General features: G+C 35.3%; 6 protein-coding genes and 1 pseudogene across 8 annotated transcripts in view; 3 read left to right on the top strand and 4 right to left on the bottom strand.

Annotated features, from left to right (window-relative positions):
- LOC116113266 (TMV resistance protein N-like) overlaps positions 1–4023 on the bottom strand; it is a 5564-nt gene extending 1541 nt beyond the window's left edge. Inside the window, exons 1-6 of one of the 3 annotated variants that reach the window (XM_031399406.1) lie at positions 3899–3990; positions 3538–3540; positions 2411–2971; positions 986–2081; positions 576–854; positions 1–432 (exon numbers count right to left, since the gene is read on the bottom strand). The exon at positions 1–432 is cut by the window's left edge and continues 766 nt beyond it. In XM_031399406.1, coding sequence (XP_031255266.1) covers positions 1–432; positions 576–854; positions 986–2081; positions 2411–2910 — 2307 coding nt within the window. In that variant the 5' untranslated portion in view covers positions 2911–2971; positions 3538–3540; positions 3899–3990. Of the gene's footprint in view, positions 433–575; positions 855–985; positions 2082–2410; positions 2974–3537; positions 3541–3898 lie in introns of all 3 variants that reach the window. The other 2 variants (XM_031399408.1, XM_031399407.1) reach the window with 2 other exon arrangements.
- Positions 4024–19782: 15759 nt separating this feature from the next.
- Positions 19783–28350, top strand: LOC116113249 (annotated as a pseudogene).
- A 260-nt stretch (positions 28351–28610) lies between these two features.
- On the bottom strand, positions 28611–30297 carry LOC116113278 (disease resistance protein RPP2B-like). Its single transcript, XM_031399423.1, has 2 exons — positions 29371–30297; positions 28611–29133 (listed from the first exon to the last, which is right to left on the bottom strand). The coding sequence occupies exons 1-2, from the start codon at positions 30280–30282 to the stop codon at positions 28783–28785; spliced, it is 1263 nt and encodes a 420-aa protein (XP_031255283.1). The 5' UTR covers positions 30283–30297; the 3' UTR covers positions 28611–28782.
- A 400-nt stretch (positions 30298–30697) lies between these two features.
- LOC116113248 (TMV resistance protein N-like) lies at positions 30698–33055 on the bottom strand. Its single transcript, XM_031399393.1, has 3 exons — positions 32556–33055; positions 31119–32214; positions 30698–30985 (listed from the first exon to the last, which is right to left on the bottom strand). The coding sequence occupies exons 1-3, from the start codon at positions 33053–33055 to the stop codon at positions 30698–30700; spliced, it is 1884 nt and encodes a 627-aa protein (XP_031255253.1).
- Positions 33056–39249: 6194 nt separating this feature from the next.
- Positions 39250–40810, top strand: LOC116113247 (probable LRR receptor-like serine/threonine-protein kinase At1g34110). The gene is made up of 3 exons (XM_031399392.1): positions 39250–39544; positions 39688–40752; positions 40797–40810. Exons 1-3 carry the CDS (start codon positions 39250–39252, stop codon positions 40808–40810), a joined length of 1374 nt encoding a protein of 457 aa, XP_031255252.1.
- On the top strand, positions 40722–42425 carry LOC116113274 (leucine-rich repeat receptor-like tyrosine-protein kinase PXC3). The gene is made up of 3 exons (XM_031399418.1): positions 40722–40752; positions 40825–41632; positions 41968–42425. The coding sequence occupies exons 2-3, from the start codon at positions 40930–40932 to the stop codon at positions 42282–42284; spliced, it is 1020 nt and encodes a 339-aa protein (XP_031255278.1). The 5' UTR covers positions 40722–40752; positions 40825–40929; the 3' UTR covers positions 42285–42425.
- Positions 42426–42716: 291 nt separating this feature from the next.
- Positions 42717–46973, bottom strand: LOC116113246 (TMV resistance protein N-like). Its single transcript, XM_031399391.1, has 6 exons — positions 46474–46973; positions 45594–46131; positions 45036–45563; positions 44624–44902; positions 43305–44354; positions 42717–43067 (listed from the first exon to the last, which is right to left on the bottom strand). The coding sequence occupies exons 1-6, from the start codon at positions 46971–46973 to the stop codon at positions 42717–42719; spliced, it is 3246 nt and encodes a 1081-aa protein (XP_031255251.1).
- Positions 46974–71926: the final 24953 nt, after the last annotated feature.

Genomic DNA, 71926 nt, shown 5'->3' with positions numbered 1-71926 from the left:
TTTCAAGCCATTTATAGTGCTTGGAAGACTCGAAAGATTTTTGCATCTTTCTAATTTCAAGTATACAAGTCCAGATAGAAGCTCAACAGACACAGGCAATTCTTCAATGGCAGTTTCATTTAAAGAAAGCTCGAAGAGGCACTCCATACTTCCTATAATCTCTGGAAACCTCTCCAATTTTGAGCAACCAGAAAGCACAAGACTTTCAAGAGATTCCATATGAATCTTGTTTGGAAGAGTTTTGAGATTTGAACAATGTCCCAGATCCATCCGTTTAATCTTTTTATGAGCTAGTAAAGATGGGTGAATCTCACACAATCTTGAACATCCTCTGAGAATCAAATCTTCAACATTTGGGATCTCCGTGAAGTCTGGTGTTTTGATCAGACTCTTGCAATTTATGAAACTCATAGATTTCAACATGTATAAAGGCTGTTAAAATTGAAGGGAAAGAAAAAACGCATTTCTTAAGTTAATTACCACATTAATTAAATGATGAATGCATAAAGATATTCAATAATTATTAACTAAAAAAATAAAAAAAAATAAAAAAAGTATTAAGTGAATTATCTTACTTTGATCCCCTTCCATAGTTGTCTGATGTGGCTACCGTCCATTTTAAGTTCAACAAGTTTATTCAACTGAAGATTTGATGGCAATGATTTTAAAGGGTATCCATCCCAATCGAGTAATCTTAACTCATTGGAAAGATACTCAAGACCTTCGGGAAGTTGTACTCTACGAATCTTGAGCAATCTTAGGTTGACCATCTTTGAGAAGGCTTTAGCACTTGCAGTACTTGCCCTGAAATTGAACTTTTTTCCAAGTATTATGGCTTCAACTAGCTCACTCCCCTAAAGAATTGAGATAAAAAAAATGAGTGTCAAACAAAATTAGAGACAAAGATAAAAGAACATATATATCTATAGATATAATTGGTTAAAAATTGAAAGGGGGAAAAAAATCTTTCCCACTAGGTGTATACCTTGTTCTTTGTTAGCACATGACGAATGTCCTCTTCATCCCATAATCTACTGCGTTTTCCAGACTCTTCCATGGATTCTCTCTTAACAGTTTGTTTACCCATTTCTTGTAACAAATCATGCATCCATAGTTCATTGAAATTTGAAATAGTTATAAGAGATTTTTCAAGGACAACACTTAATCCAATAGTTGGGTTAAAACCACAACCATCCAAAATTCTTGTTACATATTCTCTCTCCTCTCCTTTAAAAAAACATGCAACATCAAGAAATATTTTCTTTTCAGTTTCTTGCAAACCATCAAAACTTATTTGAAGTACATCCAAAATCTCCTTATTAGAATCTCTTTTGAGTCTTTTTAGTGAGTCAATCCATTCATCTATAGTTCTATCAAATAAAAATGAACCCAAAACCTTGAGAGCTAATGGAAGACCGCCAGCATACCTTACAACATGTTGGGACAACTCCAAATAGTCTTTTGAAGGCTCTTGGTTTTCAAAGGCTTTCGAGATGAGGAGTTCAAGAGCTTCATCACAATTCAGTTCTTTAGCTTCATAAACTTCATCAACCTTGTGAGTCATCAACAAATGTTTATCTCTTGTTGTTATTATGATCCTACTTCCTAAACCAAACCATTTACGTTTTCCAACTAAATTGTTTAGTTGGTCAATATGATCCACATCATCTATAACAACAAGAACTTTTTTGTGACGCAACTTTCTCTTTATCTCATTAATTCCATCATACTCATTGCATATGTTATTATCCCTTCCCCTTAGAATTTTCAAAAGAAGTTGCCTTTGTAAAGTAACCAAGCCACTTTTTCTTGAAATCTCCCTGACATTGGCCAGAAAAGCACTCCCTTCAAATTGATACAAAAACAAGTCATAAAAAACTCTTGCAATTGTTGTCTTGCCTATTCCTCCCATTCCACATATCCCTATCATGCGAATATCGTTAGACCTTGTACCTATCAACAGCTTAAGTTCCTCAAGGCGAGAATTTATTCCTACTAGGCCCTCAAAAGTCATCAATGTTGTTAGACTTAATTTAATTGATATTTCTTTGACAATCTCTTGTATGAATTCTGATTCATGTCTGCAAAAGAAAAAGAACAATAGTAGTGATCAATGTATGACAAAAAATTACTATATAACTTTACAAATACCAATTTACTCTGAATTTAGGTCTTTCGTTACCGTAGCTATCATATTATACATGGTCAGCTACTTAATGTAGGACCAACGTCTCTTAAACTTTGAATTGAGTAAATATAAGGACATGATTGGTAGTTAATAAAAGAGATTTTTTAAAGAATAATCAAACAATCACCATAGTCTAATGAAATTATTGATCTTTTAATAACTGGTTAATTACAGTAAAATACATTATGACACATTCATAACATGAGAAAGAAAAACTATTACCTGTTTTTCGCATCCCATCCAGAGAGATCGGCAACCTCTTTTAAAGCATTCCTCCATATTTGAACATTTTGTTTATTCTCCTTAAAAGTTTCTTCATGCTTAGCAAAAGCTTCATCAAACCATCCTGTTTGTTTCTTTACCATGGATGGATCCACATCATAAAAAATGGGAAAAACATTTTGTCCCATTGTGTTCTTACATTCAACAATCTTAGCAATTTCATGCAAGCATGAAGTAGAATTAGCATAGTTTTTTGAGAAGACGATAATCGAAAATCTTGATTCTTCAATTGCTCGAGGGAGCTCCAATGAAATGGGTTTTCCTCTATCAAGTTCTTCGGCATCTCTAAAAACATTAACTCCTTCTCGAGTCAAAGCAGCATATAGATGATCTGTGAAATTCTTCCGAGTATCTTCACCTCTAAAGCTTATAAAGACGTCATACCTCCAACGGGAAGAACAAATATGAGTGTGTGAAGAAGAAGCTGTTTGGATACTCATAGAAGCAATACGATTGACTGATCCAAGCTAATTTTTCCCAAGTTACACGTGTCGTCTATGCCTCTTGATAGAATTGAAAAAATAAGTAACTAATTTCTTTTTGACCATTTATATATTTTTAAGCGGAATATCATTTTTTAAACAAAAATGCATGCATCTCATATAGTTTTCAGCTATGATATTGTATAAAAGCTACTGAGAAATTAAACTTATATGAATACATTATGTTAGCAAGAAATTAAGGATTAAAATTAAAAGCATATATGCTCAACCCCCGTGTTAAAAAAAAAAACTGCATGCTTCTAATTATTCTATTCCACTCTCGAAAATCCTATATTAGGTGCATAATCATGCATATACTTAAAATAAAAATAAAAACAGAACAAACTTGCAGAATTTTGACATAAAGAGCTTCAAAGAAAGCTAATTGGCTGTGGTTTGATAGGAAAGCAGAGAACTTTTCTGTGTTATATAAAGAGATGAACTCAAGAAATTTCCCCGCTTTTTCTCTCTTCACAAACTTCACTAAGAGAGAAAAAAAAAAAAAAAAAAAAATCAAGACCCTTCCAAGCTGTTTCATCCTAACCTTTTTATTAAAGCTTCTACTTCATCTACGATTACATTTACCCCCTGGCATTTCGATCTTCTAAGTCCTAGTATTTTAAAAACTAGCATATACCCCCAAATTCTATCTGACGTTAAACGGAGTAAGGGCGAGACAAGCAATCACACACAAACATTACATTTATAAGAAAACAAATATTAATTAAAAATTTAAAACCTAAAAGAAAACACAACTGCAACGGCCGGTCTAATCACTAGACGAGATGAAACTAAACATAGATCGATGAATATATTTTGCTGCAAAAGATTACGGATCGAAATTAAAAGCATATATACTCAGCTTGCTTAAAACAATATATAACTGTATGCTTCTAATAAATTAATTATGTTCAAATTAAAAATAGAAAGTAGAGAAGAAACTTACACAATGTTGATGAGTAAAGTTTGATATAAGAGCTTCAAAGAAAGCAATTAGTTGTGTTTTCAAAGGGAAGGAAGAGCATCAAAGAAAGCAATTAGTTGCGTTTTCAAAGGGAAGGAAGAGGAGCTTTTTGTGTTACAAAGTGATGAACTCAACAAAGTTCTTCTCTTACTTATACTCTCTTTCACATTTTCTGCAGAAAATATATGATCCAGAACTTTCCACGTAGTTTTGCAATAGGTTTTATTAAAGTCTCGTTCAGTCCCCTCTTTCCTAAGTTAATAATTAATGTCTTGCTTTTCACTTTTTGACTTAGGCTTTGGTAATATGTAAGATTTTTATCTATGAAAATTTTATATACTAATTAATAATTAACACTCTCTTGAACATATAAAATAAATAAATAAACTAACTTTTTTTTTCTCCTTTAATTATACAGGAATTTTCTGTGCAATAAAGTGAAAAAGTCTCATAATTTCCCCTCTTTTTCTCTCGTCACATACTCTACAAAAAGAAGAAATCAAGAATCTTCACGTAAGTTTAATTCATTATTCTGATAGTTTTTAAAATAATATTTTAAAAAAAGTTAAATTAGATGGATATTACAATATAGGATTTGAAAATTAACAAAAATATCTGCTATGTTTGTTTATTTACTAAACACCCGTATAATAAAATATTAAAAATTAACAAACATACCCCCAATCCACCCATTAAATACGGACAGCCGACCACCACTGCCGGAGGGTAACCGAAGTGTTTTTACAATTTCTAAAAAAAATATTTAGGGGTATTTAATTAAATTAACAAATTTAAGAGGTTTAAAAGAAATTGAAAAATATAAAATAATATTTTAAGAATAATGACATTTTACTGTTTAACTTTTTTGGGACTACTAATAATATCATTTTAAAAAATGAAACAAACGAAGCCTTCCATGTTGTTTCGCAGTAACTTCTTGTTAAAGTTTTTACTTCATCGATGCTTCCCTTCTCTTATTTATTTATTTATTTATTTTTTAATATTAATTTTGACTTAGACTTAATAATCAAAGGTTTTTTTTTTTTCTTTTCTTTTCATTCTTCTAACTCCATTATTATTTGATGACTATAATTAAGAGTTGTTCTACATATACCATTTAAATATACAAAGTGATAAGAAATAATTGATTTTTGTTGTATCAATATGTGGGGTTTTGTAGAGAATAGGTTAAAAATTCAAATGATAATGGTGAAGAGAATTTTGCCATCAAAATTAGTTTTAGATAATAACATGATATTAATTTTAAGTGAATAAGTGATATTTCAAAAAAAATTTGGATAAAAAAGTGTCATTAAAGCAAAGGAAAAAGGTCTTTTACTTGCAAAATAAGAAAGCTTACAAGAAATTATAAAATTGACAAAAAATTATACTTTTTCTCTGAAGGCCCGAAAGTCATTTTAAATCAAACAAATTTGCCAACGCGTTTTCTGCGGTCAAAGTGGGCTCCTTGACAATGACTTAAATTTAATGCCCTTTTTTTTCTCCAGTCCACACTCCACACAAAATACTTTTGGATATAAAATTTAGAGTCCTACTATATATAATATGTTATACTTGATCGTAACTAAATATCCACTATTGATTTTATAATATACTATATAACGTCATTTTCCAAGTAGAACGTACTAAAATTAAATTTATTATGATCATACTTAATCATTGTTAAATTCATCTATTGATATAATATTTTACAATTAAGATTCAATAGTACTGACAAACATATTTACTTGAGAATTATTTATATTATATAATCATACCTTTTTACTAAGAGTCTTAAAATTTTTTAAATTCGGTTGATATTTTGTTTTTCAATGCATTTGTGAATCGTAATGTTGGAATATATGTTAGGATAGAAAAATCAACATATTTGGACTAAAAATTTTGAAAATAGAAAAAAGAAAAACAGTAATAATAATAATAAAGCTAAAAAAAGTTTGGTATTGTGACAAAACCCTATTATAATAAGTTAGCATAACATGGCTATTGTATATTATGAGTAAAATAAAAATTTTAATGTTTAACAATTATAATAACATAGATTTAATAATAGACTAATGTATTTTGAGTATCGATAAACACTATTATTAATGTCTATTAATTTTGACATGTTAAATTCAATTTTTGAAGTTGAAAAACATTAATATATGTTATAAAATTATCTCATAAACTCTCTTCATTTAAATTTTGGAAATAGTAAATCAAATTATGAGAAAATTAATTTCGAAATAAATCATACACTAAACTACGTAAATTTTAAGATAAGAGGTGGATATATTTTTTTGTATCAACATTAGGGAGTTTCTATATATTTGTGAACAAAGCTAAACGTTAAATCAAAAAGATATTTCAAAACAATTTGATAAATAACGATATCTTAAAAAAGATTAAAAAAAAAAGTCATTATATATAAGATTTATTATGAAATCGGTCCGAAAATATTACTGGACTAATATTTGATTATAAATAAGGATGTTTGTATAACATATAATCAATATTATAGTTAATATAAACTATTTTTTTTTTTTAACTATCAATATAATTTTTTTTTATTTTCTATCTTACTGAAACACAAAACATATAATCATATAAAACTAGAACAATTAAACTTTCGTTATATAAATTTTTTTAACACAAATTAGTGACAAATTATTATCTTTTGATCCAGTACAATCCTATGTGAGTAAATGAAAATTTAAATATAATTATATTTCAACCCTCTTCATTAACTTTACAATGAATCATTATTGATTAAAGATTAAGAATTTGTATTATAGATTTTCGTTGAAATTTTGTATTGAAAAATTATGTTATAATACTGTAGATGCAAAAAATCTACCGTCATGAAAATAGGGTCTGATCTCGTAAGGTTGAGGCCACTGACAATCTGTTGGACCTACACACATGAAAGGGCAAACGTGAAGCTTCCGGAAAACACCGGAGTGGTGTTTGCTGTAGGCACTCTGACGCTTAAGTTAGCAAGGCTGAAAGAGATTATTTAATAAGAATTAAGGAGAAGAAGAATTATCAGGAGTCTTGTCAGAGGCTGGGACTACGGCGGAGACATCTGGTTCTTGGGAGCAAGAACTTTAGGAGCAAATAGATGGTTTTGAGTAGTGTAGATTGACTATGAGAGATTGCCTCCCTAATGAGAGGGCAAGCCTCTGTTTTTATAGTGAACCCAAGGGGTTGGAATCCTAGTAGGACATTGAGTCCTCTTTTTTGGGAGATAATCCGTATCATGAAAGAGATACAATTTCTTGACCTTATTAGATTCAGTTTAATAGTTTAAGTAAGACTAGGAATCTTAGTAGAAGAGGAAATAAAATGGGATTCTGATTCCCTATTTATGGACTGTTGCAGGCTAATGGGCTGAAACCTAGTTTAGCTTAACTTATATGATAGCCCAACTCATAGAGTGGGTAGTTCACAAGGTGATTTTAAGCGTAGGCTCAATCGGGATTGGGTTGAGGCCTTGGGCCATAACATGTTTATTTCGTTATTGGGCATTGTCAAGCCTAAGATGATTTTTGGCCCTAACAGTTAGCCCTCCACTCTCTAAGTTAAAGAGCATTTAGCTTAGAGAGTAGATTTAATCGAATAAGTACAAACTGAGCGGATTAGTGATAGCAACTCGTTAGGTCAGATGGACCGTTGTATGGATTGGGTCGATGACTTGTCAATTTGAGGTGTAAACTTATTAATCGGTTTGGGCCGATCAAAGGTATAAACTTATGAATCAGTTTAGGCCGATCGAAGGTGTAAACTCATGAATCAGTTTAAGCAGATCGAAGGTGTAAACTAGTGAATCGGTCTGAGCCGATTAAAGGTGTAAACTCGTGGATCAGTCTGGGCCGATCGAAGGTGTAAACTCATGAATTAGGTTGGGCCGATCGAAGGTGTAAACTCATGAATCGGGCAAGGCCGATTGAAGGTGTGAACTCTTGAATCGGGTTGGGCCGATCGAAAGTGTAAACTCATAAATTAGGTAGGGCCGATCCGAAGGTGTAAGCTCGTGAATCGGGTAGGGCCGATCCGAAGGTGTAAGCTCGTGAATCGGACAGGGCCGATTCAAAGGTGTAAGCTCGTGAATCGAGCACGGTTGATCCGAAGGTGTTAATTCGTGGATCGAGCAAGGTCGATCCGAAGGTGTCAATCCGTGGATCGAGCAGGGTCGATCCGAAGGTGTCAATCCATGGATCAAGCAGGGTTGATCCGAAGGTGTAAATCCGTGAATCGGGCAGGGCCGATCCGAAGGTGTGAATATGTGGATCGAGTAGGGTCGATCCGAAGGTATAAATCCGTGGATCGAGCAGGGTCGATCCGAAGGTATCAATTCGTGAATCGGGCAGGGCCGATCCGAAGGTGTAAATCCGTGAATCGGGCAGGGCCAATCTGAAGGTGTGTATCCGTGGATCAAGTAAGGTCGATCTGAAGGTGTGTATCCGTAGATTGAGCAGGGTCGATCTGAAGGTGTAAATCTATGAATCGGGCAGGGCCGATCCAAAGGTGTGAATCCATGGATCGAGTAGGATTGATCCTAAGGCGTAAATCTATGAATCGGGCAGGGTCGATTCGAAGGTGTATGCCAAGTAGAGCTTGTATGGAGCTTGTGGTCAAGTCGGCATGACCGACTTTGTAGTTGAAAACATTGGATTAAAGTTGGAGCAGTGACACGCATGGCATGCATGTTTTAAGCAAAGAGCCGAATGGAGCTCAATTGTAGACTTGGCAAAATGGGTTCAGACCCGCGAGTCGGCCCATACCCGGGTAAAAAATATAGGGTATGGGTCCAATATATTGAACTTGTTTTTTTGAACCCGTACCCGACCTAACCCGTATAACTGATGGGTTATATGGGTGAACCCGCGGGTACCCATTTTTGCAACTCCCTAACCCCCTACCCTAACTCAGCAACTCAACTCTATCGTGCCTCTCATCTCTCTCGCCTCTCAATCTTCAACATAACATTCTCTCCCGCCTCTCAATCTCTAATTCATTCATCCCTCTTAATCTTTGCCATCTTCTTCGGAGCTCAACTCCCTCTTCGATTTGTCACTCGTCAGTTATCAGTACGGCAGTACCTCACCTCCTCGTCGACTGGTCATCTCCTCTCTCTTAACTCCCTCTTCGATTAATCGTCAGTCATCACTCATCAGTATGTTTCTACACATTTCTTGTATTTTGCCTTGGTAATTTTTTCTTTCAAATTTTGTGTGTTTGTTTTTTATTTTTTTGACACATTTTATGTTTTCTTTTTTGTTTGAACGATTAATGTAGGTTACTGCATAATTTTGCTCTTGTTTGATTGGGATATGACAATAGATTTACAGTAACTACATGAAATTGGGTTTCTTTATATGCACAAATTGTAAAAAGAGAATGTGTTTTTAGGGTTTCTCTTCCCATGTCTTGGGAAAATCTGGACTTAAATGACTTCACATGGGATTTTATCTTTTGATGACAGGAAGAGAAAACTAAAATTCTTCAATGGGATTGGCTTTTGCATTTGTTTTTCTTCAGATTTTGTTTTGGACCAATTTTCTTCAAATTTTTAAACCAAGCCTACTGCTAGACTGTTGCCTGTGTAAAAACAATGCAGAGAACTCCTTTACCCAATGTTCCCTTTAAAGTAAAACATTTCTGTCTCTCTCCCTCCTTTTTTTGTATGTGGAAGGTTGATTTCTTTTATGATGCCATTTCTTTTTATCTTCGTTTGAAGGCAACAGATGTACAAGCATTTAGAGAAGTGTCTATTTTATTGCTTTTATTATAGTCTCAATAGTAAATACTACTGATTTTTGCATAGTTTAATAAGGCTCCGGCACTTGTTTGCAGACCAAGAGAACTCAATTTAACAAGATTTTATGTAGGACTGAGGTACTGAACGCAGACTAACAAAAAGATAGCACCTTTATTAGTTTCAAGTCTTCTATCAGTACAAAACTTTGATAGTTGGTAGCATTTGTGTTCTCACTTCTTTTAACCTTTCTCCTTTGACATCATTAAATTCTGTGTTCCAGCATTTTAAGGTGCATCCCATGTTTCAAGTTTGGTTGATGCTTGAGTTGAGGGCTCTGCGTATGATGTGAAACAGTCATTATCTTTGATGTACTGAGTTATGCTTGGGAAATTTGTTTGCATGTAATTTCCAGTTAGTAAATGACTTGATGATATAAACACTTCTCGCAAACTACTAAAAGATTTTATTATCCATTTTGAAGAAGTTGATTATGTTATGTTAAATTCTACCATGATGATTTCAGATGATGTTATCATGAGCAATCTGTGATTTAATATCCTGTGTAGCTTTGTTCAGCGTCTGTCACTTTTTAGCTTTTAACATATGTGGAGTCATTTGAGTGATTATGGTTGGGCATATTATCAACTGTTGTCTTATAGGATGCCCTGTGATTATATTAGTTGTTAATATGCACTAGTAAAGTTCTGTTGACCTAGTAAGCATTGCTACATCCGCACACTACCTTTTGAACTTGGTCTGTTTGTCCTTGCCTCTTTTAACCAACCCAACTATTTTTTATTACTTGATATGGACTACTTTAAAAAATGGGATCCCCTCAAAGGCCAAATGGCCCTTTGGTATTCTAAACAAGGAAAGTGGAATCCAAGTGCCAGTTTGTTTATTCCTTAATTTCCTGATGTGTGCTTAAATAATCATTTGATAACTATAAAAGGAATCCACAAAACAGTATGAAATATTGAAATCCTATGGTGGGACAGACTTACATGCTTGCTTGTCATTATCAATTAATATATAGTTAATCATCAATTAATATATAATCAATCCATTATCAATTAATACATAATGCCATTGACATTGAACTCTTTGTTATTATCAATTAATATATAGTTAATCCATTATCAATTAATATTGATATGCACTCGAACTTGGCTATATGGATATGAGTTTGAAGATAACCGTTAACATAATATTTCATATATTTTATTATTTACATTTATTAATATTTGTAGTTGATCATTGTTTTGTAGATGATGAGGTGAATGATGATTCGAATAATGATCTTGATGTGCCATTAACTAATCTCGGGACTGTGGAATCAAGAGATTCTATTACCCCCACTGTAGGATGAACATTTGCTGCATAAGAATTTTTTTTGTTGAATATTGGATTATGTATTTGTTTATTTTAGTTGATATTTATAGTTTATTGACTAATTTTGTTTGTTTATGTGTAATTGTGTATTAGTGATTTTGTATTTGTTTATTTTGGTTGGTATTTGTAGTTTTGTATTATATGTTATTGTTTGTTTATGTGTTATTTGTTTATTTGGTTCCTATTTGTTTAGATTCTAAACTGAATTGAATTTAGAGTAGTTGATTTAGGGGGTGTAAATGTAAAAAATTAAAACTGCAGGAGTTTTGGGGGTGTAAATGTCATAATTGAAAACTGTTAGGGGTGAAACTGTAAAAATTAAAATTTGGAGAGAGAAACAATGGGTCCACCCGTACCCATATAGGGTAGGGTACGGGTCCAATATGTTGGACCTGTATATTTCAACCCGTATTGGGCTCATACCCGTTTGACCCGTACCCGTTTGACCCGTACCCGTACCCGACTCACCCACCCGTTTTTTCAGGACTACTCAATTGAGTAGGTGTTTCATGGAGTAAGAGCCGAACAAGTTTCAGGACTAGTGAGTGGTGACCATAAGGGAGGTGTGTAGTTTATTACTTAACGGGCCGTGTGGTGCTGTTGACTGTCTCAATTTCAGAAAGTAGAACAATTTTCAGATGAAGCTTTGATTCATTCAGCCTCTTTGTCAAAGAGTATCAAAGCATGTGGGCATGACACGAGGAATCTGGATTAATTGTGCAAGAGGTGGGAATGAAATGCTCTTTTTTCCAAAGTTTTGACATGTGGCATTTTTGAAATGGTGTGCATTGAATTGGATAAAAAGGTATTTCAACTTTGAATTTCAAAACCATTTTCTTTCCTTCGTTTCTTTTTGCTTTGAAAGAGGGCTTCTTTATTTTTCTTTGGAAAGAAAAATTTGAGAGAGAATTCCTGTGGCTGAAGATTTCCTAGATGCATTTCTCCGAGATTTCTTGGTAAAGTTCTTATTCTTTTGCTTTTTCTCTGATTCTTTTTGAATTCCAAAAGGTGTTGAAGTGTTTTGAGCGATTCTTGGGGAGTTTTGATATTGGGTTTCGAAAGAGGCTGAATGGGTTTCATGGATTTTCTTCGTTTGACAGAAGAAGAAAGAGATTTGGCGGCGATTTTTGGTAATTTGCAAAGGAAATCGTTTCTGCAAGGGCGCTTCAAGATATGCGATACCTTCATTTGGCTCCATGGGTTTAGAATTTATTGCAAAGTCGAATGAAGCTACACAAGGGTTTTGAGATTTTGGCTCGAAAGTCAGTTCTGGAAAGATGTTTTAAACATTCTAAAACATGCTCAAGACATACAAGGATACTTAAAACATGATATACCTTCCAAATAAGCAATTAAACATGCACTGATGCACATAAAGTCCCGAAATGTGATCAATGTTTAAAGCGGTGCATGAACAAATAATAAACATGGGAGATGCGTCAAAACATTATGCTTCATACTGAACAAATATAATATGATATGTCAACGATTCCTAGATACTTCCAATGAATTTAAAATGGAGAAAAGTAAATAAAACTTTCTTATCATGATTTAACTTTCTGATTAACGATGTCAATCAAAGGAGTTTCGTGCCTTCTCTCATGTTGCAAGTCGTCGTTGGTAGATAATTGTCAAGTCCCCACGGTGGGCGCCAAACTGTAGATGCAAAAAATTTACCGTCATGAAAATAGGGTCTGATCTCGTAAGGTTGAGGCCACTGACAATCTGTTGGACCTACACACATGAAAGAGATATGATTTCTTGACCTTATCAGATTAAGTTTAATAGTTTAAGTAAGATTTAGAATCTTAATAGGACATTAAGTCCTATTTTGGGAAATAATCCCTATCCTGAAAGAGATATGATTTCTTGACCTTATCAGATTAAGTTTAATAGTTTAAGTAAGATTTAGAATCTTAGTAGAAAAGGAAATAGAATGGGATTCTGATTCCCTATTTATGGACTGTTGTAGGCTAATGGGCTAAAACCCAGTTTAGCTGAACTTATATGATAGCCCAACTCGTAGAATGGGTAGTTCACAAGGTGATTTTAAGTATAGGCTCAATCGGGATTGGGTTGAGGCCTTGGGCCGTGACATGTTTATTTCGTTATTGGGCCTTGTCAAGCCCAAGACGATTTTTTGCCCTAACAAATAGTATGACAAAAATATTGCTTTGTAAAACTCAAAAACTAAATTAGATTGCTAATTATTATAATTATAATTATCAATAGGTGAATAAAATAGAATGTTTGTAAAACGAAAATCTAATTATTTAGTTGGAAATTTTAATTTGGCGTGAGTGTGTAAGCTGGTGAGACACAGTTTCAAAAAGGTAGGGGTCAAAAGTCAAAAAATAAATAAAGGGAATACGAAAACAAGTGGAACTATTGTCAGTCAGTCAAGTCTCTCTTGGGATTTTGTTTCACCCTTTGGGAAATTCTCTTTCACATCCCTAAAAGATTGTTCTCTGTTCTAGCATCCATAATGTTTAGAAAGTGTTACAACTTCCTTTAAGGATTAGTTTAATTATCAAAAACCCCTCTAGAGAAATTATCAAAATTTTAAAGATAACTAAATTCTATTTAAGAGAGATAATTTAAGTTATAATGATTTTAAAAAAAAAATTCATCAAAAAACTATAAATATATAAATCATTAACACATCATTTATAACTATTTATACAAAACCTGTTATAACCCTGGACCCATTTTTATATTATAGATATTGATACTATTACATGCTATATTTTTGGTGATTATGGAGGAACTTAGAAAACCTGCTACTTCATCCATCTCTCTCTTTTTTTTTTTTTTTTTTCCTTTTGGACTTAAGATCAGTTTGTTTTCACGTTCGAAGAATTAAAAAAAATAAATGAAAATTTTACATTCACATAGTTGTTGGTTGTTTGATTTTACCATTTAAGATTAAGAATCAGACATATTCTTCTTAATGAAAAAAGCAATGTTTTAAAATCTGGTCTTGCCCGGGTGATTGAATCAGTTTGACCGAGAACTGGCCATTGAGCTAGGCTAGGTTGACCTCGAAATCAGGGGTATGAATTTACCTGATATGACCCACGGTTGGACCCCACTGTAGCAATCCATCGATCCGATTGGTTTAACGGAAAAATCAATTGAATTCAAATCAAGGCGACTTTCGACTGTCAAATAGGAATTGGGGTTAGTGGGTTTTGAAGGGTGGATTACGGTGAGTCAGGAGGTGTTGTCTGATTAAGTTTAGTCACATGAATTGCCAGAATTTGGCCAAGAAAGAGAGAAACCCTAGCTTTTGATTGCTGGCTATTGGTGAGTGGAATGGCTTAGGGACTTTAGGGGGTTTGTAGGGGAGTAGACGGTGAGTCTAAGGGTGATGGTATTTGGAGTTGTTGTCACTCAAAACGATCAAAATCCAGCAAAGGACAGCCGATCAACATGGTTGTTGAGGCCGACAATCGGCGAGTGATGAGAGGGGATACAGGGTATGGTTTTGAAGAGGAGAGGGCGGGGGTTCCAATGGTGGTGACAAGGGTGATTTTGGGTGAGAAAGCAACCGAAAAAAAGGGGAAAAAATGTCGGCATCAACATGTGCCTAAAACAACAACAATACTAACATGCGCTGAAAACAAAAAAATTTGATTTTTGTTTATGTTGGCGTCACTAGTTTACTCGTCAGTTAAACATATCAACTCGGGACTCAACCACTTTGCTGAGTTTAGCCCCTGGTTAGTTTTTAAAACATTGGAAAAAAGCTAAAAATTTTAGTTTTATCTTAATGTGAAAAGTCTAATTAGTTTTCATTAAATGAGCCCTCCAAAATTTCTTCATTAATTTCTCAAATTACATTCATTACTTATTTAAGATATTAGGATACATTTATAATTATTATTATTATCTTTTTCTTGTGACAAATTTAAGATATCTTCGTTAATTTTGCAATTACTTTTATTAAAGTTGCTACTCCATCCATCTCTATTTTTTTTTTTTTTTTCCTTTTTTGACTTAGGTCCATTTTTTTCACGTTCGAAGAATTAGAAAAAATGAAAATTTTATATTCACATATTTATTGGAAATAGTCCCCTATATAACCATATTTAATAATCTTAATTTCCTAAATGTCAAGGTTTTGTATAAAAAAAAAGATTTAACTATAAAATCACATAATTTAACTTAATTGCCCTTAGTTAAAATAACAAGAACAAAAATAGTTAGAATACGCTAAATTATCAAGTCTAGCATCATTTAGCATGGTCTAACATACTTTAATTACACTGTTAAACCATATAGTTATGTTAGACTCAATTTAAATCATAGAGTCTAGTGTATTCTAGCATTATTTATTAAGAATATATAATTTGTTATGGTCTTGTTGAATGGGAGGATCATCCTCTCTTATAAACCAATAAGTTTGAGCGTGCCTAGTCGGTGTGGGACTCCAACACTCTCTCTCATGGTCAAGCCCATATATTGGGTCATGCCTGTTGATGGAGGTAGTTATTGGCTCTAACTCCTTAGCTATTGGTCAAACACTCAACTCAATCGAACCTAGCTCCGATACCATGATAAAATTTGAGGTGGGCTTGATTCCTCACCCAGTAAGGCCTTGTTGAATGAGAAGATTACTCTCTCTTATAAACCAGTAGGTTTGAGGGTGCCTAATCGGTGTAAGACTCTAACACATTAAGGGTATAATTGATAAGTCGCTGAATTTTATGACTAAATTTGTCGTTTAAATATAACTTGTTCACTTTGAGAAAATGTGATTATTGAGTTGATTATATATGTCAAAAACCCTTATTTATTGGTTGTTTGATTCATTGTTTTAAAACTCGACCCAGCCCGGTCGGTTGAACCGAGACCCGAAACTTCAACAGGCTGGGTTAATACTTTTCCTATTCACCCAAAACCCTAGGATTTGGGTGGATGATCGGCGAACAATTGACGATCGGAATCTTAGGGCTTTTGAAGATAAAGCGCTGCTGAATGTAATGGTGGTGACATCATTGATTTCTGGTGAGTAAATCGACTGGAAATCGAACAAATCTGGCAGCGACAACGATGGGATTTCGCCGGCGATTGGAGAGGCGGTGGGGTGAGGTGGGTTTTGGTCGGGAGGAGGAGGGGAGTGATTCTTGGGTGATGAGGAGGATTGTCGACGCCGGCGTGGATGAGATCTGGCTTGGAATACCCATGCTGGCGTTGGTGAGATCTGTCCGAAATCGAACCTATTTCGACTAGATCTTGGGTAGATTATAATGGAAATGGGCTTAGGGATGATTGGGTTGCATCTGGGGTGTCACAGCCGCCAATCAGTCGCCGATCGATTTGCATTTAGGGTGTGTTTGATAAAGTTCAAACATATAAGGACTTACATATAATTTTTAAGGGTGTATTTGCTAAATTTTAAATTTTTTTGTCAACGGGTCAACCTGGGACCCGAAAAATTTCACAGGTTGTACCTCGGGTTGGGTTTTAAAACATTGGTTTGATTTTACCATTTAAGATCGAGGATTAGTCATATTCTCCTTAATGGAAAAAACTAAAAATTTTAGATTTATCTTAATGCCAAAGGTCTAATTAGTTTTTCATTAAATGAGTTATTCAAAATATCTTCATTGATTTCTCAAATTTCATTCATTACTTATTAAAATATCAATATGCATTTTTTATTATTATTATTTTCTTGTGAGTTACGACTAATTAAGTTTATTAAAAAAAAATTGTTATATATATATGTCAAACGAACAATTTATAATGCAAATTAAAGACGTAGTATTTAATATGCATACGTCTTTAATTTGCATGAGGACATTATTTTAATACTAACTTTTAGATGTTTATTATTTGTGAAACAAACAACTTAATACTTATAATCCAACGTTAAAAATTTGTAAACAAACATACTATTAAGTTATCCATTTAGGCCTATACATTAGTTTGACAAATTTAGCACAAATTAACAAAAGCAACCTTAGACTTAATAATTAAGGTTTCTTGATGTAAAAGCAGAGGATTTTTTTTTTTTTTTTTCTGTCTAATTAATTATAAAGTGATGAAGGTTCAAGAAATTTCTCCTCTTTTTCTTCCTTCACATGCATATTCTACAAAGAGAAAAAAATCACGAGCCTTCCATGTAGTTTCGCAATACTCTACATAAGACTTTTATCAATGAAATTTTAGGGTGTGTTTGATACATTATTTCTACCCATATTCCCAATCCTATTCTTTAAATATTGTTTGACACATTATTTGAGAAATATTAGTATATTTTTTTAATTACTTTTAGACCCCTTAAGTTTATTAATTTCATAAATACTCCCAGAATAAAAGTTTAAAAATTAACAAAAACACCCCCTAAACTCATACTTGCTAGATTTCGGCAACTACCGTCAGTGGTAGCTGGAATCTATTACAACGGCCTACACCATGATTGGAACTGGTAGGTAATTCATCGATTTGGCCTTTTTCGGCCAGATCTAACCGTCAACGACAGCCAAATTTTGGCCATCATTGACCGACAACTACGGCCATATCTTTGGCTGTCGACGGCCAGATCTGGCATTTTCTAGTCAGATCTGGCCTTTTCTGGCTAGATCCGTAGTGGATTTGGCTGGAAAAGACCATATCAACGCCCTACCCGCCATATCCATCTAGTCTGTGTCATAACACAATTTTCCGGCTAGATTTCGACGGTGGTGACCGAAATCTGGCACTGTGGGTGGTGGGGGTGTTTTTGTTATTTTACAAAAAAATTTATATATTGGGGTGTTTAGTTAAATTAGCAAACATAGGAGGTTTTTTTATAAATTTTTAAATTTTACCTCGTAATACTCCCTTATTCAACTATCTAATATTATTCCTAAAGTGCTATCCAAAATAATAAAACAAACAAACAAACCTTTTTATGTTAATACTCCAACGAATCAACTGCAAATTAAACAAGTAAAGATTATTATTGTTATGTAATAATACACTTTAAAGCATTTGGCTGCTCAATTTGAACCCTTCTTTATTAACTACTTGATTTCTTAAATCTTTTAATTTATATTTATTCCAGTAATTTATAAATTCAAGAACAGTGTTTGAGTATGGATGAATATAAAACTTTTAAGTGCGTGTTTGGCTAACTATTTTTATCTGTATTTTAGACCGGATTTTTGAAATGCTGTTTGTTTTATTATTTACAGAATTCTACCCTGATAATGGAATCCTGACACTATCCTGACATTCTGACCGTTACAGTTTATTTTTTCTTTTTTTTTTTCACTGCATCCTCACTGTTTGACCATTTCACTTTCTCAGTATCACTGCATCCTCACTCCCAGCTTCGTGCTTCAGTTCTCAATTCACATAACCGTTTTCAGTGCTTCACTTTCTCAATATCCATCACCACCATTTCAGTTTCTGATAATCCATTACCAGGTTCGGTGCTTCACTTCCCAGTTTGCATTACCACCATCTCCCTTTCTAGTTTCCAGTACCAGCACCGTGAACCCCCAATGCCCTCTGTCACAAACCCACATTCTAACCCAACGTGAACCCACCGTCAACCCGGAAACCAGCCCACCCCGAGCCNATTTATTATTGAGTTGTTAAAATTTTGATTACTTTTAAGAACATTCAAAATGTCATTCTTTAAGTTATCATATCACTATTTTCTTAAATTCTTCATGGTAATTAATTTTCATAAAAGGGGTATGCACTAATCCTATAGGAGCAAAATGGATGTTTCATGTCTCTTAACATATTTTTTTAACAGAATAATCTAACTATATGTCAAAAATGGGGGTTAGGTATGTATTAGCGAAACATTTGAGGTGCATGGTCGTACAAATTGGAAAGAGTTGTCATCAACATCTTGGAAAGCTGCATAATGCAGCCAAGTAAACCATATGAGGAAGGGATCTCAAATTCTTAAGTACCAACAATTCCATATCAAAACACCACCTAATCAATGAGCAGAATGATACAACTCAAACTTGGAGAGAATTAGCTCCATTGTTGCCTGTGAAATTGAAGATTGTTTTGAATCCAAGTAGTAATCTCTTTGAAGGATCTATCACAGCAGTCTTTGCAAGGCTGACTCGATTAGAAGTGTTGGATCTCTCAAATAACAAATTCTCTGTTTATATTCCAGATTTTTTGGCTCAAATGCCAACCTTGACACAGTTAAGGCTCCTACTAATCGGTTATCAGGAATTGTTCCTATGTTTAACTCTTGGGTTTCAGTGAACATTATTGGAAATTCAAGCAGTTCACCAGAACAAGCAAAGAGGAGGATGGCAGTTGCTGTTGTAATAAGTATGGCCTTTGCCGCTAGTGTTCTTGCTGCTGGGATAATCACAATCATATTTTATGTTCCTACTTTCTTCGAATAATCCAAAGTACTAGAAAATAATAGTAGAAAACAAAATTAAATATTCATATAAATTGTATTAAACTATATTCTTAAACAGAGATCTGAGTTGCACTCTACACAGGACTGTGTTTATATGCACTACTGCAAACTACTAGAAAGTACAAGAAGAGAAATATTCTCACTGTACAAGGTAGTCATCATGTACATGACAGGGGTTGCAACAGCTGGGAACGTTTACTGCTTAACAAAGCCTTGAATTAACAAAGTCCTGATCAATTTAACTCACCAAAATCTTCATTCTCATATAAAGGATGAACTCCAACCCCTCTCACAAACAAATTAAATCGCGCTTCCACAATGAGTAAATACAAAACTTTGGATTATCATGAGACAAATAGCATACCCAAAGATGATGGAATGCAGGCTGACCAACTTCACAATCTTTGCAAGAAATTCGCGTTTCATATAGAGAATTCGCTAGCATATTATGAGAAGCTCAACATACGCAAAGTAAGCCACGGGGTAGAGCCAGTGAGAGGAGGATCAAACTCAAACTTCTGGAACGAAAATTTTGAACACAATATATCCCAGCAACTTCTTATTATTATTGTTCAAATTTTGAGATTTTTCTACTATTATTGAATAACCATCACGTTTATGTTTGAACCAGTCTGGAGCTTTAATTCCTGAAACAGCCATGCTAAATTTATTACCGCTTCCATTGCTCCTTACCTGTAAATAAAAATTTACACATGAAACAATTTATTTTAAAGCTTACAAAAGTTCGGACAGAAAAGAATTTATTTCAAGGAAGAGATAGAAAATGACAGACTTAAGGTATTCCTTTAAAATGAAAATAGGTCGTTGCTACCTTGCAATTTCTTCCTATGCATAGATGAATTATTTGAAAAATTTGGTCGTATAATCTTAATGAATTAGGTAATGTTTCCAGTGAAACCAAACCGTTCATCAAGTCTATCTAGATTGGGAGGAAGTTCTGGCGAATTTGAAGCTTCATGCAATAGTTCAACTTAAGAACCAAAGCTTAGAAAGACGATTGATGGAGCAGGTAGCGAAACAAAATTATTTTGGCTTAGATCTAAATCCTCCAAGGGATTAAGTTTCGAAGCAAATAATTGTTATTGCTCCTTCCCAAAGATTACAACAATAAGATTCAAGTTCGAAAAGAACACAATTAGCTGATGAAGAAGTATATGAAAGACATGGATTGAACTTTTCTTAACAAATGATTTTGATGGTGATCCTTTGCATCCAGAAAAATATAATTCTGAAAGATTCTTCATGAAGAATTTGGAGGCGATGGCTGTCTCACTTAAATAAAGATTGTCAAACTTTCAGTTGCCCCAAAGTCTCTGGCACTCCAGTTGGGAGCAACCAATGAGACGAAGAACTTCAAGAGATTTCAAGCCATTTATAGTACTTGGAAGACTCAAAAGATTTTTGCATCTCATCAAATGCTGGTATCCAGTTCTCCAGGAGCTCGACTGACAGAGGCAGTTTCATTTAAGAAAACTTGAAGAGACATCCCATACTGCAATCTCTTGAAACTTCTTAAGTTTTTAGCAACCGAAAAGAGAGAATTTCAAGAGATTCCATATGAAACTGCTAGGAAGAGCCTGAAGACTTGAACAGTCTTCCAAATCCATCGGTTTAATAATTTTATGAACTAGTAAGATGGATGAATCTCACACAACCCTAACATCCCTAAGAGTCAACTCCACAAGATTTGGGATCTCTGTTAAGTCTATTGTTTTGATCAGGCTATTGCAGTTATTGAAACTATGCGCGCCAACGTGTACAAGGCCGTAAAAAATGAAGAGAAGGAAAGAAGAGATTATTTCTGTCAGTTAGTTACCACTTGCTTGTGAAATTTTCTCACTGAAATGAATGTATATGTTTACATCATTTATTGTCGATGATGATATAGTGCTTGATTTATCTCCAGAAATAATGTAGTAAAAATCTTCCTCGCTCAGTAATTGAGTTTTGCAGTTTACTAATCATGAATAGTGGTTTCTAGTGTTTAATTGCCTAATTGATGTGAATGTCCACAATACGCTAAATTTGACATCAAAAGGCTTCCTTCAATTGGACTGCTTGTGCCAATGGTATTTAAATCTTTTTACATAGCCAATTAGATAATCCTTACAGTTAGACGTGAGATCAAAGAAGGCGGTGTCATGCTGGAGGCTGCAACCCTTCCATTGTGGCCTTAATACACAGAAACTTGTTATCGTAGCTTCTTCAACAAAAATTGAGGTTTCTAATTTGTAGTTTCCTAGATCAAGGAGGTATGGGGAAATGTCACATATGTGAGTGTGTGTCCCTTTACCACAGTTTATGAATAAAAATAAGCTACTCTGCATCTATATGATCAATTTCTGAAACCGTTGTTGCATAATAAATGCGACTTTGATAGATAGCTCTCAACCAAAACCATTCAAAACCAGAGTAATGCTACCTGCTTACAACTTCTTCTCAGAACCTTAACATGATAGCTTGTAATAGATCTCACTTGATAAAATTATGATTGACCAATCACGAACTGTCATACAAAGCTGTGAGAGAAAGTTATGATAAGAGATTGTAAACATACATTACTCTCCAAAACCAAAGCATTCTTCATAGTAACGACTAACGAGAACATTCAAAACCAGAGATGATTCGCATTCAAAAACCCGAATTGGATTAGCAGCATTTTAGCTTGTTGAGGCTTGTCCACTTAACTTCACTCAAATTGGATAGATAATAAAAGCCCATTTCAACTTGGGATAACCAGTATTTGTACATACAGGTTACGTTGAAGCCTGAGGCCCCTGGTGATTTTGGTCCCAACAGTATAGGTTTGCTTTTACCCTTTGTCTGTGTGTAACTACTTGGTTAAGTGAGGGATAAAGTGGACGGGACAAGTTCAAGGTTCTGTATGGTTGAAAACAAAACAACAAGACACTTAACGTATTCTCTCTTTGTTCAATATTTTCTTTGTATTCTCCAGCAAAAACTAACAAGACCCTTGTTCTTTACTTGATAAAAGTCGGGGTGTGTGGTTGTTTGTTAGTTCAAAAGTATGGCTGGTCAAAGTCCACAAAATTAAGTATAAGAAAAGTAATACAGCTACTGTCAGTCGATCTTTTGAACTCTGTTTTTTAGTATCAAGTCTCCCAGCCTAAAATTCCACTCCAACAAAATTTTTGAAAAATTCCCACAGAAGATCAACCAAACCAATACTTCTTTGTCTCCTCCTCACTTGAAACTAAACTAACTCAGCAAAATTAAACAAAATTCATATTCTCTTCTGCCCATCAGCTCAAATGAGGCACCATATGCATGGCACCACAACCTCTTTGTTCTTTGTTTCTTCATTTACACAACCCTTTACATTCTCTCTCAACTACCATCTGACCAACAACCACACATGATCACTCTCTCTCAGCAACTTAACAATTCAACTTAGTATGGGATGTTGCAAAACAGCCAAACCCATGTTTGTGGAAGGGAGCTACTTTCAGTAAGAGTTCCTTGATAACGCAACTTTCTTTATCTGGGTTTGCACTCTCTACATATAATTTGCCTGTTGTTTGTGGATTGTTCTTTGCATCACTTGATCTTTAACAGCTCTTTGAGTTCAATTTCTGAGTTCAAAGACTGTGGAGGGGGATTCATGGGCTAAAGTCATTGAATTTGAGCAAGAATTGGTTGTCTGGTAATTAACTAGCTTTTATAGTTTTGTCGGATTAGAGTTCTTGGATTATCTTACAATAGTAGACTGACTGAGACATTAGTTTACTGTGGATGAATTATTAATCTCAAAAGTTTGAATCTTAGTCACACTTGTTTTGAAGGTTCTATTCCTAGCCACCTTGGAAAATCTAAGGCTTTAGAGCAACTTGTGCTTTATCGGAAATCTTTTTATGGTGAAATACCTGAAAAAATTGCAGATTATGGGAATTTGACCTTTGTTGACTTTAGTGTCAATTATCTTTCGGGGTCTATTCCCAATAGAATTGGAGAACTCACAAACCTGGAAGTTCTAATTCTCTCTGAGAATAATTTAAATGGTGGAATTCCAACAAACCTTTCCAGTATATCAACCCTGTCGCGTTTTGCAGCCAGTCATAACAATTTTAGTGGTTCAATTCCTGGTGGACTCACAAGATATGTGAAGAATTTAGATTTTAGTTACAACAAGTTGACAGGGTCTATTCTAGAAGACCTTTTGTCATTTACAAATTTGCAGACGGTGGATTTGTCTTATAATTTGCTAGAGGGTTCAATACCTGATAAAATGTCTCCAAGCTTGGTCAGGTTGAGATTGGGAAGCAATTCACTCAATGGTGTGATACCTTCGGTGAATTTTGCAACTCTGGAAAAATTGACTTGCTTGGAGCTGGACAACAATAGCTTCACTGGAATGATACCTCCAGAATTGGGTGATTGCCAAACTTTGACGCAGTTAAACTTGGTCAGAATAAACTGAATGGTTCATTGCCGGCACAATTGGGTAATCTCAGAAGTTTTCAAGTTATGAAGCTTCAACTCAACAACCTGAGTGGAGACATCCCTATTCAGTTTTCCCTGCTAAAGAATTTGTCTCAATTAAACATTAGCTGGAATTCGTTGACTGGTTTAATAACTGCTTCCTTTTCCAACTTGCAAGAGCTTACAAACTTGAACTTACAACACAACTGTCTCAGTGGTTCCATACCTGACTCTATCAGGAACATGAATTCTTTGACAGAACTCCAACTTGGAGAAAATCAGCTAAGTGGCCGAATTCCATCGTTGCCAGTGAAATTGCAGATTGCTTTGAATCTGAGCAGCAATCTCTTTGAAGGATCTATCCCACACAGCCTTTCTAGCCAAAGATTCCTGTTTTTTTTTCACTCAAATGCCAACCCTGACGCAGTTAATTCTTTCTAATAATCAGTTGTCAGGAATTGTTCCTAAGTTTACCCTCTTTGTTTCGGTCAATATAAGTGGAAATCCGAACCTCATACCTGCACCAAACACTTTCCCGGAACTGGCAAAGAAAAAAATGCCAGTTGCTGTTTCAATAATTACTGCCCTTGCCGCTGGTGTCCTTGCCGCTAGGGTAATCATATTCATTTATCTATCAATTCCAAGATGTTTCTACTTTTCTTGGATCATCCTGAGCAATTTTCTGACGGAAAATGAAATCCACAAATCAAATATTTCCTTCACCAAAGCCATGGAAACAATAGCTAATCCATTGAACATTTTCCTGAAAACTAAGTTCTCAACCTATTACAAATCCATCATGCCATCCGGAAAGAGCTACTTCATTAAGAAGCTGAACCGGAGTGATAAGTAATCTTCACATCAAATTTGGATAGATAATAAAAGCCCATTTCAACTTGGGATAACCAGTATTTGTACATACAGGTTACGTTGAAGCCTGAGGCCCCTGGTGATTTTGGTCCCAACAGTATAGGTTTGCTTTTACCCTTTTGTCTGTGTAACTACTTGGTTTAAGTGAGGGATAAAGTGGCAGGGACAAGTTCAAGGTTCTGTATGGTTGAAAACAAAACAACAAGACACTTAACGTATTTCTCTCTTTGTTCAATATTTTCTTTGTATTCTCCAGCAAAACTAACAAGACCCTTGTTCTTTACTTGATAAAAGTCAGGGTGTGTGGTTGTTTGTTAGTTCAAAAGTATGGCTGGTCAAAAGTCCACAAAAATTAAGTATAAGAAAAGTAATACAGCTACTGTCAGTCAAGTCTTTTGAACTCTGTTTTGTAGTATCAAAGTCTCTCCAGCCTAAAAATTCCACTCCCAACAAAATTTTTGAAAAATTTCCCACAGAAGAATCAACCAAACCAATACTTCTTTGTCTCCTCCTCACTTGAAACTAAACTAACTCAGCAAAATTAAACAAATATTCATATTCTCTTCTGGCCCATCAGCTCAAATGAGGCACCATATGCATGGCACCACAACCTCTTTGTTCTTTTGTTTCTTCATTTTACTACACCCTTTAGCATTCTCTCAACTACCATCTGACCAAACAACCACCATGATCACTCTCTCTCAGCAACTTAACAATTCAACTTTAGTATGGGATGTTGCAAAACAGCCAAACCCATGTTTGTGGAAGGGAGCTACTTTCAGTAAGAGTTCCTTGATAACGCAACTTTCTTTATCTGGGTTTGCACTCTCTACATATAATTTGCCTGTTGTTTGTGAGATTAGTTCTTTGCATTCACTTGATCTTTAACAGCTCTTTGAGTTCAATTTCTGAGTTCAAAGACTGTGGAGGGGGATTCATGGGCTAAAGTCATTGAATTTGAGCAAGAATTGGTTGTCTGGTAATTTAACTAGCTTTTATAGTTTTGTCGGATTAGAGTTCTTGGATTTATCTTACAATAGTAGACTGACTGGAGACATTAGTTTACTGTTGGATGAATTAGTTAATCTCAAAAGTTTGAATCTTAGTCACACTTGTTTTGAAGGTTCTATTCCTAGCCACCTTGGAAAATCTAAGGCTTTAGAGCAACTTGTGTTTATGGAAATCTCTTTTATGTGAAATACTGAAAAAATTGCAGATTATGGAATTGACCTTTGTTGACTTTAGTGTCAATTATCTTTGGGGTCTATCCAATAGAATTGGAGAACTCACAAACCTGGAAGTTCTAATTCTCTCTGAGAATAATTTAAATGGTGGAATTCCAACAAACCTTTCCAGTATATTAACCCGTCGCGTTTTGCAGCCAGTCAAAACAATTTTAGTGGTTCATTCCTGGTGGACTCACAAGATATGTGAAGAATTTAGATTTTAGTTACAACAAGTTGACAGGGTCTATTCTAGAAGACCTTTGTCATTTACAAATTTGAGACGGTGGTTTGTCTTATATTTGCAGAGGGTTCAATACCTGATAAATGTCTCCAAGCTTGGTCAGTTGAGATTGGGAAGATTCACTCAATGGTGTGATACCTTCGGTGAATTTTGCAACTCTGGAAAATGACTTGCTTGGAGCTGGACAATAGCTTCACTGGAATGATACCTCCAGAATTGGGTGATTGCCAAACTTTGACGCAGTTAAACTGGTCAGAATAAACTGAATGGTTCATTGCCGGCACAATTGGGTAATCTCAGAAGTTTTCAAGTTAGAGCTTCAACTCAACACCTGAGTGGAGACATCCCTATTCGTTTTCCCTGCTAAAGAATTTGTCTAAAAACATTAGCTGGAATCGTTGACTGGTTAATAAATGCTTCCTTTTCCAATTGCAAGAGTTACAAACTGAACTTACAACACAACTGTCTCAGTGGTCCTACCTGACTCTATCAGGAAATGAATTCTTTGCAGAACTCCAATTGGGAAAAATCAGCTAAGGGCCGATTCCACGTTGCCAGTGAGGAGATTGCTTTGAATCTGAGCAGCAATCTCTTTGAAGGATCTATCCCACAGCCTTTCTAGCCAAGATTCCTGTTTTTTTCACTCAAATGCCACCCTGACGCAGTTATTCTTTCTAATAACAGGTAGGAATTGTTCCTAAGTTTACCCTCTTTGTTTCGGTCAATATAAGTGGAAATCCGAACCTCATACCGCACCAAACACTTTCCGGAACTGGCAAAGAAAAAAATGCCAGTTGCGTTTCAATAATACTGCCCTTGCCGCTGGTGTCCTTGCCGCTAGGGTAAATATCATTTATCTATCAATTCCAAGATGTTTCTACTTTCTTGGATCATCCTGAGCAATTCTGACGGAAAATGAATCCACAAATCAAATATTTCCTTCACCAAAGCCATGGAAACAATAGCTAATCCATTGACTTTTCCTGAAAACTAAGTTCTCAACTATAACAATCCATACTGCATCGGAAAGAGCTACTTCATTAAGAAGCGAACCGGAGTGATAAGAATTCCAGAATGAGAAATTCGGCAGAGCTAGGATATAGGGAAGCTGAACCATTCAAATGTCATGACTCTTTGGCTTTGCATTGACTAAGGACAGGGGTATCATTTATGAATATGCCCAAACATGACCCTTTTCGACATTCTTCACAGTAGCAATGGAAGTAGTATGGATTGGGAAAGCCGTTACAGTGTAGCAGTAGGATAGCCAGGGTCTTGCTTTTGAATGGATGCACCTCTGGTCCAATCTCCTCCTGATTTCAAGTATAAAACTTATGCTTAAGTCACTGAAAGAGCCACAACTTGGAGGACATTGAACTCTGCAAAGTGATTGACCCTCAAAGAGGACTGGAGTCTTTCTACGGTTGCTGGCTTGTGGTATTATCCTCCAGGTAAACTCTCTCTCTTGCTTTGTAGGTAAAGAATTGCTCAAACCAGGTATAGATTTTACATTTACGAAAATTCTAGGCACATGGCTATCATATACATTTTGTACGCATGTACATTTGATGCATAATTTAGCACATAACCTACGATTTAGAAATCCTAAACCCGTCTCAAATCTGAAAAAGGTAATAGGCATATTAGCATCACCTTCAGGATACTACCATTGGATCTCATTACTCAGATCTTTCATCATTCATTAATCTGCAATCAGATAGATTCAATTTTCTGTTTTAGCTTTCTAAGGTCTGTTATGAGAATAATTGCAGAGTATGGCCTACACGTGAGAGTAACAGCGGTTGGGAACGTTTAAGCTTGGAGTTATTCTCCTGGAGTTGCTGACCAGAAGGACTTCCAATTAGCGAGGGTACTGAGTTAGCCAAGTTGGTGTTACACAACTGGGAACATGAAGATAAAAGGGATGAGATATTTGATGTTAATATCTACGCAATTTCACTTGCTATCAAAAACCAGATGCTTGCAGTCCTTGAGGTTGCTATTGCTTGTGTTAGTGTCTTACCAGAAGGAAGGCCAAAGATGAATGTTGTGCTACAGATGCTACAAAATGCGAACACATTAACATAAACCCAACTTTGCCTACTGAACATTAATTGAATCAGTTTTAGAAGCATATTGTAGAACTTTTCATTGTAGCTTTGTATTTTGTGCAAGAGTCTTCTTGTAGAAAAGGTTATATATTTATGAATCTCCCTTTTTTGATTGTTCTGATTGTCTTAATTTCGTCTCAATTTATTTCCCTATTGTCCATCCTCAAATAATAATAATAATAAAGAAAAAGTTAATTATCTGATAACGCATTATAACGTATAAATTAACACAATCAAAACTCTCAAACAAACAACATAAACACAATGCAGCATTGACAGCAAAGCCTTGGCTCAACAGAATCTTGATCAATGAAACTCACTCAAAATCTTCATTCTTATATATAGGATGGACTCCAACCCCTTTCACTCGGCAATTTGATGATGAAATTTGGAAATTGGGACTATTAAATCATTTGATTTTCTCATCAGGGAAATAGAGTAGCCAAAGATGATCTGACTTAGGCACGCGCAAGCCAACTTCATAATCAACCTCTACAACATAACCGTTCTTCCTTGGATCGTTATCGAACACATCACAGACAGCAACATTTATGCCAGAACGACCACCAATATTAGCAAAAGACATATTATTGTCAAAAAATCTAGAGCACATAACATATCCCACCAAGTACTTGCTATTATTATTGTTCAAATCTGGCGGCTTTTCTATTTTTATTAAATTACCGTCACTCTTATGCTTGAACCACTCTGGAACTTCACTTCCTGGAACAACCATGCTAAATCTATTACTTTGATTTGCCTGTACCCAAAATAAAACAAAGCTCCTGTGAGATAGGAAAAAATAGACATGTTGCATAATGTAAATACAAGGAAATGGCAGAAAGGAAATGTAATAATAATAGTAATAATAAAAGCATAATCATGACCATATATATATGTAAATAAAATTAGACAGATAATACAAGATCTTTAAAAGTTTGGGAAACGTCTTATAGAAAGAGAATCTAATTCGAAAAAGAGAGAGAAAGTGACATGCCTTGAGGTGTTCCTTCATAATTGAAAATGCCTCACCACCACCATTGAGTTTCAAGAAACAGTGACATGAAATTTCTGACAAATTCGAATTGCATAATCTTAATGCATTAGATAATCTTTCCAGGGAAATGCAACTGTTTACTTTAAGTTTGCGAACATCGGAAGGAAGTTTTGGCAGAATTTGAAGCCTCGCGCAATAGTTCAACCCAAGAACTCTAAGGTTAGAAAGACGATTGATGCTACCAGGTAAAGAAACAAAATTGTTTTGGCTTAGATCTAAAACCATCAATGAGATGAAGCTTCCAAGCAAATCACTAGTTATTGCTCCTTCCCCAAGATTACAATCACTAAGATCCAACTTTGTAAGATAACACAAATTAGATGGCGAAGAAGGCAATATCAAAGTCATGGGATTTGAACTTTTCTTAAAAAATGATTTTGATGGTGATCCTTTGCATCCCCAAAATTCTAATTCTGAAAGATTCTTCATAGAAAAAAGGGATGACACTTGTCTTATGGCAGTTTTATGTAATCTGAGAATACGCAAAGTTTCTATTTGCCCCAAAGTATCTGGCAGACTTTCAAGTTTGGAGCAATCAGAGAGATTGAGAATATAAAGAGATTCCAAACCATTTATTGTATTTGGGAGACTCACAAGTTCAAAGCAATGACTGAGGACTAGAAATTGAAGAGATTTCAAGCCATCTATAGTACTTGGAAGACTCACAAGTCTCGAACAATAAGAGAGAGACAAGGTTGAAAGAGATTTCAAGCCATTTATAGTACTTGGAAGACTCGAAAGATTTTTGCATCTTTCCAATTTCAAGTATACAAGTCCAGATAGAAGCTCAACAGACAGAGGCAATTCTTCAATGGCAGTTTCATTTAAAGAAAGCTCAAAGAGGCACTCCATACTTCCTATAATCTCTGGAAACCTCTCCAATTTTGAGCAACCAGAAAAGCACAAGACTTTCAAGAGATTCCATATGAATCTTGTTTGGAAGAGTTTTGAGACTTGAACAATGTCCTAGATCCATCCGTTTAATCTTTTTATGAGCTAGTAAAGATGGGTGAATCTCACACAATCTTGAACATCCTCTGAGAATCAAATCTTCAACATTTGGGATCTCTGTGAAGTCTGGTGTTTTGATCAGGCTCTTGCAGTTTATGAAACTCATAGATTTCAACATGTATAAAGGCTGTTGAAATTGAAGGGGAAAAAAAAACGCATTTCTTAAGTTAATTACCACATTAATTAAATGATGAATGCATAAAGATATTCAACAATTATTAACTAAAAAAAATTAAAAAAAAAAAGTGTAAGTGAATTATCTTACTTTGTTCCCCTTCCATAGTTGTCTGATGCGGCTACCGTCCATTTTAAGTTCAACAAGTTTATTTAATTGAAGATCTGATGGCAATGATTTTAAAGGGTATCCATGCCAATCGAGTAATCTTAACTCATTGGAAAGATACTCAAGACCTTCGGGAAGTTGTACTCTACGAATCTTGAGTAATCTTAGGTTGACCATCTTTGAAAAGGCTTTAGCACTTGCAGTACTTGCACTTACATTGAACTTTTTTCCAAGTATTATGCATTCAACTAGCTCAGTCCCCTAAAAAATTGAGATAAAAAATATAAGTGACAAACAAAATTGGAGACAAAGATAAAAGAACATATACATATACATATAATTGGTTAAAAATTGAAGGAAAAAAACAAAAAAATCTTTCCCACCAGGTGTATACCTTGTTCTTTGTTAGCACATGACGAATGTCCTCCTCATCCCATAATCTACTGCGTTTTCCAGACTCTTCTATGGATTCTCTCTTAACAATTTGTCTACCCATTTCTTGTAACAAATCATGCATCCATAGTTCATTGAAATTTGAAATAGTTATAAGAGATTTTTCAAGGAGAACACTTAATCCAATAGTTGGGTTAAAACCACAACCATCCAAAATTCTTGTTACATATTCTCTCTCCTCTCCTTTAAAAAAACATGCAACATCAAGAAATATTTTCTTCTCCGTTTCTTGCAAACCATCAAAACTTATTTGAAGTATATCCAAAATCTCCTTATTAGAATCTCTTTTGAGTCTTTTTAGTGCGTCAATCCATTCATCTATAGTTCTACCAAACAAAAATGAACCCAAAACTTTGAGAGCTAATGGAAGACAACTAGCATACCTTACAACATGTTGGGACAACTCCAAATAGTCTTCTGAAGGCTGTTGGTTTTCAAAGGCTTTCGAGATAAGGAGTTCAAGAGCTTCATCACAATTCAGTTCTTTAGCTTCATAAACTTCATCAACCTTGTGAGTCATCAACAAATGTTTATCTCTTGTTGTTATTATGATCCTACTTCCTAAACCAAACCATTCACGTTTTCCAACTAAATTGTTTAGTTGGTCAATATGATCCACATCATCTACAACAACAAGAACTTTTTTGTGACGCAACTTTCTATTTATCTCATTAATTCCATCATACTCATCGCATATGTTATTATCTCTTCCCCTTAGAATTTTCAAAAGAAGTTGCCTTTGTAAAGTAACCAGGCCACTTTTTCTTGAAATTTCCCTGACATTGGCAAGAAAAGCACTCCCTTCAAATTGATATGAAAACAAGTCATGAAAAACTTTTACAGTTGTCGTCTTGCCTATCCCTCCCATTTCACATATCCCTATCATGCGAATATCGTTAGATCCTGTACCTATCAACAACTTAAATTCCTCAAGGCGAGAATTTATTCCTACTAGGCCCTCAGAAGTCATCAATGTTGTTAAACTTAATTTAATTGATATTTCTTTGACAATATCTTGTATGAACTCTGATTCAGGTCTGCAAATGAAAAAGAACAATTGATAGTAGTGATCAATTTATGACAAAAAATTACTATATAAGTTTACAAGTACCAAGAATTCTTCTGTTTTCTTTTGATAGTTTACTCTGAATTTTAGTCTTTATCATATTATACACGGTCAGCTATTTAATGTAGGACATCTCTTAAACTTTGAATTCAGTAAATATAAGGACATGATTGGTAGTTAATAAAAGATATTTTTTAAAGAATAATCAAGCAATCATCATAGTCTAATGAAATTATTGATCTTTTAATAATTGGTTACTTACAGTAAAAAACTTTATGACACATTCATAAAATGTAAAAGAAAAACAATTACCTGTTTTCCACATCCCATCCAGAGAGATTGGCAACCTCTATTAAAGCATTCCTCCATATTTGAATATTTTGTTTATTCCCCTGAAAAGTTTCTTCCTGCTTAGCAAAAGCTTCCTCAAACGTTCCTGTTTGTTTTCTTACCATGGATGGATCAACATCATCAAAAATAGGAAAAACATTTTGTCCCATTGTATTCTTACATTCAACAATCTTAGCAATTTCATGCAAGCACCAAGTGGAATTAGCATAGTTTCTTGAGAAGACGATAATTGAAAATCTTGATCTTTCAATTGCTCGAAGGAGCTCCAAAGAAATGGGTTTTCCTCTGTCAAGTTCTTCGGCATCTCTAAAAACATTAACTCCTTCTCGAGTCAAAGCTGCATATAGATGATCTGTGAAATTCTTCCGAGTATCTTCACCTCTAAAGCTTATAAAGACATCATACTTCCAATTAGAAGAACAAATAGGAGTATCTGAAGAAGAAACTCTTTGGATACTCATGGAAGCAATACGATTGATTGTTCCAAGCTAATTTTGGCCAAGTTACATGTGTCGTCTATGCCTATGTAAGACCCTGATAGAATTGAAAAATATAAGTAACCAATTTCTTCTTGACCATTTATATATTTTTTAGCGGAATATCATTTTTTAAGCAAAAATACATGCCTACCATATAATTTTCAACTCTGATGTTGTATAAAAGCTACTGAGAAATTAAACTTATATGAATACATTATGTTAGCAAGAAATTAAGGATTGAAATTAAAAGCAGATATGCTAAAAAAAAAAAGCCTAACTATATTCTTCTAATTATTCTATTCAACTCTCGAAAATCCTATTTCAGGTGCATAGTTATGCATATACTTACAAAATTAAAATAAAAACAGAACAAACTTACACAATTTTGATGAATGAACTTTGACGTAAAGAGCTTCAAAGAAAGCTAATTGGCTGTGGTTTGATGGGAAGGCACAGAGAACTTTTCTCTGTTATATAAAGAGATGAACTCAAGAAATTTCTCCTCTTTTTCTCTCTTTACAATCCTTACAAAGAGAAAAAATATAGAGCCCTTCCAAGCTGTTTCAGTATAACTTTTTTATTAAAGATCCTACTTCATCTATAAGTACATTTAATCCCTGGGATTTCGATCCCTTCTAAGTCCTACCATTTAGAAAACTGGTATATACCCCCCAATTCTAACTGACGTTAAATGGAGTAAGGGCAAAACAGGTAGTTCACTTACATATATTATATTTATAAGAAAATAAATATTAATTAAAACCTAAAAGAAAAGCCTAACCATCAAAACCTTTACTTTCCAGATTCCACTGTTTAAAGGCGACATCACGGCGGAGAAAGCGAGCCCCTTCCGAAACCTCACGCTCCATTTTCATGTTTCTCTCTTCATAGTAAACCGATCCGGTGGTGCTCGCGGCTGCTCGGGGTTGGTGCTCCCAACTTGGGTTTGATTTTAACTTCTTCGTTTTGATTTGATTGGTTCTTCCTTCAAACTACCGCACATCTTCTTTTTTTTTTCCACCAAGTTGACCATCGGTTGAATTGGTGATGGCGTTCAATCTACTGGCGTTGTATGGGTTCTTTTGTCGGTGAAAAATCTTATTTGTGCCATATAAATTGGTTGTGAAAGATTGGTCTATCTTGTGAAGATTGGTTTCTATCTTGTGAAGATTGGTTTCAGAAATTCTGTAATGGTGGTGGCCGCGCTCAGTATGTCACGGTGGTGGTGACTGGTGGTGGCCCTGCAATTCGTGTAACAATTGGACGGATTTTCATTAATATACAGTTTCAGAAATTCGGTGAGGTCAAAGATAAGTCAACCCCAGTATAAGGATATTTTCGTCTTTGTGTAGAAAATGTTACCTCAAGAGTTAAAATTTCGTTAACGACGTTAATTCCTAATGTAATTGTAAATGTAACAACATAATCATGACGAACAAACCGAGGGTTATATTGTAAATTACAAAACTTTTGGAGTTGTAAAGAAGTTTCATGTTGTGTCACATCTTTTAAGTTTTCCTTTTTCTCAATTTCAATTCATTCTCTTTGAAGATTCCTTAATGTAAAAAGATGTTCAATCTAATCCACCTAATTCTAATTTAATGACATTATTTAGTTTGACTTCATTAATTTCCAACACTTCTTGATGAAGGATCAAATCATCTCTTTCATTTTATTTGTGTAATATGTTGAATTACTATTGTTTTACTAATTTATGTTATAATAGGATACTTAGTGGAAATTTCAAAAGAGGTAACAATAGCCACTCTTCTTCATTCTCAAATTTTGTCAACAAGAAAGTCATTTCATTGAGAGAAAATTATGTAAACTTTACTCCAAGAATAATGAAAGGAAACTACCTTACCAAAGGATTCAAAAACTAACAAAGATCTTCCTATATGTTAGTGGTCAACGGTTAAAATAAACGGTAGAAGGGTATAAGAGTAGTTTAAAGGGAGAACGACATTTCCCACCCAAGGTTTGATGAAACGACACTTTCCCACCCATCAAGTTTCAAAATGATACTTTCTCACCCTTTGTTAGGTTCTATTAGTGCTTTTAGTTAATATTTGATTAAAAAGACGAAAATACCCTTAAATAGTTTATTTCTTAATTAGTTTATTATAAATTAAAATTAGTTAATTCAAAGTCTTTATTTGATTATTTATTAGTCCAAGTATAAAGATACATTTTTTTTTATTTAATTAATTAGGAATATTGATTTTTTATGTTAATTAGTAAAAATGAAAAACATTATAAATAATAGTGATGTGATATTGATGACATTATAAATAAATACATTATTAAGATTATTTAACTTTAAATAATTTTATAGCATTACTCCTAACTTTTTAAGTGAGGTTAACTATTTTTTTTTTTTTTTGAATTTTTAATATTTGACTTTTTGGCTAATTAAAAAATAATAAAAAATTTATAAAGTAAAATATTTAAAGGTATTTTTGTTTTCTCAGTAAATTATTACAGAAAGCATAACAAAACCTAACGAAGGATAGGAAAATGTCATTTTGAAACTTGATGGATGGGAAAGTGTCGTTTCGCCAAACCTTGGATGGGAACATGTCGTTCTCCCTATTTTAAACTTTTGTTTTTTGAAAATCTAAAATCACCCTCTTATTAATCCTAAATACCAACCTTGTAGATTTAATAAACCCAAATCACTCTTCCTTTTAAAAAGAAAAGAGAAAACAATGACGGGTCTAATCACTAGACAAGGTTGCAACCAAGCTATGTCATGCGTGATTGGCCAGGTTGCATGGCCACTCCACATTATGACTAGCTTCCTTTCATCAACCATACAAACTCCGATAACCATTTTCTCCCTTTGATTTGAATGAAATTAAAAGGTAGAAAACCGGTTATCAAAATTACAAACACCTGCTACTCTTTCCACTCAACCCCTCTCACATTCCTGCACTTTCTCCCTCATTCCGATGGATTTCGAGTGCCTAAAATCACCACGAAGCCTCCATTGGCCTCACCGGCATCTCCCCACCAAAAACCCCGACACCCCGGACCTTGATTGCTCATCGATCACCGTCAGTCACCCTACGATTTCACGATTTTAATTTTTCCGGTAGTTCTCGAAGTCAAAAATCACCCTAGACCCCTCCATTTGCCTCGCCTGCATCTCCCCACCAAAACCCCTATTATCCCAAAGTTCAATTAGTCGTCGATCGTCACCTGTCTACCGAGGTGTTTTTGTTGGATTTCAAACCTAAAGGAACTGAAGTGTATTTATCAGGGGTGTGTTTGCTAGATTTTAAACCTACGGGATGGACTCAAACCGATTAGACTGGTCAAACTGTGACCCGATCCCCTAGCTGGGTTGTCACACAGACGGGGTTCCTAATCATTGTACTACAATATAAATCCCTCGTATATATTATTTTTTAGTCAAGTTAATTTTCAAATTAAAAAGAGAAAATATAATTGTGAACTTTGGAATGTGGAAGACGAACTGTTGAATTCCTGCTGCCTATTTTTATTTTATACCAAAGTTGATTTACTAATTTACCCATCCTGCCCGGGATCGGGGTTTGAAGAAGACGAGGGGACCTGGCTGTCTTTTCCATTTTTTTTTTTTTTATAAAAAACGTAAATGGTAAATCCCTAAAAATAGAAAACTACCCAAATCAATTCTAAATCCCTAAGCTTATCTTCACCACCGCCAGCGCCTACCATCTTATCACACTCTCAGCGGTGATCGTGACTCATTAGGCTGCTCTTTGTGGCCGCCGTTCTCGTGAATCACCATCTTCGCATGCGTTACCGGCGGTGAAAACCGTGTATAAATCTTCACTTTTAGTCTTTGTTTTGATTAATTTACATGGGGAAGATATCTTAGTTTTAGTCTAAGCTTATGATTTGTCTCTGATTTTATTTTAGCTTATATGGAAACGATGTATAGTTGCTTGTGAAATTTTCTAACTGAAATGAAAGAAATTGTTGTAGATCATTTGAATATATGTATACTGTTAAATTTGCAGAGGACGTAGTTGTTCATAGACTTACATTTTAACTTCTTTCTGGCTCAAGTGATTGAGTTTTGCAGTTTCCATTCATAGCATGAGACAAGAAGGATTGTCATACCCTGTGTTTTAATAGTGTTACGCTATTGTAAACGATTAGTTGTTTATGCTTAACTATTTTGTATTTTATGTGACTAATATCGTAGCTTCAAAGGTCTGGTTGGTCAAAAGTGTAGAAAAGCTAGTATAAGAAAAGTGTTAGAACTATTTTCAGCCAGTCTAGTCTTCGGAAATCTTGTTTTGTAGTATCCAAGTCTCTCCAGTCAACTGCACTCCCATCGACAGGGCCAAACATTTGCTTATAAAACTTCCCTCGCAATAATCAACCAATTAAACCAATGCCTCTTTAGTCTCCTCCCCACCTGAACTAAACTAAACAAACAAAACAAACTTCTTAAAATTCTCTTTTACCCCCCCTGAAATGAACAACCATATTCATGAGACCACCACCTTTTTGCTCTTTCTCTTTTTTTTTTTTTTTAATTTATTATTATACCCTATGGCGTTCTCGCAACAGTCTTCATAGCAAACCATCGCCATGATAAAACCATCTCAACTTCTAAACAATTCAGACTTAGGATGGGATGTTACAAAGCAGCCGAACCCTTGTCTGTGGAAGGGAGTTAAATGCAGTGTTGGTTTCTTAATAACTCAGCTTTCTTTATCTGGGTTTGGTCTCTCTGACTCTTGAGTTTTTGTCTGTTGTTTGTAATATTAGTTCTCTGCAATGGCTAGATGTTTCCGAAAACCAGTTGAGCTCAATCCCCCATGAATTCATCAGAAATTGGGGTAGGATTGGTGTGCTCGAGTTGTTAAATTTTAGCAAGAATTGGTTGGATGGTTCTTAATTAACCCATTTAATAATAATAATAATAATAATAATAATAATAATAAAATACTCTTATAAAATTATCAAAACCCCTTACATTAGTTAAACAAAAGCAATGAAAGTTGGTTATTACAATAAAGAGTTATTTATAATGTCGAAATTTCTCATGTGTCGACCACAAGTCAGAGACCAGCTTTTTACTATAGGTTCTGTGAAGTTAGCGACTTGATATTCACCTTCGATTGACACATTAAAATTTTCAAGACATTTACACTATAGATTAACTATTTATAACATTACTCGTTAGAAGTCTAAAACTAAAACATTTTTTGTAATAACGACTAACGAGAACATTCAAAACCAAGAGTCGATTCGCATTCGCAAGCGCCAAATTGGATTAGCAGCATTTTAGCTTGTTGAGGCTTGTCCACTTAATCTTCACATCAAAACTGGATAGATATAGAAGCCCATTTCAACTTGGGCTAACCAGTATTTGTACATACAGGTTACATTTAAGCCTGAAGCCCCTGGTGATTTTGGTCCCAACCAACAGTATAGGTTTGCTTTTACCCTTATGTCTGTGTGTAACTACGTGGTTTAAGTAAGGGATAAAGTGGCAGGGACAAGTTCAAGGTTCCGTATGGTTGAAAACAAAACAAGAAGACACATAACGTCTTTCTCTCTTTGTTCAATATTTTCTTTGTATTGTCCAGCAAAACTAACAAGACCCTTGTTCTTTACTTGATAAAAGTCAGGGTGTGTGGTTGTTTGTTAGTTCAAAAGTATGGCTGGTCAAAAGTCCAAAAAATTAAGTATAAGAAAAGTAATACAGCTTCTGTTAGTCAAGTCTTTTGAACTCTGTTTCGTAGTATCAAAGTCTCTCCAGTCTAAAAATTCCACTCCCAACAAAATTTTTGAAAAATTTCCCACATAAGAATCAACCAAACCAATACTTATTTGTCTCCTCCTCACTTGAAACTAAACTAACTCAGCAAAATTAAACAACTATTCATATTCTCTTCTGGCTCATCAGCTCAAATGAGGCACCATATGCATGGCACCACAACCTCTCTCTTCTTTTGTTTCTTCATTTTACTACACCCTTTAGCATTCTCTCAACTACCATCAGACCAAACAACCACCATGATCACTCTCTCTCAGCAACTTAACAATTCAGCTTTAGGATGGGATGTTGCAAAACAGCCAAACATGGCACCACAACCTCTCTCTTCTTTTGTTTCTTCATTTTACTACACCCTTTAGCATTCTCTCAACTACCATCAGACCAAACAACCACCATGATCACTCTCTCTCAGCAACTTAACAATTCAGCTTTAGGATGGGATGTTGCAAAACAGCCAAACCCATGTTTGTGGAAGGGAGTTACTTGCAGTAAGAGTTCCTTGATAACGCAACTTTCGTTATCTGGGTTTGCACTCTCTACATATAATTTGCCTGTTGTTTGTGAGATTAGTTCTTTGTATTCACTTGATCTTTCCAACAACGCTTTGAGCTCAATTTCTGAGTTCATCAAAGACTGTGGAGGGATTCATGGGCTAAAGTCATTGAATTTGAGCAAGAATTGGTTGTCTGGTAATTTAACTAGCTTTTATAGTTTTGTTGGATTAGAGTTCTTGGATTTATCTTACAACAGCAGACTGACGGAGACATTAGTTTACTGTTGTATGAATTAGTTAATCTTAAAAGTTTGAATCTTAGTCACACTTGTTTTGAAGGTTCTATTCCTAGCCACCTTGGAAAATCTAAGGCTTTAGAGCAACTTGTGCTTTCTGAGAATAATTTCAGTGGTGAAATACCTGAACAAATTGCAGATTATGGGAACTTGACCTTGATCGACTTTAGTGTCAATAATCTTTCGGGGTCTATTCCTCATAGAATTGGAGAACTTGCAAACTTGGAAGTTCTAATCCTCTCTGAGAATAATTTAAATGGTGGAATTCCAGCAAACCTTTCCAGTATATCAACCCTGTCGCGTTTTGCAGCCAATCATAACAATTTTAGTGGTTCAATTCCTGGTGGACTCACAAGATATGTGAAGAATTTAGATCTTAGTTACAATAAGTTGACAGGGTCTATTCTAGAAGACCTTTTGTCATTTACAAATTTGCAGACCGTGGATTTGTCTTATAATTTGCTAGAGGGTTCAATACCTGATAAAATGTCTCCAAGCTTGGTTAGGTTGAGATTAGGAAGCAATTCACTCAATGGTGTGATCCCTTCGGCGAATTTTGCAACTCTGGAAAAATTGACTGGCTTGGAGCTGGACAACAATAGCTTCACTGGAATGATACCTCCAGAATTGGGTGATTGCCAAACTTTGACGCTGTTAAACTTGGCTCAGAATAAACTGAATGGTTCATTGCCGGCACAATTGGGTAATCTCAAAAGTCTTCAAGTTATGAAGCTTCAACTCAACAACCTGAGTGGAGACATCCCTGTTCAGTTTTCCCTGCTAAAGAATTTGTCTCAATTAAACATTAGCTGGAATTCGCTGACTGGTTTAATACCTTCTTCCTTTTCCAACTTGCAAGAGCTTACAAACTTGAACTTACAACACAACTATCTCAGTGGTTCCATACCTGACTCAATCAGGAACATGAATTCTTTGATAGAACTCCAACTTGGAGAAAATCAGCTAAGAGGCCGAATTCCATCGTTGCCAGTGAAATTGCAGATTGCTTTGAATCTGAGCAGCAATCTCTTTGAAGGATCTATCCCACACAGCCTTTCTAGCCTGACTGGATTGGAAGTTTTAGATCTCTCAAACAACAAATTCTCTGGTAAGATTCCTGTTTTTTTTACTCAAATGCCAACCCTGACGCAGTTAATTCTTTCTAATAATCAGTTGTCAGGAATTGTTCCGAAGTTTACCGTCTTTGTTTCGGTCAATATAAGTGGAAATCCGAACCTCATACCTGCAACAGCACCAAACACTTTCCCGGAACTGGCAAAGAAAAATGCCAGTTGCTGTTTCAATAATTACTGCCCTTGCTGCTGGTGTCCTTGCCGCTAGGGTAATCACATTCATTGCTCTATCAATTCCAAGATGTTTCTACCTTTCTTGGATCATCCGAAGCAATTTTCTGACGGAAAATGAAATCCACAAATCAAATATTTCCTTCACCAAAGCCATGGAAACAATAGCTAATCCATTGAACATTGTCCTGAAAACTAAGTTCTCAACCTATTACAAATCCATCATGCCATCCGGAAAGAGCTACTTCATTAAGAAGCTGAACCGGAGTGATAAGATATTCCAGAATGAGAAATTCGAGCAAGAGCTAGAGATCATAGGGAAGCTGAACCATTCAAATGTCATGACTCCTTTGGCTTATGCATTGACTAAGGACAGTGCTTATCTATTTTATGAATATGCCCAAACATGCACCCTTTTCGACATTCTTCACAGTAGCAATGGAAGTAGTATGGATTGGGAAAGCCGTTACAGTGTAGCAGTAGGATTAGCCCAGGGTCTTGCTTTTTTGAATGGATGCACCTCTGGTCCAATTCTCCTCCTTGATCTTTCAAGTAAAAACATTATGCTTAAGTCACTGAAAGAGCCACAACTTGGAGACATTGAACTCTGCAAAGTGATTGACCCCTCAAAGAGGACTGGCAGTCTTTCCACGGTTACTGGTTCTGTCGGTTATATTCCTCCAGGTAAACTCTCTCTCTTGCTTTTATAGCTAAAGAATTGCACAAACCAGGTATAGATTTTACATTTACGAAAATTCTTAGGCACATTGGCTATCAAATACATTTGTTACGCATATACATTTGATGCATAATTTAGCACATAACCTACGATTTAGCAATTCCTAAACCCGTCTCAAATCTGAAAAAAGGTAAAATAGGCATATTAGCATCACCAGTTCAGGATACTTACCATTGGATCTCATTACTCATGATCTTTTCATCATTCATTAATCTGCAATCAGATAGATTCCTAATTTTCTGTTTTAGCTTTCTAAGGTCTGTATATGAGATAATTGCAAAGTATGCCTACACGATGAGAGAAGCAGCGGTTGGGAACGTTTACAGCTTCAGAGTTATTCTCCTAGAGTTGCTGACAAGAAGACCTCCAATTAGCGAGGGTACTGAGTTAGCCAAGTTGGTGTTACACAACTGGGAACATGAAGATAAAAGGGATGAGATATTTGATGTTAATATCTACGCAATTTCACTTGCTATCAAAAACCAGATGCTTGCAGTCCTTGAGGTTGCTATTGCTTGTGTTAGTGTCTTACCAGAAGGAAGGCCAAAGATGAATGTTGTGCTACAGATGCTACAAAATGCGAACACATTAACATAAACCCAACTTTGCCTACTGAACATTAATTGAATCAGTTTTAGAAGCATATTGTAGAACTTTTCATTGTAGCTTTGTATTTTGTGCAAGAGTCTTCTTGTAGAAAAGGTTATATATTTATGAATCTCCCTTTTTTGATTGTTCTGATTGTCTTAATTTCGTCTCAATTTATTTCCCTATTGTCCATCCTCAAATAATAATAATAATAAAGAAAAAGTTAATTATCTGATAACGCATTATAACGTATAAATTAACACAATCAAAACTCTCAAACAAACAACATAAACACAATGCAGCATTGACAGCAAAGCCTTGGCTCAACAGAATCTTGATCAATGAAACTCACTCAAAATCTTCATTCTTATATATAGGATGGACTCCAACCCCTTTCACTCGGCAATTTGATGATGAAATTTGGAAATTGGGACTATTAAATCATTTGATTTTCTCATCAGGGAAATAAAGTAGCCAAAGATGATCTGACTTAGGCACGCGCAAGCCAACTTCATAATCAACCTCTACAACATAACCGTTCTTCCTTGGATCGTTATCGAACACATCACAGACAGCAACATTTATGCCAGAACGACCACCAATATTAGCAAAAGACATATTATTGTCAAAAAATCTAGAGCACATAACATATCCCACCAAGTACTTGCTATTATTATTGTTCAAATCTGGCGGCTTTTCTATTTTTATTAAATTACCGTCACTCTTATGCTTGAACCACTCTGGAACTTCACTTCCTGGAACAACCATGCTAAATCTATTACTTTGATTTGCCTGTACCCAAAATAAAACAAAGCTCCTGTGAGATAGGAAAAAATAGACATGTTGCATAATGTAAATACAAGGAAATGGCAGAAAGGAAATGTAATAATAATAGTAATAATAAAAGCATAATCATGACCATATATATATGTAAATAAAATTAGACAGATAATACAAGATCTTTAAAAGTTTGGGAAACGTCTTATAGAAAGAGAATCTAATTCGAAAAAGAGAGAGAAAGTGACATGCCTTGAGGTGTTCCTTCATAATTGAAAATGCCTCACCACCACCATTGAGTTTCAAGAAACAGTGACATGAAATTTCTGACAAATTCGAATTGCATAATCTTAATGCATTAGATAATCTTTCCAGGGAAATGCAACTGTTTACTTTAAGTTTGCGAACATCGGAAGGAAGTTTTGGCAGAATTTGAAGCCTCGCGCAATAGTTCAACCCAAGAACTCTAAGGTTAGAAAGACGATTGATGCTAGCAGGTAAAGAAACAAAATTGTTTTGGCTTAGATCTAAAACCATCAATGAGATGAAGCTTCCAAGCAAATCACTGGTTATTGCTCCTTCCCCAAGATTACAATCACTAAGATCCAACTTTGTAAGATAACACAAATTAGATGGCGAAGAAGACAATATCAAAGTCATGGGATTTGAACTTTTCTTAAAAAATGATTTTGATGGTGATCCTTTGCATCCCCAAAATTCTAATTCTGAAAGATTCTTCATAGAAAAAAGGGATGACACTTGTCTTATGGCAGTTTTATGTAATCTGAGAATACGCAAAGTTTCTATTTGCCCCAAAGTATCTGGCACACTTTCAAGTTTGGAGCAATCAGAGAGATTGAGAATATAAAGAGATTCCAAACCATTTACTGTATTTGGGAGACTCACAAGTTCAAAGCAATGACTGAGGACTAGAAATTGAAGAGATTTCAAGCCATCTATAGTACTCGGAAGACTCACAAGTCTCGAACAATAAGAGAGAGACAAGGTTGAAAGAGATTTCAAGCCATTTATAGTGCTTGGAAGACTTGAAAGATTTTTGCATCTTTCCAATTTCAAGTATACAAGTCCAGATAGAAGCTCAACAGACACAGGCAATTCTTCAATGGCAGTTTCATTTAAAGAAAGCTCGAAGAGGCACTCCATACTTCCTATAATCTCTGGAAACCTCTCCAATTTTGAGCAACCAGAAAGCACAAGACTTTCAAGAGATTCCATATGAATCTTGTTGAGTTTTGAGACTTGAACAATGTCCCAAATCCATCCGTTTAATCTTTTTATGAGCTAGTAAAGATGGGTGAATCTCACACAATCTTGAACATCCTCTGAGAATCAAATCTTCAACATTTGGGATCTCTGTGAGGTCTGGTGTTTTGATCAGGCTCTTGCAGTTTATGAAACTCATAGATTTCAACATGTATAAAGGCTGTTAAAATTGAAGGGAAAAAAAAAACGCATTTCTTAAGTTAATTACCACATTAATTAAATGACGAATGCATAAAGATATTCAATAATTATTAACTAAAAAAAGAAGTGTAAGTGAATTATCTTACTTTGTTCCCCTTCCATAGTTGTCTGATGTGGCTACCGTCCATTTTAAGTTCAACAAGTATATTCAATTGAAGATTTGATGGCAATGATTTTAAAGGGTATCCATGCCAATCGAGTAATCTTAACTCGTTGGAAAGATACTCAAGACCTTCAGGAAGTTGTACTCTATGAATCTTGAGTAATCTTAGGTTGACCATCTTTGAAAAGGCTTTAGCACTTGCAGTACTTGCACTTACATTGAACTTTTTTCCAAGTATTATGGCTTCAACTAGCTCAATCCCCTAAAAAATTGAGATAAAAAATATAAGTGACAAACAAAATTGGAGACAAAGATAAAAGAACATATACATATAGATATAATTGGTTAAAAATTGAAGGAAAAAAACAAAAAAATCTTTCCCACCAGGTGTATACCTTGTTCTTTGTTAGCACATGACGAATGTCCGCTTCATCCCATAATCTACTGCGTTTTCCAGACTCTTCTATGGATTCTCTCTTAACAATTTGTTTACCCATTTCTTGTAACAAATCATGCATCCATAGTTCATTGAAATTTGAAATAGTTATAAGAGATTTTTCAAGGAGAACACTTAATCCAATAGTTGGGTTAAAACCACAACCATCCAAAATTCTTGTTACATATTCTCTCTTCTCTCCTTTAAAAAAACATGCAACATCAATAAATATTTTCTTCTCCGTTTCTTGCAAACCATCAAAACTTATTTGAAGTATATCTAAAACCTCCTTATTAGAATCTCTTTTGAGTCTTTTTAGTGCGTCAATCCATTCATCTACAGGTCTACCAAACAAAAATGAACCCAAAACTTTGAGAGCTAATGGAAGACCACCAGCATACCTTACAACATGTGGGGACAACTCCAAATAGTCTTCTGAAGGCTGTTGGTTTTCAAAGGCTTTCGAGATAAGGAGTTCAAGAGCTTCATCACAATTCAGTTCTTTAGCTTCTTAAACTTCATCAACCTTGTGAGTCATCAACAAATGTTTATCTCTTGTTGTTATTATGATCCTACTTCCTAAACCAAACCATTCACGTTTTCCAACTAAATTGTTTAGTTGGTCAATATGATCCACATCATCTACAACAACAAGAACTTTTTTGTGACACAACTTTCTCATTATCTCATTGATTCCATCATACTCATCGCATATGTTATTATCTCTTCCCCTTAGAATTTTCAAAAGAAGCTGCCTTTGTAAAGTAACCAGGCCACTTTTTCTTGAAATTTCCCTGACATTGGCAAGAAAAGCACTCCCTTCAAATTGATATGAAAACAAGTCATGAAAAACTTGTACAATTGTCGTCTTGTCTATCCCTCCCATTCCACATATCCCTATCATGCGAATATCGTTAGACCCTGTACCTATCAACAACTTAAATTCCTCAAGGCGAGAATTTATTCCTACTAGGCCCTCAGAAGTCATCAATGTTGTTAAACTTAATTTAATTGATATTTCTTTGACAATATCTTGTATGAGCTCTGATTCAGCTCTGCAAATGAAAAAGAACAATTAATAGTAGTGATCAATTTATGACAAAAAATTACTATATAAGTTTACAAGTACCAAGAATTCTTCTGTTTTCTTTATATAGTTTAATCTGAATTTTAGTCTTTATCATATTATACACGGTCAGCTATTTAATGTAGGACATCTCTTAAAACTTAGAATTCAGTAAATATAAGGACATGATTGGTAGTTAATAAAAGAGATTTTTTAAAGAATAATCAAGCAATCATCATAGTCTAATGAAATTATTGATCTTTTAATAATTGGATACTTACAGTAAAAAACATTATGACACATTCATAACATGTAAAAGAAAAACAATTACCTGTTTTCCACATCCCATCCAGAGAGATTGGCAGCCTCTATTAAAGCATTCCTCCATATTTGAATATTTTGTTTATTCTCCTGAAAAGTTTCTTCGTGCTTAGCAAAAGCTTCCTCAAACGTTCCTGTTTGTTTTCTTACCATGGATGGATCAACATCATAAAAAATAGGAAAAACATTTTGTCCCATTGTATTCTTACATTCAACAATCTTAGCAATTTCATACAAGCACCAAGTGGAATTAGCATAGTTTCTTGAGAAGACGATAATTGAAAATCTTGATTCTTCAATTGCTCGAAGGAGCTCCAAAGAAATGGGTTTTCCTCTGTCAAGTTCTTCAGCATCTCTAAAAACATTAACTCCTTCTCGAGTCAAAGCTGCATATAGATGATCTGTGAAATTCTTCCGAATATCTTCTCCTCTAAAGCTTATAAAGACATCATACTTCCAATTAGAAGAACAAATATGAGTATCTGAAGAAGAAACTCTTTGGATACTCATGGAAGCAATACGATTGATTGTTCCAAGCTAATTTTTGCCAAGTTACACGTGTCGTCTATGCCTATGTAAGACCCTGATAGAATTGAAAAATATAAGTAACCAATTTCTTCTTGACCATTTATATATTTTTTAGCGGAATATCATTTTTTAAACAAAAATACATGCATACCATATAATTTTCAACTCTGATATTGTATAAAAGCTACTAAGAAATTAAACTTATATGAATACATTATGTTAGCAAGAAATTAAGGATTGAAATTAAAAGCATATATGCTAAATAAAAAAACCTAACTATATTCTTCTAATTATTCTATTCAACTCTCGAAAATCCTATTTCAGGTGCATAGTCATGCATATACTTAAAAAATTAAAATAAAAATAGAACAAACTTACAGAATTTTGATGAATGAACTTTGACGTAAAGAGCTTCAAAGAAAGCTAATTGGCTGTGGTTTGATGGGAAGGCACAGAGAACTTTTCTCTGTTATATAAAAAGATGAACTCAACAAATTTCTCCTCTTTTCTCTCTTCACAAACTTTACAAAGAGAAAATATACCCCGCAATTCTAACTGACGTTAAATGGAGTAAGGGCAAAACAGGTAGTTCACATACACACATTCTATTTATAAGAAAATAAATATTAATTAAAACCTAAAAGAAAAGCCTAACCCTCAAAACCTTGACTTTCCAATTTCCACCGTTTAAAGGCGACATCACGGCGGAGAAAGCGAGTCCCCTCCGAAACCTCACGCACCACTTTCATGTTTCTCTCTTCATAGTAAACCGATCCGGTGGTGTTCGCTGCTGCTCGGGGTTGGTGCTCCCAACTTGGGTTGATTTTTACTTTTTCGTTTTGATTTGATTGGTTCTTCCTTCAAACTACCGCACATCTCTTTCTTTCTTTCTTTTTTTCCACCTAGCTGACCATGGGTTCAATTGGTGATGGCGTTCATTCTGTTGGTGCTGTATGAGTTCTTTTGTTGGTGAAAAATCTTGTTTGTGCCATATAAATTGGTTGTGAAGATTGGTTTCAGAAATTCTGTAATGGTGGTGGCCGCGCTCTGTATGTCACGGCGGTGGTGGCCTTGCAATTCGTGTAACAATTGGACTTGGATTTTCATGGAGGCGAAAATTTGCGTTTGGCTTATTCTTCAAATAATGTTTGGCAAATTATTCCAGAAATATTACCCTATTTTTTTAATTACTTTTAAACTCTATAAGGTTATTAATTTTATTAAATACCCCTTAAAAAAATTTAAAAATTAACAAAAATACCCCTGTAACTCATACTTGCCAGATTCCGGTAACCACCATCGGTGGTAGTCGAAATCTGCCACAACGATGAATTACTGAATGAAACTGGCTGGTAATTCAACGATCTGGCATTTTGAAGCCAGATCCACAGTGAATCTGGCCAGAAAAAGCTAGATCTGGCTGTCAGTGGCGGCCAAAGAAATGGCCATCGTTGACCGACAACGATGGCCATATCTTTGACAGATTTGGTAGGAAAAGGTCATAGCGACGCCATACCAGCCAGATCTGGTCGGTATGTGTGGTTATGCAATTTTCCGGTCAGATTTCAGCTGTGGTGGCCAGAATCTGACACTGCAAGTGGTGGGGGTCTTTTGTCATTTTACGTATTTTTATATATTGGGGTATTTATTAAATTAGCAAACTTAGGGGGTTTTTTAAAAATTTTAAATTTTACCTCGTAATACTCCCATATTCAATTATCTAATATTATCCCCAAAATTCTATCCAAAATAATAAACCAAACGCACCCAGCTGCCCGACCATCCCAAGTTTTGATTTAAGAAAATGGCCTTGAAAATGTTTTTCATTTTTTTTTAATTTAGAGAAGATGACGTGGCATAGTTAGGATTAATTAAACACTTAAAATGGGTTAAAATGAAAAGATTAAAACATATGTGGGTCGAATCATAAATAATGAAATTTTTTAAAATTTGAAATTTCTCAAAACAAGCCCCACCTATCCACCTCGCTTAATCGAAATTCATTAGGGCAAAAAGCAATTTCTTAAACCAAAGGGAGACTGTGATTTTTTCTAATCGAACTCGCAAATTTGCACACTAAAATCAATTTCTTGAACCCTAAACCGAATATAGTCACAATTTTCGATAGATTTCTTGAACCCTAAAATCGATTTCCTTAACCCTAAATAGAATCTGTGCGATTTCTGGCGATACAGTCCACATTTCCGATCGAAACTGCAAACTTTGACACCAAATTCAATCCAAAACCATGGCTGACACTTACAATGAGGAGGAAAACCCAACGCCACTTCGAATCCTAGTAGATTCCGGTGGCGCAAGCAGTTCAATGGCTACTCCGGTGGATCATCCGATCAGTGAAGGTGGTCCACACGCAGAGGAGACGCCGGTGGCACAAGAACAGAGGGAAGAATCGGCAAACGGTTATGAAGACGAGGAGTCAGGCGAGAATTTAGGCCAGGAGGAGGAGTCCGGCAAGAATTCAGGCCAGGAGGAGTCGTCCAAGAATTCAGGCGACGAAGAGGAGGCTGGCGAAGAAAGGGTACGTTGTTTTGGGAATATTGCTTGTACTGTCGCTTAAGCGATCATTTGTATTGCTTAAGCGATTAATCTATTTTACTCATGATTGCACTCATAATCGCTTAAGCGATTGATTCAGTTTACTCTTCGTCGCTTAAGCGATCTTGTCGAGGCAAAATCACAGATATAAGATCGCTTAAGCGATCTTTTGTATCGCTTAAGAGATTCCTTCAGTTTACTCTTGGTCGCTTAAGCGATTTCAGATCGCTTAAGCGATCTTGCACGAGGCAGAGTCAAGATCTCTTAAACGATCTGAAATCGCTTAAGCAACTACAGTGGAAATTTTTTGTTGCTGATATTTTGTTTATTAGTTGTTTTGGTTTATTTTTGTTGCTGACATTTTGTTTATATCGATTGTGTAGATTATGCGGACCGTAAACTATAGAGACTACGAGTTGGAGCTTATAAGTGAGAAGGTACCCTACTTTCCTGCAAGGGTGACGGTGAGGTCGAGTTGGGATGTTTTTGACAGAATAAGGGACATTTTAGCTTGAATGAGGCATGGTGCAAGAGATTTCCGTCGCACTTGTTTTGGTCAGTTTTTAAGAATCGGAACAAATTGGAAAAAAGTCACTTTGGGGGCAGGGAGTGCATTACATGTTGCTGCACTCAGTAAAATGAAATAAAAAAAAAATGTTGTTCGTGGTGGACGGAAAGCCACTGCGTTTTGGGATATGGAGTATGCCTTGGTGACGGGCTTAGGATGCGAGGATGTGCCAGATAAGGCAAAGGCAGAGGCAATAAGGACGAGTCCGTGAGCCAAAAGGTTTCGTAAGAAGGTTTTGCAGGGGGCAAAGTCTATTACAGGACAGGTTTTAGAGGAGGCTACAAACAATTCGGTTTAATGATGGAGAGAAGATAAAAGTGTGCTTGCTATTGTTTTTACATTCAATCTTATTGGCTGGTGACTCAACAAAAGCTGTTGAGAAGGATTGGTTGTCGTTTGCAAGCGACTTGGAGTTCTTTAATTCTTATCCGTGGGGACGGATATCATTTGAAAGAACCATCAACAGCCTGAAAAAACAAGACATGGCATTAAAGCAAGCCCAATGGGCCGAGAAGGAAAAACCAAGCAAGTACAATTTGTTTGGCTTCCCGTGGGCAATGCAGGTAAATATTAATAGCTTTTTGTTATATTTTTTTATAATATATGTGTTTGAATTATGATATGGACTGTTTTTTTACAATGTAGGTTTGGATTTACGAGGTTATCCCTGTCTTTGCTAGGGGGGGGGGGAGGAGCAACAGTTTGGATGTGCAACAGCAATTTCCTAGGATGTTGTGGTGGCATGTCGAGAGGTGTACCCATTGGGACTACAACCAAATAGGCATTAAGATTGAAACGGCTAGGGTAAGATTAAATGATTAAGCTTTTGAATATGCAGTTGCTTTAAAATGTCGCTTCAATCTGATTGATTTTGTTTCTTATTGCAGGGAGTCATCCGTCCCTTTCTCACTGCTACTGGGGATGAAGCGGAAAAGGACTCTGTCATATCTTTCAAAGCACTGGAGGATGAAAGCGATGAACGAATAGACCACCTAATGCGAGGCCTAAAAGGGGTCACGCATGTGACGGCAGTTGTAGGGCCACTGCTTGACAACGTGGTTGATGCCGAGGATGATGAAGCTCCAATCGGCAAGAGGCCCAAGGATGAGAAGGAGAAGAGGGAGGAAGAGGTTCGTATGCCTCAGCAAACCGGTACAACAAGTACCGCTTTGTCAAGACATCGGCGTCGGGAGAATGAGGTGGTTGTAACGCCCCACTTGAGGTACGTAGTAAATTATGTTGTATTGCTTGAATGTTTATTGATTTGTTCTCATTTGAGCTTGCATGTCGTTATTTTCAGCTTGTTGGCCCTTTGTTAGATTGATGAGTTGATTTGGTTAAGTGTTTGCCCTGATTTTGGTTGAGTTTTGGTGAAGTTTGGAATTTCGGTCTTCGCCGGGGCGAGGAATAGCTTTTGCTGCGACGACGTTGGCTTGTAATGGCAGTGTCGGCTCTGTAAGTTTTCGTTGGGGCAACGGAACTGTCTTCGCCGTGGTGACAGTTCGACTGAACAGTTTAGTGAGGTTTCTAGAGGATTCTCCATAGGGTCAAAAGGACCATTCTACCCCTAATTAGCTAGAAAAGTGGGGAGTGAATTGCAAGGAAATTTGATGGAGAATATGTTAGAGTGGGGGTGTGATTGTAATGATTTAAAGGACAAGGATAGAATTTCCAAGGAAGAGCAAGGGCAATATGGGAATGAATGAAGAAAGTTTGAGCTAAAAAGGGGATAAGCTTCATAAACCCTTCATTCATTCTTCTTCCACCGCCATACTCTTTCACCATTTCCTCTCAACTCTTCCTTCAATCTTTTAAGGATCTTTGAAGGCTTTTAGTTGGATCTTGCTAGAGAATTAATCTAAGACATCCTAAGGTAAGGATTCTTGCTTTAGATGTGAAGTTTTGCATATATTTGTATATTAAAGTCTTATGTTGTTATTGTTTAAAGGGTAGAGAAGAGATAAGCATTTTAAAGGAAGGGAAAGTGTAAGTGTGATCTCTCCATTGCAAGGTAAGTAAATCCTACCCAAGTTGAGATTTGAGAAATCTTTTGAGTAGAGATTAAGTAGAGTTTTATATATACATGTGTATGTTATGCTATTGAGAACTTGGGTTGAGATGGGTATTTGTTTTATGGTTGTTGAATTACACTTCATTGTTGAGAAGTGTTAATGTGTGATGAATATGTAGTGATGAGAGGATGTAGTTTGAAATGAAGTTGGGGGAGATTGAATACTTTCTTTGGGAGTGTTCTTTTATGACAAGCATTATAGTTATGTGAGGGAGTTTTCTCCCATTTGGATAGTTCAAGAGAGAGATAGAACTATAGATAGAGTAGAGTGTATGCATGCATACTAGTTGTTTGATGAAATGCCTAAGAGAATCATGAGTAGTAAACCTTAATTCTTGCAACATTGCATCTTGACATTTCATGAGTGCATTAGTGGAGAAGATTAATTGTGCATTGAGAAGTGGTTTGAGAAAGAACTACTCTAAAAGTAGAGAGAATGAGAAAATACTAACAACAGGTTAGTGCTTTGTGATCTCCGCACGATAGTTAGTAAAAGCGGGTTGGTACTTTGTGATCTCCACCCAAAAGTTACGAAAAACAAGTTGGTGCTTTGTGATCTCCACCCGAACGTCACGAAGAGTGGGTTGGTGATGTTTGAACTCCACCCGGCCGTGCCTCCGGTAAGATGAGGCCGTGACATATAGCGGAAGTTAAGTAAGAGAGCTGTGTGAAAGAGAAAATAAATGAGATGAGAAAAAGTGTAAGGAAAGAATTAAGGGAAAGAGTTACAAGGACAGTCGGGTAGAGGATTTACTTACTGAGCATTATTTTGTTCTCACCCCGTTGTTTTCTTTGTGGTTGCAGGATCTAGGTGAGAACTTGGTCGGATGGGCGTTGGCAATGAGGAGCAATAGCTACACTGTCCGCTGTTTTAATATCATTTTGTAAATGATACTTTTATTTTGTATAAAGAATGTTTATATGTAATAAAAGAAAAGTTTGGGCCCATTTACTTTTACTACTATGAATGTATTCCACTTGATATATTTTTATGAGTATCCTAGTATAAAGCAGTCATTACAGTGGTTGACCTCATAAACAGCCTATTTGAGAGTTTTACAACAGCCGTTTATGACAGGTTTGACAAGATGGAAGAGTGCATGAAAAGGGGTGGAGGAGAGAGTGGATAAGTTGGCAAAGAAAGTTGGTACTGTGGAGGAGGAAGTTGGTGGAGAATTAAATGCGGTTGAAGTGCAAACTGGCTTGAAAAGAGAGAGCCGAAAGAGCAAGTTTGTGAAATCGCCTTACATGGTAGTGACACAGGTAAAGAAGAAGAAAATTAAAAAACAAATGGAGGAAGAACCAAAAATGGAGGAGGTTAAGGAGGTTGGTAGAGGAAGTGGGGCGGTGATAATGGAGGAGGGCGAGGTGAGAGGCGAAAGAAGCGGAGATGTAAAAATGGAGGAAGGGGGAGGAAGTAGGCAAGCGAAATTGGACTCAAATGTCGATTTGTATAGGCCAATAGAGGAAAAGAAAAAACTATTCTATGCCTATTACAATGGATCAGGAAGTAATGCCCATATAAAGTGTAAGACAGGGGATTATCCCCGGGAATGGTTTGAGAAGTTGTTGACGATGGGCACATGGCTTGAGGACTCGGTGAGTTATTTTAACTTAATTTTCCTTATTTTTGCCTATGTTTTCCATACTTATCTTGTTGTTTTTATTTGATGCAGCACATCGATGAGATATTGGCACTGATGAGGCTACGACAGACTACTGATGGTGATCTATTATATCCCGACTGTGCCCTTATCGATGTGACGTTTGGCCAAACGCTTGTTTCGGCATATCGCACTTTAATTAAAAATGTCGTTGCTAGTGGTACAGCAAAAGGACCAAATCGAAAAAGATTGGCCCCACAACAGTTGGACTGCATCCCTGATGATTTTCATTTTGATGACATGCTTATGCAGTACATATGGGGGGATTGACCCAAATATGGCCACGGTTGGGCCTTTGTTAAAAGAGTGTACTGTATCATCCTCGTCAAACAGATGCACTGGATAGCAGTCATCGCGTATCTAGAGGAGGGGTTGCTGAAGATCCTTGACTGCAACCCAACTATTTGTCGAGACAAGCAGTTAGATGTCGAGTTGGAGCCACTATCCAGGTTGTTCCCGCAACTGCTGCATGACAGCGGGATGTTTGGGCCACTTGGGTGATCAAGTACTAACCGGAAAGTGGCCAATTAAGGGCTCTACCGGCCCAATAAATGAGTCAAGGTAAATTTTATATAAAACTAACTTACATAATACAATTGTTGTATAAGTTTATTCTAATGCTAATGTATTCTCCCTATTGTAGTGCTGAATATGGGGCATGTGCCCTGAAATTTATTGAGTTTGACATGACCAACACCCCGATGGATGGCTTAAATGATGAAACAATGAGAGACTGTCGGGAGGGCTGGGCTGTCGACTGCTTCCATGGGCAGATGGATCCGTTTTGAGTGAGCAGAACCCAATCAAAAGGTATGAAAGTTGGACTTTGAATTTTGTAGTTTATGTGGTGTTAATGTTGATACTTGGGTTGTGGTGCTAATGCTGCAAGTGTCATGCTGGTATGGAGCTTTACTAAAAGAGACGGACTGAGTGAACTTCTCACCTATCCACTATGTAACTTTTTTACGTGTTTTTTTTTTTTTTTAGTTACAAAAGTTGACATGTCTGCAAGTGTGTGCCGGATAATTTTGCAAGTTCCTGGCAAAAAATGAGAGGAAACTTCTCAAAGGCTGGTTGGCAAGAGGAGGCATCTGCAATAAAGGTTGCTGGGAAGGCATGGCACCAAACAATGATCTCAGACAGGTTACTGGCAAACAGAATTTGAAAACTTCTCAAAGGCTGGTTGGCAGGAGGAAGCATCTACAATAAAGGGATTGTGCAAAGGTGTTAGTGACATTAAACTCTTTGGCATCAAAAAGTAAATTAAAGGCAGTGTATAGGAAATTCTCAAGTCCAGATCGTTGTGCTGTGGCTCTTCTTGCGGCAGCCAAAAGCCTTGTGAATCATTGTAAAGAATTGGATCTGACATTTGGGAGATATTTTTTTTGTCCATATAAGATATCTCATTAGCAGTTTGAATTTACTATGTATGGTGTGATCATTTGCTTCACCCAAGTTGGATAATGGTTTTTTAGCGTTTTGTTTCATTTTGTGTATCACTACAACGTGTGATGTACTAGTGTGATTATTTGATTCACCACAGTTAGGGCTAATGGTTAACTTGTCCAAATATTTCGATATGTGCCACATCCCATGCCTATTTCTTATTTTTGTGTTTCGATAAATAGGTTACATTGATGTCTCTTATATTTTGATTTGTGATGAATTAGATTAATGTAAATTACTTAATTTTGCGATACAAATTCTTTTCGGATTTGGGAGGGAAATGAGTGATGTACAAATGTTTCCCAATCACAGTCATTTTGAAATTAATTAACTTAAAGAATGGCATAGTACCAAACAATTACGTATATGACCGACCACATATATCTCTTAAATGACCAAGACTTTTCCAGAAATGATCACTTAAGCGATCTCAAATCGCTTAAGCAACCAAGAGTCTATTACGAAGCATCACTTAAGCGATACATAAGATCGCTTAAGCGATTACTCATCTGGGCAGATGTTCATTCTGCCCCGGAAAATATCGCTTAAGCAATCCAAAATCGCTTAAGCGACAAAGACTCTTTTAGTAGGAAGAATCGCTTAAGCGATCATAGATCTGGGCAGATTCATTCTGTCTCGGACAAGATCGCTTAAGCGATCCCAAATCACTTAAGCGACAAAGACTCGTTTAGGAAGAATCGCTTAAGCAATACATAAGATCGCTTAAGCGATCATAGATCTGGGCAGATATTCATTCTGCCTCAGACAAGATCGCTTAAGCGACCAAAAGTCTTTTACAAAAATCGCTTAAGCGATCATAGATCTGGGCAGATTCATTCTGCCTTGGCCAAGATCGCTTAAGCGATCTTAAATCACTTAAGCGATCAAGAGTCTTTTACGAAAATCGCTTAAGCGATACAAATGGATAGCTTCAGCGATTTTCGATCTGGGCATCTGCCATGGACTAGATCGCTTAAGCGACCAGGAGTAAAAGCAAAGAATCAGTTAAGCGATACAGACGGATCGCTTAAGCGACTATGTAAATACAGAGGATCGCTTAAGTGATCCTATGTATTTGGATATTATTTATTGTGTTTCAGAGCATCGGTTAAGCAATTAACGCCATACTAAACATATAGGGTTTACGATTCGTTCAGTGGACTATGACCGTTATTATATTTATATTAAACATATAGTTCTTTTACGTCAGTATGAAACATATAAGGTGTAGAATGTTTACGTCTATGCTAAACATATGGGGTTTACGTTCGTCAGTGGACTATAACCGTTATTATATTTATATTAAACATATAGTTTTTTTACGTCAGTATGAAACATATAAGGTCAGAATGTTTACGTCTATGCTAAACATATGGGGTTTACGATTCGTTCATGGACTATGACCGTTATTATATTTATATTAAACATATAGTTCTTTTACGTCAGTATGAAACATAAGGTGTAGAATGTTTACGTCCATGCTAAACTATGGGGTTTATGATTCGTTCAGTGACTATGACCGTATTATATTTATATTAAACATATAATTCTTTTACTGTCAGTATGAAACATTAAGGTGTAGAATGTTACGTCTATGATAAACATATGGGGTTTATGATTCGTTCAGTGGACCATGACCTTTATTTATTTCAAAGGTAACCATGGAATCTTAGTGAACATAGTTTCTTCTTCTTTGTTCAGAACATAAAGGGTGCGTTTGGTTGAATATTCCTATAAATATTATAAATCCTATTCCCAAAATATTTCTTTGTTTATTATTTAGGAAATATTAGTATTTTTTTAATTAATTTTAGACCCATTAAGTGATTAATTTCATTAATACCGCCTGAAAAAGTTAAAAATTACAAAAACACCCCCACCCACCTAAATTCCCAGATTCCGCTATCACCGACTGCAACAAACACGATCATAAATAGCCGGTAATTCACAATGTGACATTTTTCGACCAAATCCACTGGGATTTGGCAGGAAAAGGCCACATCTGGTCGTCATCGACTTTCAAAGAAATGGCCGACGTTGACGATCAACGCGGCCAAATCTTGGGCATCATTGATGAAAACGACGGCCATATATTTGGCCATTGCAGACGGCCAGATGTGGACTTTTTCATTCGTCGACGGCCAGATCTGGCTCTTTTCGCCACATCTGTGGTCCTCTGGCCGAAAAGGTCATATCGACACCCTATCTGCCTGATCCAACCGCTGTGCATCGTAACGCCCTTCCCAGTAGATTCTGATGTGGTGGCCAGAATCTGGCACCGTGGGTAGGTGGGGGTGTATTTGTTAAATTTTAAATTTTTCATTGGTAGATTAAGCGATCGTACTAAAAAGAATTTTGTTTACACAGGGTCACTTAAGCGATCATGGATCGCTTAAGCGATTATGTGATTGGCAATCAATCTGTCCAAGTGCATGATCGCTAAGCGATCCGTGATATCGCTTAAGCGATCCGTGATATCGCTTAAGTGATTCTTGTCTTTTTATCTTGGTCGATTAAGCGATCGTGGATCGCTTAGCGATAATGTGATTGGTAAAATCAATATCTGCCCAGGTGCACGATCGTGATATCGCTTAAGCGATTCGTGATATCGCTTAAGTGATTCTTGCCTTTTTCTCTTGGTCGATTAAGCATTCGTGGATTGCTTAAGCATATGTGATTGGCAAAATCAATATCTGCTCGGTGCACGATCGTGATATCGCTTAAGCGATCCTGTTTGAAAAACCCTTAGTCGCTTAAGCGATATACTTAGTCCTTAAGCGATCATGGGCAATATATACTTTTCCTGCTTTTCTCGTGAATTTTGACAAACTAAAATTACCAACACGTATTAATTTCATACTTTCTCCTCAATTTGACAACCTAATTCCAATTAAATCACCAACAAGTATTTAGGCCATGTACACAGAATACTAAATTAAAGAATGATTTATTAAGGTAAAAATAAAATTTAAAACATCAATAATTGAAAACATAACTCACAATGGTTGCCTTCACAACTCCCTGAATTTCATCCTTCTTTGAACCTAATTTTCTAGATTTGCATGTGATTACTTCTGCAATTGCTTCTCTTGTGGCTAGGTTGCTTGCAAATTGAGCACTTATTCATCTTCCGGGAACCTGAAAGGCTGATAGAATACGCTTACTCTTTTTCTCCCTTTACTGTCTTCTTGAATTGCAGATGGATGATAATGTCAGCCAACTTTGGCGGCACTACCCACTTCTCTTCTGGAGCACTAGATATTTGTTTCTGAATAAGCTCGCATGTAGTGATCTGCAATATAAGAGAGGGAGCAAGTTCCATGTAAATTCTTGAACCAAATACAGCTTCTGTTGGTGTTTCAGTGCTGCTAGTGCTGAGGACAAGGTAAACGCTGAATGTCAAGCTTTTTACAGCTGTAAGTTTTACTAACAAGGTTTAACTAGGGCATCCAGACCAGCCGCGCACAGTGAACTCTTGACATTAGAGGATAGGCAAACGTGCATTTGACAGTTCCATACGTTCTCACATAATTTTTCAGCTAACGAAACAAGGTTGTAGTAAATTATATGACTCCGTACGACGCTTATGGAACCACCGTGACAATGTCCCTTGGTTTGCATCAAAAGTGCACTATTGGAAACTCTCTTTCATTACACTTCGAATTTATGCCACTTCGCTATATTCGTGGTCATGACACAAACCTTCTTCTAGAAAGTAAGCTCTACTTCATCACTCGAAACCAACATCATGCTCAAGATACTTAGCAACTCTATCATCCTTGATTCGGATTTGCTGGAAGTGCCCTCAAACTCATCAACTCGATAACTTTTGCTGCCATGTATATGTCTGAAGGAGACTAGCATGTTCTCACCAAGGTGCCTGATATAGATCCGTGATGTGCTTGACGGTAAATAGTGGTAATCCCCTCCTTATAGAGTTATGCCTATCGGATTATGCATAACTCGTCACTGTCAGCACTATCATACGTAATTGCTAAAAAAAACCAAGTCCACGACTCGTCATTCTCATAGTCAACCACACCATGCAACAGGATATGTTGATTCTCGTTGTCCTGTGCAGTGGCCACCAACAATGTACCTTCATACTTTCCCGTCAGAAAGCAACCATCAACACCCAACATCTTTCTCATGTTTACAAAACCCCTTATAGCAGAACCTAAGCACCAAAAAAATATTTAACATCATATTCCTATCCCACTTCAAAGTCGTCTTGCTACCTTGGTTTGTCAACTCAAGCATATAACGGTACGCTTCAATACTACTACCCGTGCTCCGGCGTGCCCCTCACAAATCTTGTGCATGTTGTCTCCCTTTCCAGCATTTCCAGTAACTAACACGCATCCCAACCTGTGCGCACAAGTCTTGAATGTCTTTAGGAGATGGACCTTTCCCTTCAACGAACCGACTTTTGACAAATTGTCCAATAACATTAGCGGACGTTTATCGATGCTCATCTGAAATATGTCCTAAACCACATGTGTGCTCATGAGTATAGTGCTAAGAATAAATTTTTCCGACTCCACTAACCTTCTACAATAAACCCGCCACTTGCATTTTCGGTCACGACATGCAACCGTCACAGTCAATGAATTTGACTTTTTGGTGATGAACTCAAATTACCTCTCAAGGCAACATTTTTAACTTCCTCACCACTTCCTCTTTGTTGTCAAATAAATACCCTATGCACAACTCCGATCCATCCGTAAAACATGAGCTGATTCACTACTACCTCCAATTGTCCTCTCTGAACCTGCATAAACGACCATAGTGTTCTCTTCCTCACAATCTACGCCTTCTGCATAATCTATATTAAAGGAATCTCTACATCTGTGGGAACATCTACGGGTTCTCCTCCTCAACTTTTCATTCTGCTTCCCATCACTACCCTCTTTTACAGTGTCCTCCTCACCACCAATTCACCATCTACTCTTGATTTTCAACTAATAAATCAATGGCCTCATAGTTCAAATTAAAACCAGGCAAATCTCCGCCTACTTCCTCATATCCCCTCCTTTGAACCAACTTCCAACGGTTTTTCTACAAAAGAAACCTTTAAAATAGGCCTCGAACTATTATCGGCCACATCAATCATATATAACTTCACACTTTCATCCGACTTTAATATAGCAGGAAGTACTTTATAATGTTCAGGAACTCTACTTAAAACTACTTCACAACTATATCACTACGCGAGCACTCAAATCACCTATTCTAATTATTTCATCAATCAACTCATCAAAACTAACCTCTGTGCTCACAGCAATTGGTATAACTTCTTTGCTCTTCCTAATCCACTTCCAACTACTTTCTTCTCCTCACCCACTCACCAAAATATTCAAACCCAAAACAACTTGTCCCATGTGTAATAATAGCCAACTACCTATAATCAAGAAAAAAATATTCTTAAATGTTGTACTAAGGGTTCAAATTTTAAAAAGAATCTGCACAGTCACTTCTATAGTCATTGTATCGCTTAAGCGATCATGTGATTTGTATCGCTTAAGCGATCCATTATAAATAATCATGATCGCTTAAGTATCTTATGCCATTTACTGATCGCTTAAGCGATCTGGTCCTATACACCAGAGTTTTAGCAGATCGCTTAAGCGATCTTATGCCACATACCTGATCGCTTAAGCGATCTATCTGCTGCATTACCAGACGTACCAGATCGCTTAAGTGATACACCAGATCACTTAAGCGATACATCATACCCAAAACACATTTTCAGTCATCTCCACTTACAATCAATCCATCATACCCAGAACAAATTTTTAACATATTGCACGTCCTTTCAACTTCCATTACATCAAACATAGCCCAACAACCTAAACAACTAAATCAAAATCATAACCCAAACCCAATCCATGCTAAATCAAAATCATAACCCAGATCTTTGTAAATCGAAATATGAAATCGAAAGGGAGATACACATACCTGGACAAAATGTCAGGAGGAGGAGGAGGAGGAGGAGAAGGATCTGTATTGGAGAAGATGTTAATGGCGGAGGAATGCGTTAACGTGGCGGGAGGAAGAAGAAGAAGGTGTTTGGGTTTATTTGCAAGAATTTCGACTCTTTGGGGACATATTATAATTTTTAAAAGATTTCACAATTATTCATTAATCCTAATTAACCCCTAATCATATTTAATTAAGCTTAATAAAAAATAAGGCTATTTAGCTAACATTTACAAACTACATAGCCTTTTAATTAAATTTTAACTCCAAATGTCTTTTTAATAAACTGTCCCTCATCAGAGCACAAATTCTTCAACTCTTTTTTTATTTTCATATATTAAATTATTAATATACATTTTTAGAAATTCGGTCAAGTCAAAGATAAGTCAATCCCAGTTGAAGGTTATCTTCGTCTTTGTGTACAAAATGTCACCTCAAGAGTTAAAATTTCGTTAACGGCGTTAATTCCTAATGTATTTGTAAATGTAATAACATAATCTTGACAAAAAAACCGATGGTGATATTGTAAATTATAAAACTTTTGAAGTTGTAAAATAAATTTCATGTTGTGTCACGTCTTTTAAGTTTTCCTTTTTCTCAATTTCAATTCATTTTCTTTGAAGATTCCTTAATGTAAAAAGATGTTCAATCTAATCCACCTAATTCTAATTTAATGACATTATTTAGTTTCACTTCATTAATTTCCAACACTTCTTGATGAAGGATCTAATCATCTCTTTCATTTTATTTGTGTAATATGTTGAATTGCTATTGTTTTACTAATTTATGTTATAATAGGATACTTAGTGGAAATTTCAAAAGAGGTAACAATATGCCACTCTTCTTCATTCTCAAATTTTGTCAACAACAAAGTCATTTTATAGAGAGAAAATTACATGAACTTTACTCCAAGAATAATGAAAGGAAACTAACTTATCAAAGGATTCAAAAACTAACAAAGATCTACCAATATGTTAGTGGTCAACAGTTAAAATAAACGGTAGAAGGGTATAAGAGTATTTTAAACTTTTGTTTTTTGAAAATCTAAATTTACCGTCTTATTAATCCTAAATACCCACCTTATAGCTTTAATAAGCCCAAATCCCTTTTAAAAATAAAAGAGAAAACAATGACGGGTCTAATCACTAGACAAGGTTGCAACCAGGCTATGTGTCATGCGTGATTGGCCAGGTTGCATGGCTAATCCACATTATGACTAGCTTCCATTTATCGACCATGCAAACTCCAATAACCACTTTCTCCCTTTGATTTGAATGAAATTATATTAGATCATAAATTAACCGATAAAGGTAGAAAACCGGTTATCAAAATTACAAACACCCCTTACTCCTTCCACACGCCCTCTTTCACATTTCAGCACTTTCTCCCTCATTCTGACAGATTTCGGGTGCTTAAAATCACCCCCGAACCCTCCATTGGCCTCACTAGCATCACCTACCAAAAACCCCAACACCCCAGGCCTTAATTGCTCATCAATCACCCTATAGTTTCGCATAGGGGTGAGTAGTTCTGGGTATCCTGCACTTTCTGGGGGAACTAGAATCGAAACCGCACAGTGCAGGTTCTTCAATTCAAGGAACCGAAACCTAAAATACAAGTTCCGATTCCTTTCCCGGGTATCCTGTAAAAAATTAATTACCCCTTATTAGTTTAAAAAATGACAAAAATACTTTAAAAGTTTACAAAAATACCCCTAACAAATTTTGATTATTCATTCATTTGTGTCTAATTTAACTCATAACCTGTAATCTCTAGGCAACACTTGAATTCAATTAATTCATCACAATTCACATAAAATTCGTCAATCAAAACCAAAACACAAAAAATTATTCATCACAATTCACATCAAATAACTTCACCAAAATTATTCAAACAAACAACAATATAGAAAGTTAGAAACTGTCACCAACTTTTTTTATTCTCCCACTAATTTCAATCACTACAAAACTACAATTAAATCTATAATTTAATATTATAATTAATTAAATTTCTAATCATTTAATTAATATACTAATGTTTAAAATGGAATGTTATAATTGATTAAGTAATCATATTATAAATATATAAAGTAATGTTATAATTAATTAAATTTTTAATCGTTTAATTAAGTAATGTAATAATATAGTAAATTACTAAGGTTTATAATGTAATGTTATAAATTCGTAATTAATTATGTAATGTTTAACTATGTAATAATAGTTAAGTACGTGATCATAATATAATGTAATAAATAATATTATAATTTAATTGAGTAATTATTTAACTATAATGTAACGCTTAATTAATGTTATAATGTAATGTTTATAAGGTAATGTTATAATTAATTAAATTTCTAATCATTTAATTAAGTATTGTGTTAATGTTATGTAGGAAATAGTAATTACTAATGTTATATATAATATATAACTCATAATCAATTAAGTAATTATTTAATTATATAATGTTATAATAATTATGTGATCATACTATAATGTAATGTTATAGTGAATTAAGTAATCAGACTTTAATGTAATATTATAATTAATTAATTTTTTAATCATTTAATAAGTAATGTAATAAATAATAATGTAGTAAATTACTAATATTTATAATGTAATGTTATAATTATAACTAATTAAGTAATCATTAACTATGTAATACTATAATTATTAAGTGATCATAATATGTAATGTAATAATATTATAATTTATAAGTAATTATTTAACTATAAGTAATATTTATTATAATTTCTAATCAATAATAAGTAATCATTTGTTTATAATGTAGTTATAATTAATGTTATAATATAAGTCATAATCAATTAAATAATCATCTAATTAGTAATGTTATAATTAATTAGTAATAACTAATCATATTATAATGAAATATGAAATGTTACAATAAATTAAGTAATCATACTAAATCTTTAATAATATTATAATTAATTTGTTTATAATAGAATATTATAATAATTAAGTAACTTTAATTAAAATGTAATGTTACAATTAATTACGTAATCGTACTATAATTTATAATGTAATATTGTGATTAATTAAATTCTAATCATTTAAAAGTATTAGTTAAATTGCTAATGTTTATGAAGTAAAAGTAATTACATATTTAAATATAATGTCATAATCAATTAAGTAACCATTTAATTATATAATGCACTAAAACTGTAACGCCCCACTTGGGTAGTACGTAGCTAATGTTTTCTTTGCTCTTATTTGAGTTGGTTTATTAGTATTATTGTTTGGTTGACTTTGATTGAGTGTTATGTTGAACACTTGCTTTGAAATTGGTTGAAAATAGAAGAAGTTCGTGTTCCAAGCTTCGCGGGATGAAGAAGAATCTTCGCCACGGCGAAGAGGTGTTGAAGCCACGGGAAACTGCTGGACAGTTTCGCCGCGACGACAGAATCTTCTTCGCCGCGGCGACGGCCGACTAAAATGTTTATTAAGTTTTAGATATTTTTTCCTTAAGGGCAATTTGACCATTCTACCCCTAATTAGTAGGAAAAGTGGGGAGTAAAATGTAAGGAATTTTCATGGAAAATATGTTGCTATGGGGGTGTGTTTGTAATGAATCAAAGGATATAGATGGAATCCTAAGGAAGAGTAAGGGCAAAATGGGAATGCTTGTGATAAATTTCTTAAAAGGAATTAAGTCATTGCAAACCCTTCACTTCTTCTCCATCGCCACTCTCCTTTCTACTTCCTCTCAATTTCTCTTTCACTTGTTCAAGGATTTTTAGAGGGCTTTTGGATGTGTTTTGGGGTAGAAATCAATCTAAGGCATCCTAAGGTAAGGATTCTTGCTTTGGATGTGAAGCTTTGTGAGTTTTTATGTATATTTGAATACTGAGGTCCTTTGGTTCATTTGTTTAAAGAGTAGAGAAAGAGTCAAGCAAACCAAGAGAAAGGAAGAGCTAGTGAGATTCTCCATAACAAGGTAAGTAAATCAACCAAGTTGAGATTGAGAATTTTCTTGATTAGGGTTTTAATGGAATTATGTATGTATGTTATATACATGTTACATGCTATGTTATTGAGTTTTAAATGGAGATGCATGATTTGTGGTTGTTCATACACTTCAATTGTGAGAAGTGAGATATGGGTTGGAAATGTGTTTGAGATGGAATTGAAGGATATTAAGAAATCCTTTTTGGAAGTGCTATTCTATGGTAGGAATTATGGCTATGTGAGGGAGTTTTCTCCCATTTTGGAGGTTAGAGAAAGACATAGAATTATTGTTATAGTAGAGTTTTGTTATGCATGAGTTGTTTGATGAAATGTCTAATAGAGGTTTGAGTATGAGTAGTGAACCTTAATTCTTGCAACATTGCATGTGGCATTCTCTAAGTGCATTAGTGGAGATGAACCATCATAGGCATTAATTGTGCATTGAGAAGTGACTTAAGAAAGAGTAGGAAATTTGTGTATGCACTTGCTCTATTAGTAGAGAACTTTGTGGATGCAACTACTTAAGGGTAGAGAGAATGAGAAGTGCTAGAGTAGAGTATTAGAAACGGGTTGTGCTTTGTGATCGTCACCCGATAGTTATTAGAAACGGATTGATGCTTTGTGATCATCCCCCGACAGTTATTAGAAACGGGTTGATGCTTTGTGATCGCCACCACGTAGTATTAGAAAAGGGTTGACGTTTGGGATCGTCACCCGATTAGTTATTAGAAACGGTGTTGAGTTTGTGTCGTCACCCGAAAGTCATGAGGAACGGGTAGGTGCTTTGTGGTCTCCACCCGATAGTTACGAAAACCGGGTAGGTGCTTCGTGACCCCACTCAGTAGTCAAAAGAACGGGCTGGTGCTGTGTGAACTCCACCGACAGTCAGAAGAGGAGATGATGATGTGGGAACACCATCGGCCGTACCTCGGTAAGATGAGGCCATGACGTTTAGGGAAAACAATAGAAAGTGAGAAACGAATTAAGAGAAATACATACGGGGATAGACAGATAGAGAGTTTACTACTGAGCACTATTTCGTGCTCACCCAGTTTTTTCCTTGTGGATGCAGGATCCAGGTGATGATGCAGTCGGAGGGGCGTTGGCAAGCGAGGAGCAATAGCTACACTGTTTCCTGTTTTTGTCTTTTTAAATGACATTTTATTAATAATGCTCTTTGTGTATAAAAGACTTAGTACATATAATAAAAGGAAAAGTTTTGGGCCATTTTCTATTATTATGCATGCCTTGTACTAGTTTACAGCAGTTGTTACAATGCAGTAATGTTATAATTAATTATGTAATCAACTATAAACTTTAATGTAATATTATAATTAATTAAATTTTTAATCATTTAATTAAGTTTGTACTAAGTTTAAATGAAATGTTATAATGATTAAGTAATATACTATAAATTTATAATATAATGCTATAATTAATTAAATTTCTAATTATTAATTAAGTAATATACTAAATGTTATAACTTATAAGTAATTAATTAAGTGTAATCAATTAATATAAGCTATAATTAGTTATATTATAAATCAATTAAGTAATGTTATAAATTATAATTAATTAAGTAATCATTTAACTATAATGTAATGTTATAAACTATTAATTGATAAGTAGATATTTAATAGTAATTAAATTTTATTATAATGTTTATCAAATTTATCTATCTAATTCATTAATTCCTAATTTATTATAGATATACTTAGAACTTGATAATTGAAGTAAATAACTATATATATTATTATTCAATCAAATATACTATTTTATTCAAAAATAGTTCTTTTAATAACATTAAAAATTTAAAACACTTTTAATTGGATCATAATTCCAATTATTCACTTAATTAATGAAAACTTTAATATTAATATATTATAATATATTAAAGTTTTTAATATGGTGTAATTTATGTAATAAGTATAATTGTATTAGTATATTTATTTAATTAGGTTATTCTAAAAATTTAACTTTTTTTATTTTAATTTTTTTTATATGTAAAATAATGGAAACCCCCCATTAGTCACATTTCACAAATATTTCATTGCAATCCAGGTTCCAAAACAGGTTTCAAACAGGTTCCAAAATAGGTTCTAAACAGATTCCGAAAATCGGTTTCAAACCGGGTACCCGCTACAGGTTCCAAACAGGGTACCCTTTTTATATTTTTTTTCCAGGTTCGGTTCCTCCACACACAAGAATCGGAACCAGAACCACACAATGTCGGTTTCAAAAAATTGGAACCAGAACCTACCTGCACAGTACCGGTTCTGGTTCTACTCGCTACCCGTGCTCACCCCTAGTACTTTCGCGATTTTAATTTTTTTTCGATCGTTCTAGGTGCCGAAAATTACCCTAGACCCCTCCATTTGCCTCACCAACATCTCCCCACCAAAACCCCCTATTAACCCCGAGTCCAATAGGCCGTCGATCGTCACCTGTCTGCATGGGAGTTTTTGTTGGACTTCAAACTTAAAGGAACTAATGTGTATTTATTAGGGGTATGTTTGTTAAATTTTAAACCTAAGGGATGGATGGTTAAACCATCGGTCAAATCGATTAGATTGGTCAAACCGTGACCCGATCTGCTAGCCAGGTTGTCACACGAGTTGGGTTCCTAATCATTGTACTACAATATGAATCCCTTGCATATATTATTTTTTAGTCAAGTTAATTTTCAAATTAAAAAGAGATTATAATTGTGAACTTTGGAATGTGGAAGATGAATGGTTGAATTCTTGTCGCCTATTTTTATTTTATACCAAAGTTGATTTACTAATTTAACCATCCTGCCCGGGTTTTGGGGTTTGAAGAAGACGCGGGAACCTGTCTTTTTAAATTTTCTTTTTTGAAAAAACGTAAATGGCAAATCCCTAAAAATAGAAAACTACCCAAATCAATTCTAAGTCCCTAAGCTTATCTTCACCACCGCCATCGCCTCCCATCTCATCACACTCTCACCGGTGATCGTGACTCATTAGGCTGCTCTTCGTGGCCACCGTCAATTCATCGTGAATCACCATCTTCGCATGCGTTACCGGCGGTGAAAACCGTGTACAAATCTTCACTTTTAGTTTTTGTTTTGATCAATTTACACGGGGAAGATATCTTAGTTTTAGTCTAAGCTTATGATTTGTCTCTGATTTTATTTTAGCTTATATGGAAACCATGTATGGTTGTTTGTGAAATTTTCTAACTGAAATGAACGAAATTGTTGTAGATCATTTGAATACATGTATACTGTTAAATTTGCAGAGTACGTAGTTGTTAATAGACTATCATTTTAACTTCTTTTTTGCTCAAGTGATTGAGTTTTGCAGTTTCCATTCATAGCATGAGACAAGAAGAATTGTCCTACCCTGTGTTTTAATTGCCTAACTGATGAAATTATTCAACAAACTATACAGTATGTAGACTACAGAGAGAGAGTAAAAATTTCATATACCTGACTCGGGAAATTGACATCTCGCGTATAACAAAAGTGTTTATGCATAACATTTTAGATTAGAAAAATATGGGATGTTGGCATGTTGCAACTACATGAAGGCATAACATATCGATTTTATTTTTGCGAAAAAACTAAGCTTAATTTTAGAAGTTTGTAATGAAACCAATATGGTGATGTTATGGAGCTAATATTTTGTAGATAGGTAGTGACATTTTGATTCTTGAAATAATGTTGTGCTGTTGTAAACGTTTTTTCAGTTATGTTTAACTATTTTGTATTTTATGAACTAAAAGATTATTATTTGTGATGAAAATATAGAAAACTATCATTGTTTCATCCTATTGTAGCATGATGCTAAAGAGAGCAAAGCATAAGTTTCTAAAAAAGAAGCCATCATCCTTTACTTGACAAAGATGATGCGTCTGGGCGTAAATGTGTAATAAACTTCTTAAAATTCTCTCACACAACCCACCACACCATCCCCCATCCCCATGTCCCAACCCCCCCCCCCCCCAACAGCAACCATACATATTCAGGGCACTACCGCCCTTTTGCTCCTTTCTTACATGTTTTTATTATATCCTTTGGCGTTCTCTCAACCGTCTTCAAACCAAACCACCACCACAATAAAACTTTCTCATCAACTCCTCAACAATTCAGCCTTAGGATGAGATATTACAAAGCAGCCAAACCCTTGTTTGTGGAAGGGAGTTAAATGCAGTCGTGGTTCCTTAATAACTCAGTTTTCTTTATCTGGGTTTGGTCTCTCTGAGTCTGAGTTTTTCTCTGTTGTCTGTAATATTAATTCTTTGCAATCCCCCTGATGTTTCTGAAAAGCAGCTGAGCTCAATTCCCCATGAATTCATCACAGATTGGGGAATGATTGGTGGGCTCAAGTTGTTGAATTTTAGTAGGAATTTGTTGGATGGTTCTTTGATTACTTTTGATGGTTTTGTTGGATTTGTCTTCTATTAAATTGAGTAGAAACATTAGTTTACTGCTGGATGAATTAGTTAATCTCAAAAGTTTGAATGTTAGTCGCAATAATTTTGAAGGGTCTATTCCTAGCAACCTTGGAAACTATAAGACTTCAGAGCAACTTGTGCTTTCTGTGAATCTTTTCAGTGGTGAAATACCTGAAAAAACTGACCCTGATTAACTTCAGTGTTAATCATCTTTCAGGGCCTATTCCTCTTAGAATTAGAGAACTTGCCAAGTTGGAAGTTCTAATTCTATCTGAGAACATGTTAAATGGCGGAATTCCAAAACCCCACTGCATGGATCGCACGTTGCCCACCAGCCCCACCTACAAAACCCCATCCTCCACTCTTCAATTTCTCTCCAAGATGGAAATCGCTCCGGTGGTTTTCACGGGTCCATAGTGTTGCTTCTGACTTACGGTTGGTTTGGTTCTTCCGTCCATCCACCGCACATCTTTTTTTCAATCTGGTGGCGGCTATGTAGATTGTTTCCTGGACGGTGGGGTATGGTGTTTTTTTTTTTTTTTTTGGTTGCTGGGAAATTTTTATTTGTGCCATGTATAAAATGGCTGTGAAGACGAGTCGTTGAAGACTGGTTTTAGGAATTCTGTAATGGTGGTGGCCATTAGGGGTGGAAAAAAAAAAAAAACCGAAAACCAGACTCAAAATTCGGTTTTTTTTGGAATTCGGTTTGCCATATTTTGTAAACTGAATGTTCGATTCGTTTTTTAAAAAAACCATAACGGTTAAACAGAACCGGATTTGTAAACCAGTTTATGAATAAAAAATAATTTTATATTTAAAAAAAAGTTTATCCCTAGGTCCTATCACTTATGCGCATTTTCCAGTCCATGTCCACTTTCCACAAAACTTATTTTGCGCCGACCCATTCCATTTTCAGCTCATTGTCAGTTATTGCCTGTCGTCGCCCATCTTTCTAGTAATCGTCGGCCGTCGTCGCTCAACCTCCGTGAACCACTAAACCTTCACTTGACATTGTCTAGCCCTCTCCCATTTTCCCATTTTGACTCAGAGCTCTGTCCTTTGCGCCCACCCATTTTCATGTCAATTCACTGTCAGTTGTCGCCGTCGTCTTTCCAGTCACCGTCGATCGTCATTGCTCAACCTTCGTGAACCTTCGCTTGACATTGTCTAACCCTCTCCCATTTCCGCATTTTGTCTCAGAGGTCTGTTGTTTTCGCCCATCGATTTTCATCTCAGTTCATTGCCAGCTGTCGCCGCCGTCTTTCCAGTCACCGGTTCCCGTCGTCGCTCTCCCTCCATGCTCACTTGACAACATAGTGACACAACATTAGTACTACAGCAGTACTACACAAAATGGGCCAAGGTGGAGGGACGGAGTAATTGGGCTAAAATGGTCTAAGCCCATTTCAATAAACCAGTAAAAAAAAAAAAAAGGGCCAAAGTGGAGAGTTTGATTGAATTGGGCCGAATTGATCCAGCCCATTTGAGTCAACAAGTGTAAAACCGGTTAATCGGACTGAATTTTTGGTCCAGTTAGAAACCGATTTACAAAGAAAACCAGACTTGTTTCGGTTCAATTGTTTTTTTTTTTTAAACCGAAGTTCAAGTGTACGGTAAACCAGTTCGATTAACTGGTTTTTTCCACCCTTAGTGGCCATGAAATTTTTGTAGAAGTTGTTTAGATTTTTTGACATTAATATTTATATCTATGTGAAAATCCCTCGTATATATACAGAAAAAACAAATTATTTTATTGTATATGTTAGATAGTTGGAGTAGTTTTGATTAGCCGCCAAGAATCTAAGTAGCTAAGTAGCTACACTTCTTTGTATAAATACTGCATTTACTTAGAATAATAAGAATACTACTTTACCAAAATTGTTTTTTACTCCGTAAAAGCTTGCATTACTTTGTTGGGTGCGTTTGGTTCAAGGTCTTATAAGATTACGAGGATAATTTTCGTTCAATTTTCAAGATTCTCTTGTTTGGTTTACAAATAATAAAATATTATAAGTATCTTTTATTACAAATAGTGCTTACTGTTAGGGGTGTTCAAAAGCGGTTAATCGGTTCTTTTCTAAACCAAATCGGATTTTCAGTTTAGAAAAATTCCCGAACCGAAACTGAACCAGTTTTAGAGAAAACCGTTTTTTCGGTTAACTGAAAAACTGGTTAACCGTTTTAAAAAAAGCGGATAACCGGTTTTGAACCGGTTTTTCCTTTTTTTTTTTTTTATAAAACTTTTTTTTTTATTTTGTCCTAAATTAAAT

This window comes from Pistacia vera, unplaced genomic scaffold, assembly GCF_008641045.1.
Source record: "Pistacia vera cultivar Batoury unplaced genomic scaffold, PisVer_v2 Contig676, whole genome shotgun sequence".
Lineage (NCBI taxonomy): Eukaryota > Viridiplantae > Streptophyta > Magnoliopsida > Sapindales > Anacardiaceae > Pistacia > Pistacia vera.
This window is presented reverse-complemented; position numbering and strand designations above follow the sequence as displayed.

Coding starts and splice junctions, on each gene's coding strand:
- LOC116113278 (XM_031399423.1), bottom strand. CDS start 30,282: ATGGAGTGCCTCTTTGAGCTTTCTTTAAATGAAACTGCCATTGAAGAA. Junction 29,134..29,370: donor TTATGAAGGAACACCTCAAG/GCATGTCACTTT, acceptor TTTTGGGTACAG/GCAAATCAAAGTAATAGATT.
- LOC116113248 (XM_031399393.1), bottom strand. CDS start 33,055: ATGAGTATCCAAAGAGTTTCTTCTTCAGATACTCCTATTTGTTCTTCT. Junction 32,215..32,555: donor GGATGGGATGTGGAAAACAG/GTAATTGTTTTT, acceptor TTTCATTTGCAG/ACCTGAATCAGAGTTCATAC. Junction 30,986..31,118: donor ATGTGCTAACAAAGAACAAG/GTATACACCTGG, acceptor TCAATTTTTTAG/GGGACTGAGCTAGTTGAATG.
- LOC116113246 (XM_031399391.1), bottom strand. CDS start 46,973: ATGAGTATCCAAAGAGTTTCTTCTTCAGATACTCATATTTGTTCTTCT. Junction 46,132..46,473: donor GGATGGGATGTGGAAAACAG/GTAATTGTTTTT, acceptor TTTCATTTGCAG/AGCTGAATCAGAGCTCATAC. Junction 44,903..45,035: donor ATGTGCTAACAAAGAACAAG/GTATACACCTGG, acceptor TCAATTTTTTAG/GGGATTGAGCTAGTTGAAGC.
- LOC116113274 (XM_031399418.1), top strand. CDS start 40,930: ATGCCAGTTGCTGTTTCAATAATTACTGCCCTTGCTGCTGGTGTCCTT. Junction 41,633..41,967: donor TGTCGGTTATATTCCTCCAG/GTAAACTCTCTC, acceptor AGATAATTGCAA/AGTATGCCTACACGATGAGA.
- LOC116113247 (XM_031399392.1), top strand. CDS start 39,250: ATGATCACTCTCTCTCAGCAACTTAACAATTCAGCTTTAGGATGGGAT. Junction 39,545..39,687: donor GAGCAAGAATTGGTTGTCTG/GTAATTTAACTA, acceptor CTTGTTTTGAAG/GTTCTATTCCTAGCCACCTT.